Source organism: Pavona decussata, unplaced genomic scaffold (genome assembly GCF_977016875.1).
Source record: "Pavona decussata unplaced genomic scaffold, jaPavDecu1.1 SCAFFOLD_105, whole genome shotgun sequence".
Classification (NCBI taxonomy): Eukaryota; Metazoa; Cnidaria; class Anthozoa; order Scleractinia; family Agariciidae; genus Pavona; species Pavona decussata.
Genome location: NW_028145519.1, coordinates 759 through 72,494, shown reverse-complemented (window position 1 = coordinate 72,494; position 71,736 = coordinate 759). Strand labels below are relative to the sequence as shown.

The 71,736-nt window shown below is 38.3% G+C and overlaps 5 protein-coding genes across 6 annotated transcripts in view; 3 read left to right on the top strand and 2 right to left on the bottom strand.

The window, feature by feature from the left end:
* Positions 1-17,003, top strand: part of LOC146471215 (uncharacterized) — an 18,121-nt gene extending 1,118 nt beyond the window's left edge. Inside the window, exons 3-11 of the mRNA XM_085120919.1 lie at positions 2,968-3,022; positions 4,402-4,511; positions 6,025-6,128; positions 7,620-7,716; positions 10,107-11,191; positions 12,207-12,295; positions 13,870-14,274; positions 14,674-15,401; positions 16,802-17,003. Coding sequence (XP_084977045.1) covers positions 2,968-3,022; positions 4,402-4,511; positions 6,025-6,128; positions 7,620-7,716; positions 10,107-11,191; positions 12,207-12,295; positions 13,870-14,274; positions 14,674-15,401; positions 16,802-16,858 — 2,730 coding nt within the window. The 3' untranslated portion in view covers positions 16,859-17,003. The remainder of the gene's footprint in view (positions 1-2,967; positions 3,023-4,401; positions 4,512-6,024; positions 6,129-7,619; positions 7,717-10,106; positions 11,192-12,206; positions 12,296-13,869; positions 14,275-14,673; positions 15,402-16,801) is intronic.
* Positions 17,004-20,192: 3,189 nt separating this feature from the next.
* On the top strand, positions 20,193-28,841 carry LOC146471214 (calaxin-like). Its single transcript, XM_085120922.1, has 7 exons — positions 20,193-20,350; positions 22,205-22,339; positions 22,758-22,862; positions 26,128-26,213; positions 27,222-27,287; positions 27,685-27,789; positions 28,513-28,841. The coding sequence occupies exons 1-7, from the start codon at positions 20,284-20,286 to the stop codon at positions 28,585-28,587; spliced, it is 639 nt and encodes a 212-aa protein (XP_084977048.1). The 5' UTR covers positions 20,193-20,283; the 3' UTR covers positions 28,588-28,841.
* Positions 28,842-30,768: 1,927 nt separating this feature from the next.
* On the bottom strand, positions 30,769-37,034 carry LOC146471213 (uncharacterized). The gene is made up of 5 exons (XM_085120923.1): positions 36,876-37,034; positions 35,169-35,277; positions 33,922-34,038; positions 32,828-32,906; positions 30,769-32,052 (listed from the first exon to the last, which is right to left on the bottom strand). Exons 1-5 carry the CDS (start codon positions 36,962-36,964, stop codon positions 31,961-31,963), a joined length of 486 nt encoding a protein of 161 aa, XP_084977049.1. The 5' UTR covers positions 36,965-37,034; the 3' UTR covers positions 30,769-31,960.
* LOC146471212 (glycylpeptide N-tetradecanoyltransferase 2-like) lies at positions 37,023-50,947 on the top strand. Its single transcript, XM_085120921.1, has 12 exons — positions 37,023-37,496; positions 38,542-38,666; positions 39,699-39,790; positions 40,369-40,485; positions 44,036-44,206; positions 44,838-44,946; positions 45,179-45,250; positions 45,660-45,698; positions 47,404-47,463; positions 48,064-48,231; positions 49,166-49,303; positions 50,402-50,947. The coding sequence occupies exons 1-12, from the start codon at positions 37,079-37,081 to the stop codon at positions 50,420-50,422; spliced, it is 1,530 nt and encodes a 509-aa protein (XP_084977047.1). The 5' UTR covers positions 37,023-37,078; the 3' UTR covers positions 50,423-50,947.
* A 3,253-nt stretch (positions 50,948-54,200) lies between these two features.
* Positions 54,201-61,365, bottom strand: LOC146471211 (uncharacterized). 2 transcript variants are annotated; one of them, XR_014866850.1, is made up of 3 exons: positions 59,842-61,365; positions 54,610-56,331; positions 54,201-54,575 (listed from the first exon to the last, which is right to left on the bottom strand). XR_014866850.1 is itself a non-coding variant. In XM_085121065.1 (3 exons), the coding sequence occupies exons 2-3, from the start codon at positions 60,365-60,367 to the stop codon at positions 55,517-55,519; spliced, it is 1,341 nt and encodes a 446-aa protein (XP_084977191.1). In that variant the 5' UTR covers positions 60,368-60,423; positions 60,854-61,365; the 3' UTR covers positions 54,201-55,516. The 2 variants fall into 2 exon arrangements, 1 of the variants encoding a protein (XP_084977191.1); XM_085121065.1 differs by having other exon boundaries at positions 54,201-56,331; positions 59,842-60,423; positions 60,854-61,365.
* Positions 61,366-71,736: the final 10,371 nt, after the last annotated feature.

The following is a 71,736-nucleotide window of genomic DNA, read 5'->3' as shown; positions in this document are numbered from 1 at the left end:
TTTAGTTGATGTGGTGAAAATGACCTTTGACCTTATGCCGAACTTGTTCATCGTATTGAAGTTTAAGCGATGTTTAATTGCTTGTTACTTTGACAACTGCTAATTATTCATTTGACAGTGAAATAAAGCTCTTGATAAGTTACTTGATTTTGAAGTTGTGAAAGTTGCACAATATAAAATTGAATACAAAAAAGAAAGCTAGTAATTTTGTGTAAATGATGGCAGTTTAAATCTAAAGGTATGTGATAAACATTAATGTTCAGTAATTAAACTCAATCACACACCAATGTCAATTTTGCTAACAAGTAAAAACATGTATTTATGTATTGTTTTATAAACTGAAGTCACATTTTGAAAGTACTAGTTGCCTTTGGAACAAGTCAGGACTGTGTTGCGGTCTCCATACAGAAACACACCATGTTTATAGTGACATTTTTAATTATATACACACATATTTTTATCATCATCATCTCAATTAGGTCAGTAAAAGCCGGTTAGGTAACACACCAACCACTTACAAAAATAATGTAAAAGTAAAAATTACATGCCACAGTTAAGTAGAATACAGAACAAAAAATTAACTATACAAATTGACACATTCTTATTAAGCTCATGAACTAAGGTATTTCTTAAATTGAACAAGAGACGTAATATCCGGCATATCAGAGAGGAGCTGATTCCAGTCTCTAGCAGTTCTTGGAAAAAAGAAAATTTGAAGACGTCTTTCTTATAGTGCAGTTCAAGAAGCTTAAGCCTATGGCTACTAGTATGGGTCTCATCACTAAAATTTATAAAATGTCCCAGGTCTCATTACTAGAATTTAAAATGCCCCTCTGTTTATTCCTGCTTGTTATAATAAGTGTAATGAGTACAATCTGAACAGAATCAATCTGAATTCAGTAAGGTGATGTTCAGAAACTGTTACGTGCTGTGTTGGTGGAGGAGTGGAAACAAATGTTTAGTTTGATCAACAGAGTCAATAGGGTAATTTAGCCACTGTAAAGAGATTCCAGTGCACTTGAATTTCTTTTGAATTACCTTATTCCTTATTGACTCTGTTGATAAAACTAAACATTTGTATTCAGTAAATTGATTGGTTTGAAAATTGAAATCACTCAAAGCCAGTGTTCTATTGTGTTCAATTATCAAAAATTCAACATACCTGATCTCCACATTGGGTCTGTTTATTTGATCTTACCAAGTTAGGTACATGTACCTCAGATCAAAGCCACATTATTTTTACATACGTTGAAACCCTGTGAAGTCTGTTAACCCTTCAAGTCTTTTTTTTTTTTAACTTTTTAAGTCTTAAAAGTGAGCAGTAACTATTTAAATGACAGCAGTTTAAAACCCAAGGCATGTGATTTAATGTTTAGTAATTGAACTCCATCAAACACTAATGTCAATTTTGCTAATAAAAAAAAAAAAGAAAAAAAGGCTCCCACAAGTCTCCTGTTTGGAGCATTCGGATTTCTTTTTTCCAAGTATGCCTGTGTCGCTCACTGAATAATACCTCACTCTCAGTGTTACTACTATCTGATCACATATACTTAACAATGAACAAATCCAATATATTTAATAATAACTTAGTTTTCATTAATAGTGAAGCTCTGCCGGTAACCAGACAATTAACAAGATCTACTAGATCATCGAGCAGCAATGCTATTACTTATATTCTTAAGCGAAGTAGAACTGTTACTTATCAACGCTCATTTTTCATATGCGCATGCTGCACATGGAATGTTCTGCCTGCTGAGCTTCGCACAAGCCACATCTCTCTAGCCTCATTTAAAAGTTTACTACTTCAATATTTACAATAAGGGTCTGAACCTGTACGACATTGATGACTTCAGAACCCTGAGAACAGTCTGTCCCAGGTGCAACATAGCAAGGACTCTACTGTGCCTGCCGACGTGCTGCTTCGAGCAATTTCAACTTCTGTTTTTTTTTTTCCTTGTTTATATATTAGTAGCTTTAGCTTTTAAGTTTTAAATAATTAACGTGGGATCCACTGCAATTGGCTAGGCTATAATGGTCTCCCTGTCTAATAATTTTTTTTTACGTATTCATGCATATATACTTTCTGTATCTGTATTTTAGTTAGGCAAAGCTAAATAAATAAATAAATAAATAGAAATAATCACCAAAGACAAAATGTCTTGATGTGCAAAAACAAATTCTCCCAACTAGTGCCATGAAAGATGTGCGGAGAACAGGGAGGAAAACATTGGTTGAATCAATGAGGGCATATTAACAAGAAAATGACAGCATAAATTTTAGTTTGAGCTGAAAAGAGATGGTCCTGTTATAATGGTTACCAATTACACGCGACCTATCACCTTTACAGTGTAAAAGAGTTGGATAAGTTATGTTTTGGTGGACATCAATCAAAGAAAAGCCATTTAAATTGTTTTGAATTCTGACTAGATTCCAAGGCAACCCGGCAAGAAAATGAGAATTTTACTTCGCTAAGAGAAGGTAAAACTTTATTTAAATTGATTCCTAAGCCACATCAAGCGAAAAAAAAAGGTATTTTTGAATTAAAATTTTTTAATTTCACTGCACAGGATAATTTGCTAGCTAGATCTCCTGCATCACTGATTTTACAAATTATCACATGCGGTGATTTAAAGTTTTTCATTCAAAAATGTGGTATCCTCTTAACAGTGCCCTTTATTTTACTAATAGTTAAACTGGCTTGGAAATCAACTTTGATAAAGTTTCCCATCTGTCAGTGGTTAAATCGTCAATTTCTTGGTTCTGTTGCCTTGAAATGTTAGAGTTCAAAATAATTTCAATTAGGTTATTAATAGCTTTTCTTTGATTGATGTTCACCAAAATGCAACCTTATTGAACTCTTTTGAACACATGTTATTGGTAACTGCTGTAATGGGGTACTCACAAGGCAAGGTTCCACTGTATAATCATTTGAAAATGACATTGTTGTTACTAATTTTTATCTCCTAGAAATGTGAACTTTGTCCATATAAAGAGGGAGCTCTTAAAAGAACTGATACTGGAGGTTAGCGGAGCCAAATATTTGCATTACCCTTGCACCAATTATAACTGGATGCTGATGTTACTAAAACATTCTTACAAAGTTTGTGTTCACAGGTTTACCATTCACAGTGACTTTTCTAAATTTGCACCAGTAGAAACCTATTTTTTTCAGCTAATGCTATGGTAATTAATTAAATTGGGGTTTAGGAGAACATCTTTGTGGCAGAGGTACACATACCAGTAACCAAGTTGGTCAGCAAAATGTGGGGAGGGCTGGAACACTTTTTACTCCCCCACCCATTCTCCCCAGCCCACTTCCCTTGCCAGCTCATTAATGGTGGTTCTTGCACCAGAAGACTCACAAAATCAAACCACTACAACTAACAACAAACCCAGCCTGTTTTTCATTAGTTTGTTGTCATGCCGTTAGTAATAGTCAGCTGATATTAATTTGTGCAACCATTTATCTAGAAGTGTCTGATTTGTTCTAAATGTGTTGGACAAAAATAGGGTATCCATGCAGAAAATTGACTCAGACTGTGTTTTCAAAATCCTGTTATTAAAGTGGTTGTGTTTGTTTTTTAACTGCCGACCGGTTAGCTCAGTTGGTAGAGAACCAGACTACCGTGCAAGAGGTCGTGGGTTCAAACCCTGGCTGGACCAACACTCAGGGTCTTTAAATAACTGAGGAGAAAGTGCTGCCTTTGCTCTGACATCTGCAAATGGTTAGACTTTCTAGTCTTCTCAGATAAGGCTTTCTAGTCTTCTCGGATAAGGACAATAAACCGTAGGCCCCGTCTCACAACCCTTGTTCGTAAATAACTCTGTGGGACATTAAAGAACCCACTCACTGTTCGCAAAGAGTAGGGGACGTAGTTCCCGGTGTTGTGGTCTGGTCTTTATGTGTATATTCTCATGGTTGGGTGGGTAAATGCTTAGAGACATAAGCTGAATAAGCTACTCTGAAATCCGAGGGTAAATAAAGATATGGTGATGATGATGTTCCTGAAAGCGATGAGAATCTCACTTCTCCATCTTTCGTTTTGCTGCTGAAAGCACTCTCAACTATCAGCTTGACTTACTTGAGCTAAAATTTTACAATGGCCATATGTTTTGAAATCATGCCATAATGCATAGCAAAACCCTTTATGCAGAAAGCGAGGCATGTCAATGTGTCTGTGTCTTCAAGTATAAAAAAATCCAAGGTTGCAATGATCCTAGTACTGTATGTCGGATCACAAAGGGTATACCCAGTGCTTTCCGCTTGTGGTGTCCATTTGAACAATCAAAGGGTTAAAGCAAAAGCAACCAGAGGTCCGCAATGATCAGTTCCAAATCCTAAATTACATTTAGCCACATTATGTTTCTAAAGTTATCATGTTTGCATGTTCCTGTTTGTAGGTTGGGCTCATGTTGTTTGTGCATTATACATTCCTGAAGTTCGATTTGGAAATGTCTCAACGATGGAGCCAATCATCTTGGCATCAGTGCCACATGACCGTTTCTGCAAGGTAAATGATGATAGTTTACAGCATGTTTTATGGTTCTGTTGATTTTCTGTAAGTGATGGCCAGAATTTCCCTGTTTCTTGGGGCAGCAGGGATGACTTCATACATCATACAGGTTGTGTATGTTACGAGATCTAATATTATTTTGTTACAGTGGTGTTTGCAGTAAAATGCAATTTGTCTTAACTAGCAGTTATGCATGTACTTTCTAGAGGTTTTCAAGAATTGAAATCAAGGTCCAGATTTCAATTTTTAATTTTCAAGTCACTCAGAGAACTTTTCAAGAATCTCAAGTTTTGGGATTTTGATAACATGATTGATTTCTTGACAATAAGAATGAAAAGTAATGATTTTCGTGTGGTTACTGCACGTCCTCACTTTTAAATTGCAAATCAGAAGTTAAACTGAAGTGACCAATCATGAATCATAATCAGATTACATGTACATTGACAGCAAAGAAAAAGAAGGCACTTGTGCCCTTTTTCTTTGTCAATGCCTTCATTTTCAAACCAATGTCACGTTATCAGCACCAAGCACAGGACATAAAATGTGTATGAGCAATGCACAATATTGGTTTTGGTTTTGCTTCTCACTGGTTCAAATAGTGTTCCAAGTTTTGTTAACTAATCACGGAATGTAGTGAACCAAAACCAAAGCAAAATGAAATTACTTTACACTCGATTAAAATCTACTCTACATATCTTCTTACTAAGATTTATTGCAGCCTCACTGTCATAAGTTATGAAAGATGTGCATCTAATGGGGCTTGCCAAGCGAGACACAAAGGAAAAGTCTGGGTCGCCAAGTGCAATCCAAAATTACACGCAACAGTCAGATCATTGCTCTAACTTCTGAACTGTAGGGAGAAGTGAGTGAGTTTTGTCATCCTTGCAATAAGCAAAGCTGCACTCCTCATGCTGTGTAAAGTATTAACATTGGCAAGTGTAAAATGTCCACAGTGTTTTGGCAATTTATCAAACAACAAGAATATTACAAACAAGCAATTTTCAAACCATCAATATTAACCCTTTAAGCCCTGACAGTGATCAGCATCAATTTTCTCCTTGTAATATCAATGCTTCTTCAACCCCTGAGTTCATGACAATTAAGGATATGATCACCCAAGGTGAATGGGCCATTTCCAAGTTGCTGTGAACCTCATTATGAAAGCAAGGCTAAGTGCAAAAGCTTTTCATATGCAAATTAGTTTTGTAAAAACTAATTTTCATAGTAAAAACTTTGCACTTAGCCTTGCTTTCATAATGAGGTTCACAGTAACTCTGAAATGGCCTATTTCTTGATATTTTAATATCTTCTCCCCAGTGATTTCATAAGAAAAGTATACAGACAAGATACATGTAGGAGAATTTGTTCTTTGATATAAGGGGTTAAAAGGTTAAAAAAAAGAAGGGCAAAAGATTCAGCAAGTTCTTCCTGTTTGCACACCAAACATGCATTGTCAGTGCTATGAGCAGATCTTAGTTTTGAGTACATTTTTGTGCATTTTTCTTTCAAGACATGCTATATATGTGAAGAGAGAGGAAGAGAGAGTAAGACAGCACACGGAGCATGCATGAACTGTAACAAGACAGGCTGTAGACACGCTTTCCATGTGACATGGTATGTAGTACTTTTCCTTGGTCTAGTGTTCTCTTTTGTTCTTTTGTTTTACCCTTCAGCGTCTGTGCCCGAAACGCAGTCAAAACCGAGGTCAATGCTGCATGGTCACAAACTAAATTTTGAAGCACTGTTAGTCACAGCTAATGACTTAATAATACAATAGACTTTATTTTAAGAGCGTAGCATATGACAGTGGTGAAACTGATGACACTGTGGCCCTCTATAAAATAAACAGAAGATATGAAAACCCTTTACGCCGTAACAGTGACCAGCATCAAATTTCTTCTTGTAATATCAATGCTTATTCAACCCCTGAAGTCATGAGAAGTATGTATATGATCACCCAAGGTGAATTTTCTTGATATTTTAACAACTTCTTCCTAGTACTTTTGTAAGAAAAGTATGGGAACAAGATAGGAGAATTTGTTCTTATATTAGGAGTAAAAAGGTTAAACTCATGCTCTCCCTTGTATATATTAGTTTTCATTCACCAAAGAGATAAAATCTCTATCCTACAATCATCAGTAGCATGACATGTGGCTAGGGCACCAGACTCGAAATCCTGACGTCCCAGGGTGAAAGTCAGCCCCTTAACTTGCTAATCACTAGCTAGAGTTACTTGCTTCTGTGGTTTAGTAGTTCGTACATTCCTGTTGGACTTTGATCTTGGAGGTCCTTGCAAGCATTTATTGGATTTAATAAACAAATGAACAAACAATCCAAACAATTTCCAGATGTTGTAGCACAATGCATCTGCCAAGTCTTCCAGTTGAGTATCTTGGTTAAAGAGTATATCGCAGAATTTTTTTTATTTTCTTGAACAATGCTGTTCTCATATAAAAATAAAAAAAATTCTTTATCAACTTTTTTTTCCCGTGTTTCAGGCATATACTGTAAAAAGCATCAAATTTAACTATTGGTTGGGTACAATACCGCACAAGACGGGAGACTGGGGATAGTAGGACTGTGCGGTCAATATAGGAATGCTAGTCTTCCGGTTTTTCCATTCCTCAGTTGTTTCATCCTGTGTATTTCCATCCACACAGTTTTCTTCCTCTGCACATGAAACACAACTGAGGAATAGAGAAATCAGGAGACTAGCAATCCTGACTGTTGACCTCACAGCCCTACTATCCCCAGTCTTCCATCTTGTGTAGTATTGTACCCAACCGGAAATGAAATTTGACGCTTTCATACCCCACAAACATGGGAAAGAAATGCTGATAAGTTGCTGTTGTTGTTTTTGTTTTTGTTTTTTTCTTCTAATTTTTTTTTTTTTTTTTTTTTTTTTGGGGGGGGGGGGGTGTCTCATTTTCATGCAAGAGCAACATGAAGATTTGATCAAGCAAATAAAAAAATTCTGTCATATACACTATGAGACTTTCACTTGGTAGGGGACTGAGAACCATATCAAAACATTCAAAAAGGATTTTAATTCACCTACATGATTAGTGTTGGAGTTTAATACCCTTCTATTATATGATGTTTTAGTGCCCAGAGCTCTGGCTTGCTGTGTGAAGAAAATGATGGTCAGTCTGGTCCCACAGTAAAGTATGTTGGTTACTGTCAGTTCCACTGGAATAAAAAGGTATTGGATTGGAATTTTGTTGTTGTCTCAAAACACTTTAGCCACTGGCTTAAGGCACTGTTTCACTAGGCAATTTTTCTGGCGACGTGTCTTGAGATTTTGTTCGCGACACAAGATGCAGGAATCCTTGCCTAACATGCCCTGAAATGAACATGTCTCGCAATGGTTCTGTTGCAGTTACCATCGCAAGAAGTAGAACCGACTTCTGCTTCTCGCAACGATTGTGGCAACAAAAAAAATTGCGAGACGTTCATTTCAGGGCATGTAACTTACACTGGGAAATGAGTTGTGCAACTTGTGTCAAAACAAAATTGCGAGACATTTTGCGAAACAAAATTACCCAGTGTAATGACGCCTTTACAATGTGAAGTAAATTGTTTTGAAACAAAGAGGTATCGGCTCATGCTAAGCCTTCTTGAAACAGTCTAGCCCCATTCACACCAAGGCTTAAACACGTTTAAAAGCTGTTTAGCTAAACACAGTTTAAAATTGTTTCCTTCATAAAAGCTGCTTTCGGATTTTAAGTCGACTACAGATTTAGCACAATTGAAAGCATAAGTTAGAGTTTACTTGATTCTTATGTCAAAGCCAATGGTTCAGCTTTCTGTTACCAATTTTCATTTTGTTAAACCTGGTTCAATTAAACACATTTTGTTGGTGTGAATGGGTTGTTAATACTATAACATGATTTGAACATGCACTTGCAAGAGACTTGTAATTATTTCCTAGTAAAGTGAGGGTTAGACAGAGGTTTCGTAAAAAGATTTTGTCCATTAAAGGAGCCAAGAGCCTTAGTATTTCAGCTCTCCAAGTGATGCAATTGTTTTGGCTTTCATGTTGAGTCAAAAAATTATCAATGGTGGATTAAATTGCTACGAAGGGCATCTTTTAAAATTAATGTTAGATCCAGGCAAAGATAAAAAGAATATTCCTGAGAATACGATCAATTTCCTTTGTGACTCTTGTAGTAACTCACGTCTTTCTCTAACAGTATAATGACTTGAAAAGCATGAATGTGTTCAAGACTATGATCATTGTAAAGTGGCTATGGAGCTCGGCCATGTTGATCTTGAAATTGAGGGGTTTTGCACCTTCGTGCAATGTTCATAATAGGTTGCTAACAATAAAAAAATCAATCTTGAAAATTGATCTTGGGACACTGTATCAGCTGGTAGGTATAAAGACGTTTTCAGTTGAGCGCCATAAAACAAAAACCAAAATAATAACTCTGACCAATCCCAACGAACATAAACAATTTATTGAACCAACCCTAACTCAAAGCAAATGCAAGTAAGTGGTACAATACACACCTACACATTCCTTTCTCCCTATTTCCTGTTCTTTGTGTTTAATTAATATGTGGAAATAAAGAAACTTGAAACTTGAAGCAATCCTCCGTATGGAAAAAGATGGCGGCTGTACATTTTACCACAATACCTTGCAAACCTAATACAGCCAATAGCCACATAGAAAGCCGTATTTCTTGCAAAATTCGTCTCTATACTAACAACACTGTGTATGCTAGGTTTGTTTGCTGTGCGTTTTTATGAGCGTTTTTTATAGGTTTTCTTAGGCTAAGAATTATGGGGAAATGTACTAGTCGCCATCTTTTTTGGAACGGTTGATTGGCTTTAGTTTTGTTCCCCATTGGTCGAGAAAGGGGTGCGAGAATTTTTGACCAATCACAGAGTGCAGTGAAGGAAACTTAGGGTGCGTTCGATTGACTCTATTCCGGAATAGGAATACATAGCATGATGACAAGAAATCCCTCATGAGAGGTTTTTGGAGTTACTGAAGTACAAAATCGTTCTTAAAGGGGAAGTCTCATGGGGGTTTTGACCTGTTTGGTTAAAAATGGTGAAATAAGGCCTTCACATAGCTGCAAAATAATTTTAGAACAACGAGAGGAAAGAGCTCAACTCAATTCTTGAAAAGGACCACTCGTGTTCTGTTCTAGCGCGTTTTGAAAACAAAAATGCGAGAACTTGAAAAACGTTAGCCTAACATTTTTCAAGTTTCAATCCATTCCGATCTACTCTGTCTCTAGCCAGAGGCACTTATCGACAGTTTTGTTGCACTTGGGTGATAATTTATAACAAAACTAGACAATTTTTTTATGTTTCTGTTGACAGACAAACATTTTGGGGTTTTGAAATGACAGCGAATTCTCATGATACTTCCCCTTTAAACTATCGTGTGTCAGCGAAATTTTGCAGAAACGCCTTCCCAAATTTACTTGAAAAGAGAAATCTAACAGCTATTCCGTTTATTCTTATTCCGGGATAGGGTCAATCAAACGCAACCTAAAGCAAATGCAAAATTACTTTTGGTGCAACAACCACTATATAGGTAAGAGTTGTGGTTAAAGTGGTACCATCTTTCCTTGGCAGGCCAAAGGTATTCTGTTCAACAGCAAACCATCAGAAAAAACGACCAAGGCATCAGATAAAGAAAAAGAAAGAGAAAAAGAGAAAGAGAAAGAGAAAGAGAAAGAGAAAGAGGGCAAGGAAAAGGAAAAAGAAAAAGAAAGGGAGAAAGACAAGGAAAAGGAAAAAACCAAAACCAAACCCGAGAAAGAAAAAGAGAAGAAAACTCCCAAACCAAGACTTTCTATAGGAGCTGCAGCAGTGTCTTCTGAACCTGCATCCAAATCTGACAACAATACTGCATCAAACTCGGCAAATCAGCCTTCTACCCCCAAACAGAGAGGTAGAAAGCCATCTACTGTGAAAACCACTACAGAGACATCGGACGCCAAGGCAACAACCCCCGAGACACAAAAAACAGGGAGTATCTCTAGTGGTAGTCCACGACAGTCTCCATTGCCTGGTTTAGTGCCATTACCAGCTGGACCGGTACAAACCAGTAGTTCAAGTTTATTGACATCCACTAAGGAGACCTCTCCAAAACCAGTGTCGTCCACTGTTCTTGGACCGGAAATGTTGCCCATTTCTGTTGCGAACCAGTTGCAGGAAATCCCACAGCCTTCTACTAGTACCCTTGTATCTGATATAGCAAAGAAAATGGAAGTTACAATACCACCTGTAATAAGCACGTTGAACGAAACATCAAAACAGCCCGAAAGTGGCGGTACTACTGCGAAGAAGCGAGCTGCCCCCAAAGGAAGCGATGAACCTAAGCGGAAAGTTGGCAGACCACCATTGAAGACAAAGGCAAGCCCCACACCAGGAAATCGTAAGAATAGCTCACAAGCTTCCGCGACTAACATGGTGACATCTCCATTAAATACTGCGTTTCCATCAACATTTCCCCAAGAAGGCCCAGCGACATGCTCTCCACCTACTTATTTCTCCAGCCCAAGCTTGTTTACTAGTGGCAACCAAGGAACAAGCGTCCCGCAGAATGGTCCCAGGACTCCAAGCCCCAATCCCTACAGGATTCCACAGCCACGGAATAGGGGACTGTTGGAGAATGGCCATGTCCAGCGGCCAAACAACGTCAGCCCGGGCCCTCTGTAAGTATTTCAAGGATGGTGCCTACTAATACAGAAGTATTTCTGCACGGTTTATGACTATGCGGGAAAAGCAGATTTTAGCAAGGGCTATTGGAATCCAAAAAGAAAATTGGTGGTAACCACGCATTTTTGAGAGAATCAAGCAACAATAATTAAAAAAAAACAGTGAAATTTTTGAGAGAATCAAGCAACAATAATTAAAAAAACAGTAAAATACAAAGCAATGTTTGGCGTTTTTTTTTTTTTTTTTTCCATATTGAAGCTTTATTATCTCTGAAAAATGCAAGGTTCCCCCCAATTTTCCTTTTGGATACCAAGAGCACTTGCTTAGTTCTACTTTCTCCGCATAGTTTTAAACCGCGCAAAAATGGCCCTGTATTAGTAGGCGTCACCCATAGGAGACCAGAGTATCTCAAGATGTGCAGAACGTATGCACAGTAACAAAAGTAGGCACCGTCCTTAATTAATCAATGTTTCAAATGGTTAAGGTGGCTTTTCAGTGAACCTTTCAAGCCTAAATAGTGGTCAATATCTAACTTCTCCTTGGAATGTCACTGCTCAATCAAACATACACGTTAGGAGAATACAGGAAGTGATCACCAAAGACAAAATGTCTTTATGTGCAAACAAATTCTCCAAGAAAGTGCCATAACAAATATATTGAGGCTTGTGAAGTGAAGATGCCTCACAAAATGTTGAGTGGGGACTGTTCAGTGAAGCCAGTCATAGGTTGTAGTGATGCTGGGCAGAAAAGATTCTTCCACTTGTTTTGATACAAATGACCACCGTGACAGGCTGTCGCCAAAATCTTTCATTGCATGACTTTATTGTGCTCGAAGTATTTCTTGAAAATCTCTTCAAATACTTAATTTTCAATGTTTTGAATGCGTTGAGCTTCGAAATTTTGCCAAGGCAACTGACTCAGTCGATTCTATGCTGACTATTGGCCACACATTACCATGTACCTGTAAGATGGATTCATAAATGAACCCTGAATAATTCTTTCTTTTTGTAGGCAATTGCCAACCAGCTTGGAAGAACTCCTGGAATACCAGTGGGAACAGGGAGCCCAGTTTCTGATGCAACAGGCATCACAGTATGATGGTACTGTATTGTTGCATTAGAGTCCTGTAGATTCTAGTTACAGCTGTTTCGACAAAGATTGTCCAAAAAAGCGTAAAAGCGTACGCGACAATGCCGGAAGGTAGTCTGGGAAATACCCAATACAGTAATATCATTAAAAGCTTAGAACCCATAATACCTCGACCGTACAGCGAAGACTTGAGATGGCGGGCAATACGGATTCTGAGCTTTTAGTGAAATTTATTGGGTATTTCCCAGATTGTACCTACGTACGGCTACGAATACGAGATTTGACTTAAGGTTTAAATGAAGTACTAAGGCGAAGTATATCCCAGGAAGCTTTATTTTACTCTTTGTGAGCGACGAACGTGATGCAGTTGTTTTGATTGATGATAGTTGAAGCTTTTTGTGATTCCAAAAAGACAAGGGGTGCTTACCATTTACATGGAAAACCGGACATTCTAGTTGGAAAGTCAAATGATACGCATCATTCCATTTGGAGTACTTGTAAAATGATGGACTTCTGGTCAAAGTGATGCATTTTTATTACTCCTTTTGGGATTTACAGCTGATGTTCATCCCTGACATTTTGCATGTTATCCATCTTCTGTTAAGACAAGCTAAATCATTTCGTATTTATGCCGAATTTTTCCATCCGGGTGGTTTGCGTAAATGGTAAGCACCCAAGATCCCCTACGTTTCGAGGACTTGTTTTCACCAGTATGCCGTTCTCACAAAAACTCGCAGTAAAATGACGACGGCTATCAATGGTTCACTCACGCGCGTTCTTTGTCTCCTGGAAAAAAACTGGCAGTCATACTCATAGTTAAATCTAAAGGTTTCCATTATAGGTTTCATTACTGTATGACTGTTTTTATTTGACTTTGTTAGAATACCATCATGAGAGTACTGGCCGTGGTTGCATAAAGCAGCTTAAAGGAGCAATGTTCACCTATTTTTAGTACCACTTTGATTAGCTGAAAAAATTATCGTCGGTTGCATCTAAGCGTGGACACGAGACAAAAAAAACTTGTTCTAATTGGTGCCAGACATGACGCGTTTTGCCGCCAAACATTTGAAGTTTGACAGTCATTAAGCAAACTCATTATGCTTATTTCATTTTTCTCAACTTGCAGGCATATTTCTCACTCAGAAACAGCACACTTGCCTCCAGAAAGTGTTCTTAACATCTAAAAATTCTTGCAAAGAATATTTGGTTGAGCGAAAACGAATCAAGTCGACCACAGCGGCCTACTTCAAACTTCGACTGTTTGGCGCCAAAACAGTCGTGTTTGCACCCAGTTAGAACATGTTTTTTCCTCCAGTGTACACGCTTAGATGCAACCGACGATATTTGTATCAATAGAAGTGACAAGATAATGGTGCATTGTTGTTTATGACTACGGTACTAATGCACCGAAGTTACAGTAGCATCAATCATGTGCTGGCAAAGTTCTCGATCTTTTCCCACAGCTTCATGTCCTGGAGCATTTTGTTTTTGATAAGCCCAACCTCTTGCTTACATTCAGTTTCCCTTTTCTCTTTTTTACTTAAATAAAGTCGTTTATTTTTTATTTATTTCTATCCTCTTGTAGTTGCTTCGCTGATGTCCAGTCTTCACCAGCTAAAAGCTGACAATGCTCGTCTCGAGGAACGTCTCGGCACCCTGACGAGCCGGAAAAACCAATTGTTACAGGTGAACGCCCGACTAGCCACCCCTATGTCCTGTACAAACACAAGCTCGACGGCCACGCCAAGTGTTACGAAGCAAACGACCCTAAGCGCCTCCAGCTCTACAGCAGTTGCGTCACAAGGGACCTTAACAACTGAGACCAAAACCACGCAAAGCAATGAAGGACCTCGGGGGTCCATTAGTGCCGGCGCAGATGGGGCCCCAAGAATGGATGTGTCCCAAACTGCTAGAGAGGGCAAGGTCTCTTTAGTTACGGACGGCAAAGTCCCTATGAGTGCCAATGCTAAACCCGCGAGTGCCCCTGGAGGTAATACAAACATTTGTCGTTATTACCTAGAGTTACTGGGTTCGAAGATGAAAAAAAAAAAAGATAAATTGGCCACCGTAAAGAGATTAGAGCATTTAATTGACGGTGGCCAATTTACCTATAGTTATCAACTCTGTTGATAAACCAAACATCTGTTTTAAAGTGTGTCTATTATTTACAAGGTGGCGCTTACTTTTGAGTCTCTGGATGAAATCATAAGTTGTGACCTTTCAGTCTGTGGATGAAATCCTTATATATTATGTGGCCATTCATATGAAAGCCACAAAACAAGAATTTCATGTGATTCTGTAATTCAGTCATGCCCAGTTATAGAAAAGGAGAGAAAGTCAAACTACATTGACTGTATCAGGATTTCATGTCGGGCTATTTCCTTTCCAGATGAGCGGAAAATAGCAAACGGTGCAGAAATTATTAAGGAAAGCAAGACAAAGGAGACGCAAGTCAAACGCCCAGAGATGAATCTATCCACCGTGCAGCAAGGAGTTTCATCATCTTCTGCTTCGTCTTCTGCTTTTCAGAAAAAGGTTAGTGGCTTGATTCTACAGCAGCAGGGGAAGACGCTCCTGCCGCAAGCAACGCTCGTCAGTCAACAGGAGAAAGAGAAACAACAGAAACCGACGCAAGTGAACACGCTGCAGCAGATCATAGTTCCAGCGTTACCCGTCTCAAAAGCAACCCAGCAACAGTTGCAACCCCGCTTTCAGCCGCAGCAAAAGATCATCCTGCCTCAACCGTCGCCTACAAGCCAGGCATTCTCAGCGCAGTCGTTCTCGCAGCCCCAACAAACAGCCAGTCAACAGCACGTCCTTCTACAACTAATAAAACAACAGGACGATCTTCATCGACAGAACTCGGCTTTCGCGCACGACAAGCAACAGCTGGGAACACAACAAGCGCAGGCCCCAAAGCTGCTACCCACCACAGTTCCTAGTCAGCAGTTCTCGGCGCACCCGCTGTCGCTTTCGTACCCTGGTTTTTTGACCTTCAGTGATCCAATGGGCGCTTTGAGTGGAGCCCGCGTGGACATGATGAAGACCACACATTTAGCGCCTCTTTCAATGGTCTCCTTAGACAGCAGTCAGACGGGACCTAAGGACCGTGCTCAAGTAAGTACCTTCCGTATTATTGGGAGCCTTTAAGGGTCTATGTCACCCCAGGCGCGTTGATGAGAAGCACTTTGAAATCGTTGGCCCAACTTTTTCAAATACCGTCGGAGAGTTCAGGAAGCTGTTTTATCTGTTTGAATCGCGTTCATCTTCGGAAAGTTAGCTGATTTTTTTATTTACAAACGTTCTTTAGTAATTACAGAAGCTGTTTGTTGCGATATTTTTGAAAGCTTTTGGAATGGTGGAAAAGCAAAGACCCCGCGAAAAGTTGTACGCAAATTAGTCTCAACCGGATTCTACTGCGCATGTGCCCTAGCTGACATAGTCCCTTTATTAACTGGAAGGTCCACGTCCCGAACGCTTCAGTGCATTTAGCCCCTCGTTACAGATAGGAAAACACTTACTTGAATGAAACACAGATCATCCGGTAGGCGCCCGTGACGTCTGGGAAGTCAACTTTCTCATTGGTTAAGGTCCCTATTAAGGAACTTTTCAGTATAACAACTTACGCTTATTAGCCAGAAGGCGACGTTCGAATATGCATTACTTGACCACAGCATAGAGCGGTTTCAAATTGAGTGTCGTAAAACCAAAACCAAAGTAATTACTCTGGCCAATCGCAACAGACGTAAACAACAACGAGCCAATCAGAATTCGAAGCAAATACATGTAACTGGCGCCAAGCGCGGGAAAGCGGGTGCGGCCAAAACACGATTGGTTTTGGTTTGGATTCCCATTGGTTGAGAAAGTGGCGAGAGTTTTTTTTAACCAATCACAGAGCGTAGTAATGCAAAACCAAACCAAACGCGAAAATTATTTTCGACATAATTGAAAACCGCTCTATCTACTAGGGAATTTACCAGACGGCGACGGCAACGACAACGCCACAAAACAATAGGTTTAATGAAGAAAACCAATCGCTCTACACCTGCGTTTTAAATTTTGGTACATTTCTCTGCCGTCCTCTGTAAATAACAACCTAAAATGACCAAATCCAAGATTTGTGGAGAACGCGAGCACACGACGGTAAATTTTTCATTCTCTTTCTTAACCCGAACGCCATGCCTAACAATTTGGTTCCTGGGTAGTTCGACGTTTCTGTACAAGTTGGATGACAAGAAAAAATCGAAAAGTAGCACAAATAAAATAAAGTTACTTTTTAAGTGAGGTTTTCGTTTCCGTCGTCGTTGTTGTTGCTTAAGTTCCCTGAGTGCATGCTTTGGCTCATTTCCCAGCCATTTAATCTTCGCGCTCCCACTCTACCCAGACATTTGAAAATTTTTGGCCGCGCTTTCCTCCAGTGCACATCTGAGCATTTTTTCACCAGAGCGTCACCTTCACTGCAGAGAACAACGAGATGACTTTCTCTCATCCTTGACCAATTGTTTCCTCTTTTGCAGTATTTCGACCTGGACAAAAGTTCAAATCCCGCGGACAAGACTTCGAGAAGCGGCTAATGATGTTCCAGTCATCGTTCCATTTCGACAGTCTCGTCCATCATAGCGCCTGTACAGTTCAAACAAGACACGAGAAGACAGCAGTCGTGATTTTTTCTCGACCAAGCCCTAGTTGTTCAAAGAGCGGATAACTTTATCCACTGGATAAGTCACTATCCAGCGGAGCAAATGTTCTCCAACCAATGCTTTTGGCAAGATTTCCACACAATTACATTCTTAAATTTAACATATGCTTCTACTCTATTGACAAATTATAGGACTATCGAGAAAATCTTGCATACATTTTATCTGCCGGATAGCGAATCCAGTGGATAAAATTATCCGCCCTTTGAACAACTGGGACCAAGACTAAAATGCAACAAGCCGTTATTTTGGCCAAAGGGAACAGTGTATAAAGAGGCAAAACGCTGTGTATTGAAAGAAAAACAAAAGCCCGACTTTGTTGGAAAATTGAACAGTCAATATTACATTGTAAATATATTGCCGTACGTGATCTGTAACAATATCAGACGAACTTAATACGCCGTTCACGTGATTTTGTCACATGAAAACTGCTGGAGCAAACGGAAGAAGATACGAGGAAGCTGAAAAGGAACGTGGGTTGTCAGCATGAAATGCACTTATCATAATTTGGTTCTCATGAGTCAGTGCAGATGAATCTCCTTAAAGGGTTCGCCCTCGTGGTCTGGCAGTGTGTTAGCTAAACGAGTGGCGATCGCTTGTGAGAGATACAATATCCCTGCATAGTTTCAACGACAAGAAGTCATAGATGGTCGTGTTAGAGAGAATATCTCTTAGAGCCGTGGCTGTTAAGGGACACAGGGTTAATGAATGCTCAGAAATCCTCGTTTCTCTCCAGCTGACGTTTCGTCACCGGGTAAATATTAGGCCGATATTTAAAAAATATTTTTAAGAGCTAGGAATTCAGCGATAGAGACAATAATAATCCCAACCTTCCTTTTCTTCGTAGTGTAACTTAGTCACCATAATGTGGGACTGGATTCATTTTAGGGAAGTCCTCCACACGTGATCGCTTGGATTGTAAAGGCTTGGACACACGGTGAAACATTTTGTAAGATTTCCAAAATTGCACTGTTTTCATCCTTGAAATTTTTGGCGGCGTGCCAAATAATGGATTATTTCAATACTGCTGTTTAGGGAAAAAAAGAAATGATGACCTTGTTTGAACAAATTCTCCAGACTAATATTATAAGAAATTTATGGACAACATTGAGGAGAATATGCTTGTTGATCAAGGGTTGTCTTTTATTAGAAAGTGTTTTATTTGATAACCTTATTCTGAATACTTACTCTGGTTCCAGCAAGTTTAAATTTCTTTCTTCGTTGTTCTAATGGGATCAAAGTTGAGAATGCAGTCCCCTTCATCGCTCAATGACACCTCTGTTGTTTCATTCAAAGAACATAGATTGGAAGTCTGTGTCAGCCGAACGGATCTTATGTACCGGAAGTCCCAGGCGTCTCTCTATTTACCCGTTTTGAAGTCATCAGATCAAATCAAGGACTGAAGTTGCACGGAAAGAGAAAAGACAAGACTTTAGTTGTTGAGCGACAAGGGGTAGCTTCATTCCGTTATAACTGATTCAAACTGACTCGGCTGTAGTGCTTTTAAGAATGTTAAGCTGTTATCGTCCATTTGTTACCCCGTTGTAGTACGTTTTAGCATTCCGCCAGTTCAACTCTTCATCATGTCATTCTCTTATAGTTAGGACTACCCCTATTGGTCTCCCTAATCCTGCACCCTCTCCCCCTCCCCCAATAAAAGAGACTTGATGCAGTTGGGGTTGGGGAGGGAGAGGGAGGGGGGAGGGTTTGAGCAAATAAAGAAAGGTGTAAATAAAGCTGCTCCACCCCCCCCCCCCCCCCATCCTTTTACACATGTTTCCTCTGCGTTATCCGCTTTTTCTTCTTCACCAATCCATAATGTTCCACGTAATCTTTTAAAGAAATTTTGATACGCAACTTACAGTAAATAAAGGAGAACAAATGTACTTGAGTTGCAAATATTTTCTTTGAGCTTGTTAGTTTAGTTAACGTAGCCCCGTCCACGTACACTAATCTGAACAAATTTGCCTTATTTTGTAAGGGAATGTGTTGGCCATTAACTAAGGGCACCTGAACTCCTAAAATGTACGAATTTGTTTTAGCCATATATGCGGTCTAGAAATTTTGTTGCTAAACTTTCCAAAAATGCCCTTTATTTTATTTGTTTTATTTTTTTATTTTTATTTTATTTTTTTTTTTTTTGCCCAAATCTTGAAATAAGAGGAAGCTAGCGATTTGTTCATGTTCTTGAACGCCTGCAATGCACACGGTAGTCTGACATGTCAGCGCTCTTTTCACCAAACTCCTCTGTTGCAACTGGCCCCTGCTGGGGTTTGGGGTGGAGACGCTTGCGCCCGATATTTGCGCACTGAATATATAGGGTGCGTAAGGGTTATAGGTTGGAGAGCACTTGCCTCGTTAGTTTACGACTTTCTCCCAGTCCCTCACGATCAATTCGTTCGGGTGACGTAACCGAAGCGTACGGTCGCTTTTCGCTTGGACCACGTGACCCGAAGCGAACTACAGAGAAAGCACTATAAATAGTAGTCTCCTATGTTTTTAGGCACGCAACGTAGCCTAAAAACGGCTGCGTACCTATGAGACTATATAAATAGCGGCCCAAGGAAAAAATGAAAAACTGCATTCAGGTTCTGTCACATTAACTTACGATTGTGGGTCTCAGCCGATCAGAGACAAGGCCTCCATTGAGTCGTTTTATTGATATGACCCCAGTTCATAACGATTGTAAAAAGATATAATCTCCCCTTTTTGCATACCCCTGGTTATTTAACAATTGTTTTTTTCATGTTTTCACAACGTTGAATCTAAACGTTGGTCCTTTAGAAGACTGTATTTATTTATTTATTTTTATTTTTTTTTTTAAGATATTGAAGTACGAATAGTCTCCTATGCAGCCTTTCTTAGTGTCGTCACGCAACGCTCCTCCTCAGACTAAAGTACAAGAGGCGTTTCATTCATTTGCACTGCGCAACCTTACTGCGCACAATTTCTTACTTCCGCGGACAAATTATTGATAACATGGAGGGGGTTAGATTTTAAAGAAACTCGAGTGCTGTATCAGCGGGGAAGTAAAAATGAATATATTTTTTTTTTTTTTATCAATTGAGTTGATAACGTTACTTTGGGTACTGTAAAAAGTGTTTAATTTGCCGTAGTCCATGGTGCGCTTTCAAAGGTTTGTGTGTTTTCGTGCCCAGTCCACTCGTAAACGCAACCGTGGTGTTTGATCACTGCGCCCGATCTGGGCTCTAAGGTTACGTCACAATCCATAGCAACCAAGCTGCTGTCGAGTAATGAAGTGTTTGGATGTTGTGTCGGAAATATCTCGCTAGAGAAACAATATGGCGAGTATTACAGCGAGAAGAAACCAGGACAAGATAGCTGAAAGTTTGTATAAAGAAACTCACTGTAAGTTTTGTAACCATTTTGTTATTTTTTAATGTTTTTGCTGGGAGTGTCTTGATTTTGTTTGCTCGCGCCATTTTTGAAACCCTGGCGACTTCGATCCGAGGCAGTTCGATTTGGAAAGATTGTTCCTTGCGTGGAATCCCTAGTTGTCATTTTTTGTCTCGTCTAACCGGAATTATTAGGATCATACACCCTAACAGTTTAGTTTAAGATAACGCAGTTGTAGAAGAGTGCTTTATAGCGTGTATCAACTCATGAATCGAGATGAAGTGTTCGGATGCAGCATTCGAGAACACGCCATCGTCGCTGATCAATTTGGAAGTAGCGGATGATGGAATAGCTTGTCACTCGATTTCTGATCGAATGCTGACGATTGCTTCTTAAAAGCCACCTCTTAAAATTCACAAAAAAGGAGAGGTTCCAAAAGGAACATATCGTCTCCAGTGAGGTTTATAGTGACTAAAGTCAGTTTGTTGAGCAGCGGACTGCGAGCGCGCGCGAGCGGGGAGCAGCGGGTTCGAATCCCGGCTGGACCAACACTCAGGATTATGTACCAGTCAAATCGAAGCTTCAACATCCCCCCCCCCCCCCACCCCCTGGGCATTTGAATTTTTGGAAAATTAGTGTTCAAATTCCTCCCTCCCCGGGCCAAATAACTGTTCAAATGCCCCCACCCCGTGGAAATAAACCATTCTATTTCATATAGTTTAAGCGATATACAATATGGAAGTTCTAGAGTAAAAACATAATCGAGGATGCTGCCAGTGTTTGCACATGGTATCTCAAGTTTCACACGCACATGGATGAATTTAGGATGCCAGAAACACCGTCAGTTCTCAAACCAAAGTTCAAATTAACGGCAAATGATTCACATCCCCCCAGGGGGGGGGGGGGATGTTGAAGCTTTGATTTGATCGGTACATTACACATTTACGTGGCTCAGATAATCATGTAGAAATGAAGTTCCCTTCTCCAATAGAGCCACTGAGGGCGGGTGTAGGAAATCTTGGCTGTGGGTATCCTCAATGCCAGTGCGTGGTTTACTTGGCGTGATTCTCTGATAAAAGGCTTCTGAGTGAATGATACCATTACTGTGCAGTGGAAAAGATTTTCCCACATACATTAGTTATACATGCACCAACCCTCTTCCAAAAACGGCAACTGTGAATAGTCATCATGGAGTTTGAGTCATAAAATGTATATTAATACATAATTAATGTGGAGGCCGTGCAGAAATCTTGCAGGCTGTGCCCCTGGGACCGTGCTGACATGAAAACTATACCGGACAGGCCTTTTCTTAAGACATGACACCCTGACTATGGAATGATTTTTGTGCCCAAGTACTTCTCAAAAGTTGTACATTTTGTACCAGGTTGTTTTTCATGCCACCTCCAGATTGGCTCATTAAATTCTCAGTGCACAAACCTTCTAAACTAATATGTGGTGTAAAACAAAAGGTATAGACTCTGCTAAAACAATAATCTGCAAGGTAGCAAAAGGTAGAAATAATGCCACAGGTTTTTTACACCAAGTATCATATCCAAGAGTAACGTGAATAGGTAGCAGATCAATGTGCGATACAAAGCCTTTTACGAGTCAGCTTCCACGATAAAATCTTATTTCAATTTCTAACAACTTTAAATAATTAAGCTAATTTTGAGGCTGGTTTTAAGAGTCATGCTTTGAACTGATTCTTACATGTAGATTCTTAGATTTTTTTATTTAAATTTATTTATATTGATGTATAATTATTGCTTAAATTTTACATCTATTACGTTGATTGTAATGGTTACTGAAAAACCATTTTTCAATGGGGTGACTAATAAAGTAATTGTCATTGTATTTCAATTTCAGTCAGCAAATGTGAGGTCGTCAGTTTGTTAGGGCTGTTTGAAGCAAACGCCAAGAATGAAAAGATGGACAGAACAAAGTTTAGAGACATACTGTATAAAAATTTTGAACTTACAGAAGATATCTTGATGGACAGAGGTGAGTAAGATTGTAATGGGATTGTGGTGGGAAGGGGGGTAGGAGAGGCTTATCAGAGTGGAACAAATGGCCGGTTTTGTCCATAAGACTTAAATTTACATTTGGAAAATATAAACTACAAACTACAACTTCGATACTCTGTACTTGTGGTACAACGCAAAACTGTCTGCCGAATTTCAAAATCTACATACACATGTATGTACATACTAAAATAATTATTTTACAATCAAAGTACTTATCTTTCGGCTCCCAGTCAAATTTCCATATCCGACTTAGCTTAAAGGCCAATCAGATATGGGAGCAAGTCACAAAAATATTTCTGAACATTTTTAACTTTTGTAGTTTTGATAATTAAAATAGTTATACATTGTAGATTTTGTTACCCTTTAAGCACTTATTACTTTATCCTTGTTTTTAGTATTCAAAGTCTTTGATGAAGACAACGACGGTAATCTAAATATGAAGGAGTGGGTATTTGGACTGTCAAAGTTTCTGAGGGGAACATTCAAGGAACAAACAGATTGTAAGTACTTAAAATGGGTATTGTTTAATTTGTACAATTAGGGCTGGAGGTCTAACTGCTTTGAAGTTACTAGTAAGGCCTGGAGAAACGTCTTCACAAGAAAGGTCACAAACAGGCCTAATAGCGAGTTTAACCTAGTTTCTGCAGCATGAAGCAACTAGGAGTACAGTATTGCTATTCCCCTGGGTGGGGTGTTAGTCCATTGCAGGGTTACCTCCAGTAGTAATGGGCAATTCCAGAAAATATCCATACCCAACAACGGACGGCTTCCATGTTTTAACCCCCACTTGCCTTCGGAAATTCCAAAATGCGTTACCCCACCATGCCCTCAGAATTCCATAATCGTGAACCCTCCCCCCCCTCCTCCCTCCCATTCAGAATTTCCGGTTTTTCTGGGAAGTACATTTTCGACTTAAGCAATGCCTATATGAACAAACGAACATGAATTTATGCCTATTCAGGGCTGTGATCTAGCAGCGCTAGGCGACAAGCTTTGCTTTTCAGTGACAAGAAAAACCTACCGCTAGTGGCCAGGCTGTGAAAACTTCTTTTATATTCCAAATTTGGCTACAGTAATAAACACCATTTAGGGCAGTTTTACTCCTCTTTGTTTTCTTGTGCTGTTTTGACGTTTACAAAGCAGAATAGCTCAAATTCAGACAGTTAAAATCTTTCAGCGGTCAAATATACCGTCGAGTCCCGTCGAGTCTTGTTGCGTCCTTTTATACATCATGTAGTGTGCACGAAAAGTGTTCTCAACCCATATGCCTCATGTAGTGTACATGAAATGTGTGGTTCCAGAAAATATCCATACCCCCACCACGGAGGGAATTGGAAATTCCAGAGGGGTGGGGGGGTCAATGGCCCAGGAAATTCCAGAGGGGTGGAGGGGTGAATGGTTGGATAAGTTTCCAGAGGGTCAACTTCACGTTCATGTCAGACATAGTTGTTCAAAATTGTAACTTACCAACTTAGCAACTTCGTAGATCTTTCTTGAAGACGTTACTTTGTTTAGCTGTTTTAAAGAGACCCTTGTTAGATTAAAAACATGTTTCCCTTCTCCGAAAAGCCTTTGTAAGCGAAGTAGTCCAAGTGAGACAATAAATCTATGTCTGCGTTGCGTGACTCAGTTATTTTAGAACTGTTGTTTGTGAAACTTTCTTGCGTAGAAAAATATTGTTCACTGGCAACGATTGAATTTGTATCAATGTTTAAAAGGGAAACTTTTGTATGGCTATAAAGTGAAAGCCCCAATTTTACATAAAACATTGAAATATTTGTTTGTTATTTTTGTATGCTGTGTAAAGTTACGGGCAAAGGTCAATTCCCAGGGTCAATTATAACTGGTTTGTCAAAACTGACCCGTGTTAAAACTTATTTTGTCCAAAGTATTTCATCTTAAAGTCCAAAACTATTAACTTAATTTCTATCCCAAAATTCAACAAAATAGAGCCAATTCGACATTCTTTTAATGTGTTATTGATCTCATTCAAAATTTGCATAAGAACGTGAACATGCTAATTTCGTTTTGCGGCTCCATTTCGTCTGCGGTTTCAAGGTACGATCTAAAAGGTCAATTTGTCTCCCTGCCCTGCTAATGCTTATTTTGTCCAAGCTATTCCGATTCAATACCAAAACTATTGACTAAAATAACTAGACTGAATGATTACCATGAGAAATATCGATTGAGTAGAACTAAAGCGATAATCCTTTTGATCTCTTACAAATTTGCATAGGAACGTTAACATGACATATGCAAATTAAATGAAAACACATTTTTGCTTTGCCGGACTTATTCCAACAATTTAGATTTAAAATCTTCAGCGAAGCTTAGGGTAAAGTTTGATGTCAATGACCACAGGTAAATATAAAACACAACAATTATTTCAGTATCAAGAGCTTTTTGGCAAACTCTACGGGTGAAATTGAACAGCGCGCGTGCTCTTTGATAACGCATATTTTCTTCTCGTGTAGGCAGTTCTTGATATTTCTGAAATGTTCACATCAAACTGATTTTGAGGCGTTCTTTTGAAATAAAACTTTTCCAGAGGGGGGTGGGGGTGTATTCTGTATTTGAGGAATTTCCGAAGGGGTGGGGGGGGTTAAAAAATACCTCGAAAATGGAAAATCCTGGGGGGTGGGGGGGTCCTATGTGAAATTCCCTCCGTGGTGGGGGTATGGATATTTTCTAGAACTACACAATGTATCATGATCTATAGATGCTTGTCTTCTGCTTCCGCGGTCATAAGTTCGTGGATAATTTTATTTACGAACTACAAAAGTCCACTACAATATCGTTTTCAAGGAACTCACTCTACACTTTCTACTCCAGAAATCCCACCTGTGGAATTCACCAGTGCCTTCGGATATCCAATCGTAAATACCCCCCATGCCCTCAGAATTCCATAATCGTAAACCCCCCTCCCCTTCGGAAATCCTAAAAGCCGTCCGTGGTATGGTATGGATATTTTCTGGAATCACCCAATTGTTGTTGACGGTACCCATTTATACACAAAATGGGTGAAGAAAGACAATGTGTAGCAAAGTTTCTTGCCTATGATGTTTCTCCATCAGAGTAATTCATGTATACTAAATACTTAACTTATACTAAAGACTAACTTGTACATCTTGTAACATATAAATACAGTAGTTGATTGTAATAAATTAGTAGTTTAAACTGTCTCTGCAAACAAGCTAATCCTGACCATGGTTTTACCATACATGGATTGGCCCTAATGCTACACCTGTAACCAGAGGCCCGTTTCTCGAAAGTCCCGGTAACTTACCGGGCTCAATAAGTATATTTTTAAATGTTTTTTCGCCAATTACACAGTGATTACAGACATTGTACTTGGCCAATGTTTTCACACAATTATAAGGTTTTAAAATTTAGTATTCAAAGCTAACAAAAATTGTCTTCTGCTAAGAAACATTTATCACCAAAATCACTTATCGGGCCCGGTGAGTTACCAGGTCTTTCCAGAGACGGGCCCCAGGGCTACTTTGTGTTCCCTTGATTGTTTTCTCCACCATTTCAACTTATCCTGAACCCAAACAATTTGTCCCTGGGTCTCCAATAATGTGGATCCGATCTTTGAGCATTAAAAACACGATGTGTTTTATTGAATAAAAATTATGTATTTATATATTATTACGGTACTTGTTTTAGTCTGAAACAGTATCAATGATAACAGTTAAAATGAACAATACCAAAATTGAATTTTTGTGTCAAAATGTAAACCCCTTGCTTTTTTTCTCCACTTAGTTTGTTTCAAAGTTTATGATCTTAATGGTAATGGATACATTTTAAGAGAGGAAATTCAACACATGTTAAAAGACTGTATGGTCAGGGTGAGTACTCCATCATATGCTTGTAACTAATGGGTGGGTACTTCTTGTATTTTAATGATGCTATGTGGTCCTGGTGCCAGAATTAATTCAACCTGTTTCAGAACAAAATTAATTTAAGGTTTATGCGTTAGCTAAATGAATCAAAATGTCTATCAAAAATCCCATACACAGAACACCAGAAGTGGAAATGCTGCTTAAAGTGCCCATAACCGCAAAATTTCTTTTTCGCTTAAATAAATCTTTGCACCTGTTCGAAACGCATTGCGCCTTTTTTCAACTAAATCTTGACTTTTTATAAGCTGTAAAAGTTACGAAATCTAGCCATCATCTGTCCCATGACCAAGCTGGTAAGGGGCATGGGTCTATTCCTTACGTGACATCACAAACTGCTTTGCATGTATTTTCACAAAGACTTAATACAATGCAAATCAGTTTGTGACGTCAAGTAAGGAATAGACCCATGCCCCTTTAATACTAGCTCGGTCATGGGACAGATGATGGCTAGATTTCGTAACTTTTACAGCCTATAAAAAATCAAGATTTGGTTGAAAAAAGGCGCAAAAAGGCTCGATGCGTTTCCAACAGGTGCGAAGATTTATTTAAGCAAAAAAAATATTTGGGGTTATGGGCACTTTAAGTTTGTATACAAACTGGAAATTAAAGCAGCTGCAGGAAACATTTTTTATCTCAAAATTTTGCATAGTGACTGATCTTGAATTTTTACATGTATGCAACATTCAATATGACACTTCAAAAAAAAAAGGTTTGGGAGGAAGTTATCCAGTAGAATGTTTTGTAGGAAATGGGGTGAAAAAAGCGTTTTTTTGAGGAGTTAAAAAATTTAGGGTGCTTTCCAACAAAGCAATAATACAACACTTTATAATATTTAAAAATTTTTTCCCAACCAGGAGTGATGCAAGGTGTGCTGTGCATTCACCCACTAGCAAAACATACCACATTAAATTTACCAATTTAATTATTAATAATGATTTTGCTTCTTTTCCTCAGTCACCCACAGAAGAAGACGCAGATGAAAACGTTAAAGAACTCGTTGATACAGTCATTAAGAAAATGGTAATTTCTGAGTAGAAGAAAGACCCTTGCAGTCATTTAATGGTACACAACTTAAGCAGTTGCGAAAAGAAAGCCTGAAAAAAGGTCAGAGGTCAATTTGGGTTTGAATTCCATTTAATTCAAACCTGAATTTTTTTCAGGCTTTCTTTTGCAACTGCTTACATGTTAGTGGCATAAATTACCGCAAGGGTCTTTCTTTTATTTAATCTTTCACCTGCAACAACAACAACAATCTTTATTCGTGCCCAGAAATTATACAGTGTTACATCAGTTCAAATAATTGTGTTTCATAGATTCATTTTCATTTTGAGTTTTCATTTACATGGTGTAAGGGTTGCTAACAAATTTGAAGTGCAAAAATGAATAAATTGTAATTAGATTTATCTTGTTTGTCTAGGATGCTGACCATGATGGAAAAATTTCACCTTTGGATTACAAAACAACAGTTGAAAACGAAAAACTCTTATTAGAAGCCTTTGGAAAATGTTTGCCTGGAGAAAAGGTAATTATCCTGACTAGTGAGTGGTAATTCCTAGTCCATTATCAACATCCCTATTCTCTGAACTGATCTTCTTTGTAATTATTTTATGTAACTTACCAGTTGGGAGAAGTTGTTGAACAAAGCATCAGGGCTTTGATGGACTGAACCAAACACTATGGTTGATTTTTGTAGTTGAGAGACAACTATGAGATAAAATAAGGAGGGATATATTGTTTAAATGTCGACGAGTGGCATATACACAATGGAATAAATGTGATGGTATATTGTTTGTTATTTATTCCATTTCGCTTATGCCACATGTCGCCATTGAAATCCCAGCAGCATACTGGATGTTTGTCACATGAACCTAAGTTAATCGCCTACAGTTACAATCAAATGTTGACATCCACAAGTCATTTTTATTACACAGGCTCAACATTGTAAGGGGGTGGGGGTCAGGGAACGGACACTTACAGTTGGCGCATACCATGTTTTTGTTGCATACATAGGGAAATATCGTAAATGCAAAATTTGTCTCAACCCTTGTCCTTGATTGTAGCTCCCACGAGTCTCCTGTAGCTCAGTGGTAGAGTATCCAAAGTATCAGAAGGTCTTAGGTTCAACTCCTGTTTGGAGAACTTGGGGTTCTTTTTTCTGAGTATGCCTGTGTAATACATCTTTTTACCGGGCTGAAAATATACCGTCACACTGACTTTGAAAAAAAATGTTTTCTCTTTGTAACAGGAAATGGCCAAGTTTGAACGTATGTTGCATGAATCTTCTGACAGAAGCAAAACAAAATCCATGGACTTATTTTGAGGACTACACAAATCTTCAATTACAGACCGGAGTTAGCCTTAATTTGTGAATCCAAACTGTCAATCAATATCGGCTCAAGTCATGATTCTTGCTGGCCATGAGAGAATGCAAGGCTGACATGTAAAAAAAATATTGAACATACTACATGTAAATAGGACCAAAAAAAATGCCAAACGTGTGTAATCTTTTGTTGTTGTACAGTCATGTAAGGTAATTGAGTACTACTGCAAATAAAATGAGCATTTTCTTTGTAATTTATGTGAAATGTGAGGAATTATCAACCTTGAAAGATAAATGACACACTCCAGCAGACTGTACATCTGGTATTCTCCAAGCTGTTGAAGTTCCCTCAAATTTACACACTTTGCTTGCCAATGTGTTAAGCTCAGAACATATCACCTGCCATATAGCAGGGACATGAAACAGAGACATGCCCCTTCGTGTGCACTGCATGGGAGGCACGTTGCAGGGAGAGACAAATAATGTGTTTTTATTGGTTTACTTCTATTTTGTAGCAGGAACAGTTTGACAGAGCAGCACAATTGATGTAACATTGAAAATGTGAGTCACTTATGACATACAAAGTCAAACCGGCTGAATCATGCAACATGAAGGGGGCACTTTACACATGGGAAACTTTCTCTGAGACATGTCCCCTAATGTCTCAACCTTCAGTTTTTCAGACTGCCCTTTAAATGTTTCAATTTATTTTTAATAACTAAAGATAATAATAAGTCTGCAGGTTGACAGCTCAATGTTTTCCCAAGAATGAAGGAAGACGGCACCAGAAGTGACAATATTTTATAAAGTATTCAATGCATCTTGGCACACTGACTCGTTTTCACATACTGTTCCTGGCATATTAGCCATAACAGTGATGTACAATTCCACTTGTTTTTCTTTTGATTGAAACCACAAGAGACCTACAGAACCTTGTTTGGTGATGTGAAAACCAAATTAGTATCACAAAATTGATGCAATACCAAAATAGCAAGAAAAATCAACTGATTTTCTCTAGTGTGTGTGGCCTCCATGGCAAGTGTTTCTGATCAGTAAGTTTTGCAGCAGGATGGTTTGAGGGGATCCCTCCCTCCATTTTTTACATTCACCTAAACCTTTGCGAGGTCGAAATGAAAAATGCAGAAAATCTTACAGAAACACTTGCTACAGTGTGCATTAAGATGCGCTATGGTCAAGCTCCTGGGCCCAGATTCACAAAGCTCTCCTGGGTTATTGTTTCTTAACAAAAGCCCATTGTTAGAACAACAATAGGCTATTGTTAGTCCAACAACAGACTATTGTTGGTACAACAATATCCTATTGTTAGTCCAACAATAGTCTATTGTTAGTCTAACAACAGACTATTGTTAGTCCAACAATACCCTAGTGTTAGTCCAACAATAGCCTATTGTTTGTCCAACAATAGTCTTGTTAGTCCAACAATAGTCTATTATTAGTCAAACAATAGCCTATTGTTAGTCCAACAAAAGACTATTGTTAGTCCAACAAAACAACAGACTATTGTTAGTCCAACAAAAGACTATTGTCAGTCCGACAAAAGACTATTGTTAGTCCAACAACAGACTATTGTCCAGAAACAATGTCTTGTTAGTCCAACAAAAGACTATTGTTAGTCCAACAGACCATTGTTAGTCCAACGACAGACTATTGTTAGTCCAACGACAGACTATTGTTAGTCCAACAAAAGACTATTGTTAGTCCAACAATAGACTATTGTTCAGAAACAATAATGTCTTATGATACGTCTTAACTTAGGAGGGCTTTGTGAATCTGGTCCTTGGATCATAGTCCGTGCTGGTTTTTGGACATAAAATTCAAGGAGTATTCAAGCACTAAAAACTAAATTTTCAAGGAGTACTCAGAGCAAGTTTTCTTTGCCTTGTCATTGGTCAAGAGCTACTTCAAAAAAGCTCCCCCGGATATAATCTGTCCCCGATTTTAAGATCTGCGCTCAATCCCTGAATTACTTTGATACAATCCTACATTATTTCCAATCTGGAACAAAAATTCAAGGAGTTTTCATTATTTTCAAGCACTTTCAGCAAAAACTCTTCTTTTGAAGCGCTGTTGAACTCTAAAATTAAATTCCAGGGCTTTTCAAGAACTTCAAGAAGTAGTACAAACCCTGTGGATATAAGATGTTTTTTTAACACCACGCAGTCAACACAAAGATGACAAGTTTAATAAGAGCACTGAGCAGTAAAAAACATTACACTAATAGTTTTTTTTTTAGTCAATAATTGTAATCAAATCAATGAACTCTTGGGTCAAAGATTACAATCAATGCAGATTTCTGTGAAAAATGCAGCTAATGCAGATTTCTATAAAAAAGAAACTAATCCCTTACTCTGCAACTGAAACTTTTACTCTGACTCATTTATCCAAATAAAAACTTTATAATTTAACCCTAAAAAAACTTACTTATATCTATACTTTAGAATATCTACTTACATTATAGTCATTTCTTCTACTTCTTCCAAAAATTGAGGGGGGAAAAACACCTGTGACATGAATCACTAGTTCTCAAATAACAGAATTCCCCAACCCCATGATTGCCCACCATTGGAAGAAACTTTCAAATGTTCCTGACCAATGCTCCCAAAACAGTTAGTAGAATGGCCAAAAATGCAGGCAGAAATCACTGTGCATGTTTCATCACCTATCAGGAGGATATGATTTTTGCACGCGCTTACATGTTTTACCCACTCTACTATCCCTGAGACAAAGCATACAAGAGACTTTTATTAGAAGCCAGGAACCAGGTTCTGGCACCCAAAGCTTCCCAAACACAAAAATTTATTGTCAGGATAATTACATGCATATTGTGCAGTTCCAGAAAAAAATCCATATCCACCCCAAGGAAGGTCATTGGAAATTCCTTGGGGGGAGGAGGGTCTTAAAAACCAAAATTTTAGAAGGGAAGTATGAAACTAAACTGGAATTTCCAGGGGGGGGGGGGGGATGGGGGAGTGTAAAACAAAAGAAATTTCCGCGGGAGGAGTATGGATATTTTCTGGAACTGCACATTTACAAAAATGTATAAAAGTTGTGCTAACACTGCATTATGTGAGAATATCTTCATATTTCAAAGTATGTGCTGGTTTTTTTTTTTTTTTTTCCATCCTCAGAGGCCCAAGGGTAGATGGTTGCGAGGGGAATAGTAAAAAAGGAAAGGAAAACATTCCCAAAGAAAAGTTGGGGGAAAACACATTTGCGTTGACCCCGACTATGTAACCTCTGGTTCTCTGAGGATGGGTTTCTTTCTTTCCAAGAAGGCTGAAAATGCATTTAGAGACTGAAGGAGATCATGTTACAAAAGCTCCATCTCAGTCACATCTTGAGCAGTTGATGTTTAGTACTTATCACAGTTATGTGAACTATACTGTGTGCATTTCTCATCATCTGTTGATTCTGAGTATTTTGGAAACTTGTCAAGACCAGCACCTGCAAAATGTAATTTAACAGATATTACATGTTGAAACTGGGAGCAGTCATGCACTACGAATTCCTAACTAAAAACCCTGACAGATCTCCCTTTAAACAATAGATTGCAAGAATTATTTTTTTAATGCTATACATGCCTATAGTTTGTGTCCCGCAAAAAAAATTCCGAGATGGTAGATGTCCGGACAAATCCCGCAGAATGTCAAATCAATTTAAAGATTTGAAACGACAGATGCTCTGATAAGTAAAATAAACTAATTAATTTGAGAACTGATATCATTAATACATGATTATATATGTCGTAGTTTAAACTTTCTTTTTTTTTGGGGGGGGGGGGGGGTAAAATTTTTCAAACCAGTTTAATTTTCAGATTTCTTTGTATGCCCAGTATTCATTACCATAATCAGAGACCTGAAAATTTCACTTAAAATCAGGGTTGCGACTTAAGCTCCATGAATTTCCATGGATCACTCCTGTTGAAACAAACTCAAAATCCATTTAAGCTAAATAGTAACAAATACCACATAACACTATAAGAGGCTAATGATTACATTAGTCATTGCTTTTATGGCCATTTTAGTGCGCTGTTATTTTTGTCTTTGTTAAAAGGTTTAAGCAATTTATAGTGCCTTCTGGAAGAGCTGAAGGTGTCCAATGACAAAAAAAGAAAACTGTTTTCCAAAATTTGAGCTTCTAAATGCAGGGTGTGGCTTATCTGCCGGTGTTTACATTTATCGTGTACCCTTCTGAGACTGAAGCATGCCTGCTGTCTGACCTGTAATTAAGTTGTGAAGGTTGCAGTAGTTTGTCCCATAGTCCAGAACAGCATACCACACTTCAGAGGTTGAATAGCCCTGTAAAGAAAGTAACATCAGTTATCATTCAAAAGCTCATTAATAATTCATAAGCCTGTTGACCTATCAAATGGTCAATAATACATCACGTGCAGTGACTTTACATCTATATCGATAAACCTCCTCCTTAATAGTGTGGTGTTTTATTCGTACACTAATTTCAAGGTTCACAAAAGCATAATTGTTGTGAATTCTATTGACACACAGTTTTTTCGTGTTTTATTCGTACGGTAATTTCAATGTTCACAAAAGCATAATTGTTGTGAATTCTATTGACACACAGTTTTTTCAGGAATGTTCTTGAAGTGGTTCAAAAAACTCGCAGCACGTTTTTACCCGATAAAACACTCCTGCTCGTTTTTAAACATTACATAATAGATTACTGGTTCCATGCAATGTACATGTTTCTTATACACAATGGTTCTTTCTAAATAAAAAATTATAAATATCCTAGAGAAGGGTTATTGTAAATGTATATGACAATAAATTAGAGAAAAGCATTTCTCCTAAGGTCATTCCACCAACAAATTTTAATCACATTCAATAATAAACTGATTGTAAAATTTATTTTATAAGTAGACTACAAGCAGTCTCTTTCTTCTCCTAATTTCTCTAGTGTTTGATGGATCCAGTGAGCGGCAAAGCCGTGGGTGGGTGGATGGATGGATGGATGGATGGGTGGGTGGGTGGATGGATGGATGGATGAATGCATGGATGGATGGGTGGGTGGGTGGATGGATGGATGGATGGATGGATGGATGGATGGATGGATGGATGGATGCATATCTGGACGGATGGATGGATGGATCTTGGAACGCATATCTGGAACCCTCCCCCCCCCCCCCCCCGCAGATTTTGCAGGGGCAGATGACATCATCACCAACTTGGCAAAGGAAAGAGAGCCTGGGATAGAGATCATCGAATGCACTCCTAACCTTTGATTATTGTTAGTTAAATAACCACTTTTAAAATGAAGAAAAACCACAAATAATTTCATTTTTCACATGTACTCTACCTCCACATCACAGAGTTCACTTCCATTCTTCTTGAATGTAAAGGTCAGGTCATCAATATAGTGTTTCTTTGGTGTGGTGTGAGTTGCAATGATCTTATCTTCAGTTACATCTTTCAGCTGCAAATCATAATTATGAAAAAAAGTAAGCTGCAATAATATTTCTGAACCTTTCACCTCTCATGACGTACACTTTTAAAAAATATTTGGCTTAAAAACAGGAATTTCTCAGTGAGGTTGAAATGTTTAAAATGAACAACAATTCACGTAGTTTAACATACTCTTCATCTGGCCCCAGTTGTTCAAAGAGCGAATAACTTTATCCACCGGATAGGTTGCTATCCGGCAGGTGAAATGTGTGCAAGATTTTCCAGATAGCCCTATAATTTGTGGATAGAGGAGAAGCATACAGTGTATGTCAAATTCAAGAATGGGGTTCTGTGGAAAACTTCCCAAAAGCATCGGTTGGAGTACGTCTGCTCCGCTGGATAGTGACTTATCCAGTGGATAAAGTTATCCGCTCTTTGAACAACTGGGGCCAGGTTCCATTGCCAGTGTGTAAATAAATAAATTAAATCAGACATAATTTGACAAATAATGTAACCTGATTACTTGAAAGGTTTAAAACCTTGAATCGGAAAATCCTGTTTTAATGCCAAACAATTTTTAAAAATTTTAATACCATGAATATTATTAACATAACATCTTTGTCATGGAATTTCAACAACTGTCTTATTAACTTTTTAAAGGAATAATACATAATATGTGAACCTCAACAAGCCTTCAATGCTCTATCATACAAAATAATTTTCCAGTTACATTTAGTATCAATAAGTATTTATTGTAAGTAACTTAATCATAGTATCATGGATTACATGGATTATTACATGGATTATTATGGATTGTACATGGATTATATTGTGTACAAATTTGTTCTAAACCTCCCCGCCATAAAAGAAGCTGGATCCTTCCAAGAAAGAGGGGAATCTAAAAACCCAATATGTTATAAAGGAAAGTATGAAAATATATTGGAATTTTCATAGCGGGGGCAAGAGGTAGTTGACACAAAGGAAAAACTGACATGGGAGGAATTAATGGATATTTTCCGGAACAGCAAAGTGCACTTGAAGTGCCAACACTGCAATGAGCTGCCTCCACTGAGATAATATAATTTATTTAATTTCCAAAACAAATATTAAAATGTTACTGGTAGATTATTAGTTTGTTCACACTGTTGTTTATTGACATACCGTGTACAAACACTTTTCACCACCATCTTTGCAGTTATCAGCTGTGGTCCATTTGTTAATTTGCTTCACAATAGCAGTTTTGACCACACTGCAGTTGACTGCCCATGTCCTGAAATAAATTGACAAGAGTTTTTTAATCAGTCCAATAAGTTACAATGGCCCAATCATGTAAGCGTGGAGACAAATCAAATTCCCCACCTGGAGAAACAAATAAAAAAGACAACACTTCCACTTGTGGGAAAAAGAAACTTCATCAAATGCATAATCACCAACCCTGCTATTAAAAATCAGACAGGGGACATCCACTGTGGACATGTTACAGATGATCCCTCTCTCATTTTTGTCTTCCTCTCTCTTTTTTTTTTTCTGATGAAGGCAGGCAGCTGTCCAAGAAAATATTGTGCAGTTCCAGCAAACATCCATTCTTCCCCCATGGAAGGTTTTTTTGTTAAAATTGCACCCCCTCCCCTCCCCCTTCCCCCTCTAAAATTTTGGCTTTAAAGACCCCCCTCCCACTAGGAATTTCTGATGTCCCTCGATGGAGTAGGTATGGATAATTTTTGGAACTATACAATCTCCCCATCATAATAGGACCAAGCATGGAAATATAAACAATAGGGGGAAATTTGAACTCATGATGACAGAATCTTATCAGAAGCAGAATATGTGATCGCCTCCTTAAGTTGTCTTGTAATAACCCATTGTTAATTTGCATTCTTATTTGTTGAACCAAAATAAGCCACCTTGAAGTGCTCAGAAAAAAAATTATTGGACATCTGGAGCTTATTGACATAGTGAACTACACTGTAGATCATCTTTGTCCCAGAAGTACATTATGGGCCTTGAAAATCATTTCAGCAATGCCAACAAAAAACGTTACTTGAAAATGCAAGTTTATGATATTTCTATTGTTTTGTGATGCTCTCACTGACATTGCTGTCATAGATCTTAGGGTCTCTAAATCTGAGCAAACTAAAACTAAAAAGCAGCACAAAATTACATAAATTTTTAAACAGTTGTGCTTCAAGTTGAACTTTCATCATCACAATTGCAACTTATCTTATGTGCAGTTCTAGAGAATATCTATAGTCCCCCACTGAAGGTTTTTGTTTTGCACCCCCCTCCCCCAAGGAAATTTCAGTTTACCTTCATACTTTGCTTCTAAAATTGTGGCTTTTAAGACCCCCCCCCCCCCCCACCCTCTCCCTAGGAATGTCTGATGACCTTCCATGGGGTGGATAAGAATTTTTTCTGGAACTGCATGGTAATCACATCGACAGTCAGTGAAATGGGTACTGTACTGAGAGATCTAGGAAAGGGGACCAAGACCCTGGCTTATTTTTTGGAACAAACCAAAGGCTGTACTGCTGGAGCACCCCTCCCCCCCCCCCCCCCCCCACTTACCTGTAGGTTTTGGATGTGCCACTGATGGGTTATGTAATAGGAATGCAATGGCCTCAAGTTCAATATTTTTAACAGCCATAACAGCCCACCACCTCCTCCTACCACAAATATGTTTAATTTGGGGGATGGTTTATAGTCTCAAGCTGGATTTTGCACCTTTGTACTTGCTACTTGTACCTTGTACTTTGGAAACCATATAAAGTTTACACTGATACAAGGCTTTTGTACAATGTTCGCGTGAGTTACTTAATATTCATGACTCGTGAAGACATGCAACGCAATGCTCTTCGGTGCTTTCCTTACCAGTCTATTCTGCAAGACGCATGAAGGCTCCCTTGAGTGTATATCGTAAAGTAGCAGATCACAGCCAGGAAACCGAAAAATCCTTTCATCTTGGGTAAAAGCTGGCGAAATTGCACAATCAACAACTTGTGGGGTTCATGTGACTTCCAGCTAGAATTGAGCATGATGGGAAGGAGCGCCCGAGAGAAGACTGGGTCCGCCACATGTGTCATGCATTCTTCCGTTTCAATATGGCGGACGGCGTCAGTCCGAGTGAATCACCAGAACAAATCGAGCCTTTACAAGACGAAACTGAGGAGAAAGAACTTGCAGATTGCGAGATAAATGGCGATATTGAAGGGGAAATTGCGAAGGGAGGGCAAGTTCCTGCATCGGGAGGTTCTAAGAAGAAGAAAAAGAAGAAAAAGGGGAAGGGCGATGGAGGCACAGGAGGGAGTGAAATGTCGCCGGAATCGTCACCCAATTCGACAGCAATGAACTTGCAGAATTTGCGACAGCTCCAGCATTTACAGAAAAGTTTTGAACTTTTGCGAGCGGGTGAACCGAAAGCCCCCAAGACGAAAGAGGAAGCGCTGAAGAAGAAATATCAGTTCTGGGACACACAACCTGTTCCTAAACTAGGTGGGTTTGGTTTCAACTTGCTCGCAGCTGGATTTGGAATAATTTGATTTGTTGTTATCAATTTAACCAAGAAAAAGACAGAAAAATTAAATCTCTGATTTGTTTTGAGAGATTGGGGATTTTTTCACTCACTGATCTGTTTGTTACTTTAAATGTTAGTTCAATCTAAATTGCATTCGTACGTTTTATAGTTCCTGTTTTGACAGAGCATGCTTTTTGTTGTTGTTCTGTTGTATTTTTTTTTTTTTTAGAAAAAAACTTTGTCTGTAATAAGTGACGAAATTGTTTTGTTTATCAACTTCAACGTGCACGTTTTCCTTATTTTAATATAAAATTCACGATGTACCCACATTTTTATTTCCTGCCTGCTGGCTCTACGGAAATTTAATTAAAAGAAAATTGAAGTTTGCATAACTTTCCTCAGGGAACAGTAGTAGTTCTTATTCTCAACATCCAAAGTCACAGTTGTTAGGATTCTTGTGATTACTTCCACTTCATCTGCATTAAGGGTGGTTTAGACACTACAGTTTGTTGGCCTTAAGAACTGTATTAGAGCACAAATCATACGTGTAGGTATATTTTGACACCCGATTTAAGACCAAGAAATGAAAATCAGCCTTATGCTTTTGGAAAATCTGTTGCAGTGTGACAAATGTTTTTCAAGTCGGGTTGACACTCTTTGATTGACACATGTCAATCAAAATACAATATCAAAATTGAGTATCTAAAATTTTTGCTCCAATACTGTCAGGCCAACTAAATTAAATTCCCGCTATTATGGACTCTCGCTATTAAGGACACTAACTCGCGGTCCCGAGGTTGTCCTCAACATGTGTTTTGTACATGATAACTGGTGTCTGTGCCAAACTAGAGCCTAAATGGAATGATTTTGATTTTAAGGCAAAAAGTCACTAACAACAGTCTTGTGTGAAACCCTTCAAATTTATTTCTCTCAACATGAACTAGTGCTAAAATAAGCTGTGTGGAGAGAAATGAAAATAATTTGGGCAAGCACTATTCAAGCTTGTGGTTGTTTTGTTACTAGATGAAGAGGTGAGTGAATGTGGATGCATTGAAGAAGACAAACCACTTGAAGAACTGAGAAGTGAACCTTACACCCTCCCCCAAGGGTTTGTTTGGGATACCTTGGATATCAGTAATGAAAAAGTGGTACGTGTGAATTACTTGATACTATTGTATTAATCTGAAATAGGTTAAGTGAAACTTTGAGGTTAAAGGGGAAGTATCATGGGGTTTTTGATATCTTTTGTTAAAAATGATGAAATAAGACCTTCAATCAGCTGCCAAATAATTCAAGTATGACAAGAGAAAAGAAGTCAACTCAATTCTTGAAAGGAACAACTTGTGATCTGTTCTAGCGCATTTCAGAAACAAAAATGCGAGAACTTTAAAAACATTAGCCTAACATTTTTCAAGTTCAATCCATACTGGCCTACTCTGTCTCTGACCAGAGGCACTAATCGACAGTTTTATTGCACTGGGATGATAAATTATAACAAATTTGACAATTATGCCGTTGTTTCTGCTGACAGACAAACATTTTTGGGTTTTCAAATGACAGCAAATTTGCATGATACTTCCCCTTTAAGTGACCCACGCAACTGGAGCTTGAACTGGGTTTTTGTAGCATAAAGCAACGAGGAGTATTGCTACTCCCCCATGGATGGGATGCTAGTCCATCCCAGGGTTACCCCCAGCAGTATGTTGCTGGTACCCAATGATTTATGATTTTGATTTAATTCCGATTGAATTAATAGTGCAACAAGCAACCAATTGACAGAGCAAGTGAATTTTTTTCCCTTAAATACTTTGACTCGTTCTTTCACATGCGCAATTTACAAGTTAAAAATCTGGTGAACCTTAAGGAGCTAAATAACTAAAAGCAATCTAAAATACTCAGTTATGGACTAAGCCCTTCAAACACAAAGTAAGCTCCCAACCCCTCAAATCTCACATACTAATATCCTTCTAATAATAAATAAACCTCCACTCCCAAATATAACCCTGCACTGTTAGGGGGATGTTCTAAAATATTCATGAAGTATTTCAAGCTGTTGTTATTGTCAAACCCAACCAATGTTTTGAAACACAAAATTCTCTTTAACAATAAGCCCAGCACTCTCTCTTTCCTGAAAGCAAACCCTCCCATCATTTACAGACTCTTTTTTATCTTTGTTGTAGCTAAAGGAGCTCTATACATTGCTAAATGAAAACTATGTAGAAGATGATGACAACATGTTTAGATTTGACTATTCTTCTGAATTTCTCTTGTGGTGAGTTAAATGTCTCTTTTCTGCTCAAAATGTACTGATTATAAACTTTTCACCCTTAAACCGCTAATATCAAAGAACAAATTCTCCTATCTTGTCCATATACTTTTCTTATAAATTAAAGTACTGGGGAGAAGTTATTAAAATTTCAAGAAAATTCACCTTGGCTGATCATATCCTTAATTCTCATACCTTAGCGGTGGAATAAGCATTGATATTACAGGAGAAATGTGATGCCGATTACTGTTAGAGCTTAGAGGGTTAAGGACCTTTGTTTTCAAAATTCTAGTGGGAGGTCCATAGACCCCCAATGGAAGGGGGTAACACTCCTACCACACCTCCCCCACATGTTGTGGTCCTGAATATAACGTAGGCATTGTAACCTCATTATTAAGTCTGCCACCTACTTGAAATTTTTCTGTTTCTACTTTGAAACTTTCAAAGAACCCTGAAAGTAGTACTGCAATGGCAAAAACAAATTTCTTTGAAACATCAAAAGCATTTTTAAAAAAAATTAATTCAAGAGTGTCCAATTTTGAATTTCTATTAAAAACCTGTTGCAAACTTCATTTTAAATTCAGGGCTCTTAAACCCCCCGGATGGAAAATGGAATGGCACTGTGGTGTCCGTGTGGCAAGTAACAAGAAGCTAGTTGGTTTCATCAGTGCTATACCTGCACACATTAAAGTTTATGATCGGTAAGTTGGTAGATTTATGTGGAGAAGTTAATGACTTTTGTTGAACAAAATTGAATTTCATGGTTTTCAGTTCAGGATAATAAGAAGATCAAGATTTAAGCAAGTAATCGGAGTCAAGTGAATGGTAAAATTTATTATCCTCATTACATGTTTCTTGTCGTTGATCTAATTGGCCAATTAAGTCACATTGTTTTTGGTCATCTGCCAGTTAAGCCATGATTTTATTGACCTTGTGAAAACAGTAAAAAGTGATTGGTGCATTTCTATACCATCTATTACAGTACCGCCTGGAACTATTGACCCATCGGGACTAGGGCATACCTCGTCTTTACCGCGGGTAGTGGCCGCGCGTCCACCTAGGTGAAAACACGGTCGTTCCGCGGTGAAGACGAGGTGCAGTGTGCCGCGGTAAATTTGCCGCGGGAGAAAAGACAAGGCGTGCCGCGGGAAAGAACAATGAGGACTGGTTGCATTTCTAAAATAAGCGTTAGTGTGAGTGAAGACATTTATACTGCAAGTGTTCGAGGTGCGAAGAATCGGTGCTTAACCGAAGGAGTAATTTGAAGTCAAAATGGCGTTGGGTAGTTCGCGTAATAATTCAAATATTGAAATCCTAAATCTTTGCCTCGGCAAATGTTTGTATTCCGTCTTTTCAGAGATAATAAAAGTAACTAACAATCCAACACTTGAAAGAAGCTTGTTACATGTATCTCCGAGGGTATGTTAAATACGCAGCGAAATACGTGTACGTTGATTTACTTACTTTTCAAAACACTCAGTGTAAGTTTACGAGAGTTCGCTGAATTGTCATAAAAAAATCCCTTTTGTAAAATTTAGTTTTCTTAATTTGTTCATTTCGATACAAGCGACGGGGCAAACGTCTTGTAAATTAACCGTGATTTGCATAGGAGCAAGTTTGACGTTTGTTTTGCACTCGTGGGAACCGCTGCTTCTGATTCGTCTGCTTTTTTTGTACGTGTCCGACCAAACAGCTGCTAAAAATTTCTCCCGAATTGTAGGGCAAGCTTGTGTTCTAAAAAATCGGATATTGAGAGGGAATATTATCTTGTTGCAGTGCCAAGTTCATTTTAAAAGAAAGAGGTTTTAAATAGACTGTAGACACAAGCGATAAAATTTGCGAAGTCAACACAAGGGTTTCAAGTTACAATAACATCGTCACGCGCGAACATATGTTTTATAATCCGTAAATTTCGTGGGTCAGTTTTTTTTCTTTTGCTTCTCCTAACTTAAAATTGAAATAACTTGGCAAAAAATACAAAGTAAACAGCGGACTAACATTCTGGAACACTGCCGTGTTTCATCAAACAGCTTGTCACGTCAGGAGTCCGATTGACAATGACCGACAATGTGTTGGAATTGCAATTATTATTCGGGCGCTGAGCGGCACAAAACATGCCGAAATATTATTTGTTTTCTATTTATAAATGATTTTAAAAGGTCCGGCAAACGGAACTCCACAGACTGTGTCAGAAATTCAAGTTCGCTTGTTTTTTCTTGAGCAAATCTGCACGCTTCGAAGCTTCGATAGTGAATATTGCGCATTGTCCACAAGAAGTCTCCAAATATTTTGGGTATACCGAGTTTTGAGATATTAAATCAGAATCTTCCTCAAAGGATTTTTCAAATGTGGTCGGATACTCGAAAACGGATTCTCATTATCTTCAAATGGTTCAAGCCTTCAAGGGCCGAGAATCGTATGTGTATCGCACATGATCGTCATCCCTAGTTAACGTTCTTCGGTGCGATTTTGCCATTAGAAGCTGACGAACCAAAACACAAAGCAAAGGAGACAAAAGCGTATTCAAACTCTACCGCGTCTTTTCTTTACCGAGGTTTTACCTAGGTGAACTCTCCCGCGGCAACTTTGGAGCCAAAGCGCAACCGAACCGAGGAAAAAAAACGTCCTACGGCGGGAATACCGAGGGAAACCCACGAGTAGGTCCCGCGGCAACGACGCGGCAAATGGGTCTATAGTTCTAGGCGGTACTGTAACTGTACACAATATTTACTTGACTCTGATCATGACTTCTGCCCAGATTGTCACAAATTATGACAGCCAACGTCACCAGTGACATTATTTCTCACGGCTGGCTCTTATAAAGTAAAAGAACGGCCAACTATGTAGGTTGGTAGATAGGTAAAGTTAGATTGACAAGCAGACAAGATGACAAGCCAAAGTCTGAACCATGTACATGTATGTTACAGTAAAGTACCAAGAAGTCCCGATATAGGTGTAAATAGAGACTTAAAGTGATGATGTCACAAAAACTAAATGTATGAAATTATGGGATTTGTTTGTATATTCAGAAAGAGCATGATGAAAAATGCCTACTTGCCAAGAATCAGGCAATTTGGGGGCGAGATATTAGCTCTGTTGTGCCCCAATGACTCCATACAAATCCTTCAAATTCTGTCTCAGTTCCAAACATTAAGAACTGAGACAAAATTAGAAGGATTTGTATGGAGTCATCACGGCATAACAGAGCTAATATCTCGCCCCCAAATTGCCTGATTTTTGGCAAGTAGGCATTTTTCATCATGCTCTTTCTGAATATACTAACAAATCCCATAATTTCAAAAATTCAAATATTTGTGATGTTACACTTTAGGACTCTATGGGCCACATGTTAACCAGTGGTTAACCCAGTTTCTGTAACATTAAACAAGAACAAGTTGTTCTTTATGACTACTGTCTTCTGGATCATTGGGGTGTTAGCTCATTACAGGTCTACCCTGCCAATACGTGTTTGTCATCCTTGAAGACCCAGAGGCAGATAGTGGGGGGTGAGAAAAGAGTCAAAACAGGCGAATAAAATTGGACTTAAAAAGTAAGATGGAAAATAATATCAGTTGCATCTAACCGTGTTCACGGGAGGGAAAAACATGTTATAGTTAGGTGCAAACATGACATGTTTTGGCACCAAACGTTTGAAGTTTGGAGTAGGTGTCTGTTGTTGACTTGATTTGTTTTTGCTCAACAAAATATTCTTTGCAAGCATTTTTAGATAAAACGCACTGGTGGAATGCACTGATCTGGCATGACAGTTTGCTTAATGGCTGTCAAACTTCAAATGTTTGGCAACAAAACACGTCATGTCTGGCACTCTATTAGAACATGTTTTTTCTCTCGTGTCCACGCTTAGATGCAACTGATGGTATTTTTCTGCCCCATCAGAAACCAGTGTTAACTCTGCCATTTGGAACTGGTCTGTAACAAGTCTGTCTCTCCAAGGGCTCTTACTTTTCTTCCCCTTTTCTTACCTTTCTTCCCACCCATTTTGACTTTTTCCTCAGCCCCACTACATGTTTACAACGAATTTATCCTCTGGGGCTCTTACTCTTCATCCCTACTTTTCGTTGTCAAATTTTGTCCCACCCATTTCGATTTTTTTCCTTGTTCCCACTGTCTGTGCCTTGGGTCTCTGAGGACGTCTGTTCATATACATACCTGCGTAGAAAGAAAGAAAATGGAGTAAAGTCTCTGGAGAAAGGTCATTGACAAGCAATTTGTTTTCGTTTTTCCCTCAAGGACTGTCTTGATGGTTGAAATTAACTTCCTCTGTGTTCACAAGAAGCTTCGATCAAAGAGAGTAGCTCCAGTGTTGATTAGAGAGATCACCAGGAGAGTGAATCTACAGGGCATCTTCCAGGCTGTGTACACTGCTGGGGTGGTGCTACCAAAGCCAGTTGCTTGTTGTCGGTAAGAGCAGACCAGTATATAGTAACTGGTAGGATTGATATTGTAATTCATTTCAAGAAGTGTCAGAAGCATCTGTTTTTGTTTTCGTTTTTTTTTTTGTTGTTGTTGTTTTGTTTTTTGTTGTTGTTGTTGTTCTTTTTTTTTTTTTTACATTTCTGACACTTCATGATATTAATTTTATTACATTATTAATCCTACCACTTATACATTACTGCAAGTGTCATGTATCACTTATGAATTTTCCATTTACCTCATTCTTTTACCTGTTGTAATAATTTAATAATAATAATAATAATAATAATAATAATAATTTATTAATCTATATTGCGCATTTTAGCATGCAAGCTAGAGTTTTTTGTTTTTTGTTTTTTGTTTTTTTTTTTTTGTCAAATCATGTCATCTGTACATGCAAAAAGTTGCTCATTTCTACAGCCACAGATTGACTACTTGGTGGAGTTTAACATCCCCCATCTTTCTGTTGATCGAGCCTGCTCATTTTTCACTTGAACCCTAAGGATAAAATATACCCTATAACACAGAAATTAACTGCCCAAAGACCTGTAGCAGGTATCCTGTTCACCGTGGCATGTATGTGCCTTGACAGCATTTGCTTTCATTTTTTCGTTCCTAGTTATTGGCACAGGTCTCTTAATCCCAAGAAGCTTGTAGAGGTCAAGTTTTCTCATCTTAGCCGTAACATGACCATGCAAAGGACTGTCAAACTTTACAGATTACCTGAGGTGAGAATTCCAAACATTGCTCAACACCTTTGAAACTCTTTTGCTTTAAGACTCTAACCTCATTTTTGTTGTTGTTGTTGTTGTTGTTGTTGTTTTTTGAAAAATATAAGTATAAAACTTAAAATGTTCATTCAAATGTAGAAACTTCAACTTTTTGTGGCTAAAAGTATCTTTTAACTTAATGATTTACCAGTAACTGATTCAAACATGACTTGTGTCTATTGTTTGGCAGACAACAAAGACTCCTGGCATTGTACCTCTCACAGATGAGGATATGACCGCTGCATTCGAAAAAATGGCTGAGGTCAGTGTAACATCAACCAAAGAGATTGTGTTATCATTGGTTGGCCGAAGTCTAAGGTTGCGTTCGATTGACTGTATTCCGGAATAAGAATAAGCGGAATAGCTCTTTTTTAAGTAATTTAGGAAGTCATTTCTGCAAACTTTCACTGACACATGATAATTTAAGAGCCATTTCATACTCCAGTAATTCCTAAAACCTCTTATGAGGGGTTTCTTGTCATCATTGTATGTACAGTCTGGAAAAGGGTCAATCGAACGCACCCAAAAACTTTTATCCTCTTTTTTCTTTCTGTTTAAACAGTATTTTCGATAATAAAGCTTAGATTGGTTGGTCTGTCTGTTAGTCAGGCGGTCGATTAATTGATTTTAATTTCATTTTTTCCTTTTTTTTTTTCTCTTTGTTCAAACAGTATTTAAAGAAATTTAAATTAGCACCTGAGTTTTCTGAGGTAAGATTTTATCCTTAACTCTTACACCCTTACACCAACACGGATAATTAAATTCTAATTTTCCTGCCTCGCTACATTATTTTCTTATTAGTAACATTATTTGCATATGGAACATTGTGGGGGAAAATGAATGCAGGCTTGTTCAATGGCTTTTTCAATTATTCCAGTTATTATTTCATTGATCAGAGCTTTTATGTTAGCTGGAGTTTTTTAGCATAGACCAATTTTCAATAATGAGAGTTGAAGCTAATTTGCATTTGCTGTTGTTAAACTCATCAACAATTGATGGGCTTGGGAACTGGTGCTAAGAAGGGAGGTTGGACCTAAAGTGTAACCATGACAACCCTGTGAGTGCCAATCACCCAGCACCATCACACTGAATCAGTGTTAGTGGAATGCCTCATTGGGAGTCAACCACTGACCAGCGCTACATTGTCTCAAAGTCAGTTTTACCTAAATTACATTCAGCCACATTTTTACTTCACTGTGCTCCATGGCTGGTTAGCAAAATTTTCTTCACGTTCTCGACCGATAAAAATCAAAACTATTTGTGACTCGCTCATACATTTTCCCAATCTTGGTGCTGGTCACATGTGTTTGCTTCAAATTCCGATTGGTTCATTGTGTTGTTTACAGTTGTTGGGATTGGCCAGAATAATTACTTTGGGGTTGAAAACCACTCCAATTTACCAGCGATCTGAACCTTTAGAAACTAGACTCTCAATAGTAGGTAAAACAATCCACATGTTGTGAACAAAAATTAATGTGTTACTTTTTGTAAAAAAGTAAGACAGGCTCAGGTGTCAGTGTTGAATGGAATAAAATGATTAAAGTAGTATATTTAAGGACATTGAAAAAAAAGCAGTATATAATTTGCATAGAAGAAGGTGTCACCTTCCTAAGATAAAAACGGAGAGATTTAAGAAAACTTTTGTTAATGGACTTATTTTTAAATAAAATTTAGTGTAGTATTTTCTATTTTACACTGTATCGTGTAGTTTTACTTTTTCACTGTAACTTAAGATATGTATTTTAATCCTTTAATTGAATAGACTATTATTATTATTATTGTTATTGTTATTGTTATTGTTATTGTTATTGTTATTGTTATTGTTATTAGAGCCTCCTAATAAAGAAGTATTTTTGTGTGCTTTATAACTATGCGGGAAAAGCAGATCTTAACAAGGGCTACTTGAATCCAAAACAAAAATTGTGGGTAACAATAATATTCATATTTCAGAGATAATTTAAGCAACGATATTATTCTACAAAGCTCTGAAATACTTATCTCAACGTGTGGCATTTTTTACCCAACTCCATAGTTTCAACCACTGAAGCTTAATTATCTTTGAAAAACGTATGGTTACCCCCACTTTTGGTTTTGGATTCCAGTAGCCATTGTAAAGATCTGTTTTTCCCTCATGGTTATAAACCACGCGAAAATACCTTTGTATTATAAGACACCATCCTTAAGAAACCCTAGCTTCTCAAACCATCTTGGGATGTGCAGAACATATGCACAGTAGCAAAACAAGGCACTGTCTTTAATTAGTATTAATAGTTAATAATACTAATTATTTTAGTGTTAATACAAAAGCAAACATTGCCCTGACTGAATAGGGCTTTAATGACAAAAAATAATTTCATAAAGAAGATTCACAACTTTATTGCATCTTTAGCAAAAGGTGTTTGCTTGTCTTTACAGGAGGATTTCAAACACTGGTTTTCACCACGTGAAGGCATAGTGGACTCTTTTGTTGTGAAGGTATGTTTCAGTTGTTTTAAATAAAAACTTTAGCACGGAGTGCTAATTGGGGACACATTCTGGAAATGTTGGTTTTTGAGGAGAGGGCATAATCAGAGTCCGCAGAAAAACCTTTCTGAGCAAGTTCGAGAACCAACAAAAAACTCAACACATGTATAGGAATTGAACCCGGGCCACATTCGTGGGAGGCAAGTGCTCTCACCTCTGCACCATCCCTCTCGCCTCCCACCAATGTGGCCTAGGTTAAATTCCCGGTATCAGCATCACATGTGGGTTCAGTTTGTTGTTGGTTCTCGTCTTTGCTCCGAGAGGTTTTCCTCTGGGTTCTCAAGTTTTCCCCTCTCCTCAAAAACCAACACTTCCAAATTCCAATTTGATCTGGATCATTGTCAAGCACTTTATCATGAGCATTTGGTTCAGGAGATTGCACAAGCACTTTCCGTGTTATTGAAATTAAATTTGTCACCTTACCTTACCTCTCCGTTTTGTTAAATCATGGATCCACCCTGATATCCCCCACAAAACCTTACAGTGCGCTAAGGCTCAGAATTCTGTCAATACAGACCTCAGGCTTATTTGATGGCATCTCTACTTCAACAGGACGAAGATGGCAAAGTGACAGACATTATCAGTTTTTACACGTTGCCCTCGACAGTGATGCATCACCCCGTTCATAAGCAGCTCAAAGCAGCTTACTCTTTCTACAATGTTAGTCACAAGACGCCGCTTATAGACCTCATGCAGGACGCACTGATCCTCGCAAAACAGGTGAACAGCTTTGTAAAATTTGGATTAACAAAACTATAGACGTTTGTCACTCGGCAGCCATGTTGAGTCTCAGGGGAATAAAAAGCTTTGTTTTTGCACGGCATGTAGCCTCGCACTGAATTCGCGTCTGGGAGAGGCTTGCCGTGCAAAAACAAAGCTCTTTATTCCTCTGAGACTCAACATCGCCTCATGTAACAGAGTGTCTCTTTCTAGTAAACTTAAAAACTTTCACTGTAAAAGTTTATATTCCGCAATGGGAAAAAATGAGGCCACATTAAGCATCCCGCGAAAATGCAATTAGGGGTAGCTTGTTCCCACGTAAAAACAATATTTTACTCGCTGCGCTCATTCGTAAAATATTGTTTTTACTCCTCGAAAATAAGATTCATATCTTCGCGCCGCCTTGCAATATCCTCTATATACCAGGAGCCATATGACTCCTGCTATATGCGCAATGTAGATGCAAAAAAGGGTTAAAAACCATTCTGGCGTCAGTACTGCTCTTTATAATTTGAAGTCGAGACATTTCTCCTTCTTTTCTCAGGCGAATTTTCTGCCTAATTTTCCCTTCATTTGTCATGGAAAACGGATGAATTTGAAACGCAAAATCGTCCATCACCAGATCCCCATCTAAGTTGATTTTCCATCTTTTCCAATTGTTCTCGAATAAACGGCTGCAATGTCATGAAATGCTTTCTAGTTTGTTCTGCTACACTTTCTGTGCGAGTCTAATTGTGGGCGACATGATTGTTGGAAATGGTGTTGAGAGACTGAACACTACAAAATTTTAATTCAAACGGGATTTCACCAAAACTGGTGCTTCCGAGAATGGCGGCCCACAGCTGGACGGCGGCTTTAATTTACATGATTCTTCGCCTTGTAACAGTCATAACATACAAGCCTCTTTCCTCTGTTATGCGTCTTAAATTTGCAGCGTGGTTTTGATGTGTTCAATGCATTGGATCTCATGGAGAACAAAGAATTTTTGGACAAGCTGAAGTTCGGTATTGGTGATGGAAACCTGCAGTATTACTTGTACAACTGGAAATGTCCTTTCATGGAACCTGAAAATGTGAGTTTCTTACCTTTCGTACCTTTTCCAAATTATCAAAATTCAGATACTCCCCACTGTACTACTTATTTTTTTCATGGTAGTTAGTAGTCGGGAGAATTTGAATAAGTGTCAGAGTAATTTGATGTTGATCATTATTTTGACTTACAGCGGTTTTCAAATGAGTCTTGTAAAACCAAAAACCAAAGTAATTATTGGCCAATCACAACAGACGCAAACAGCGCAATGAACCAATCAGAATTTGACGCAAATACATTTAGCCGGTGCCAAGCGCGGGAAAAGGCGTGCGAACAAGGCACGATTGGTTTTGGTTTTGCTTCTCATTGGTTGAGAAATTGGCGCGAGTTTTGCCAACCAATCACAGAGCGAAGTGAACTAAAACCAAAGCAAACGCAAACTCAATTTGAAAACCCATCTAAAGAGTAGGGTTGACAATAGTCAGTAGCAAAACAATACGGGTTTTCTCCAATTTCAGTAGCTTTCACTGGAATTGTTAGAATTAGGTTGAACTCATTGCAGTGTAGTAAACAGCACCACAGCAAAGTTCTGCTTGAGAAGCAGTTGTCGTTTTGAATGGTCGAGCTTTACGATGTCGTACATTCAGATACGGTAAACACCCGCATAAAAGAACAGGTCGATTAAGAACCTCCAGGCTGAAATTCGTCATTTTAGACACCTGTTATATAAGGACCTTACAATAAATATATGAAGACTCATTCAGGCTGACCTTGAAAAAAGTAGGTTCTTAAATGTGTTTACTGTACTCGAATGTTGGGAACACCTTACACAGCGCAACGGGAGAGCTGTTGTTTCAAATAGTCACACCTGAGGATTCGAAACCACTTTCATTTGAGTAATCACACTTTGAGGTATTATCAATGCACTCAAACATTCAGAACAACCTTGTACAGCAAAGGAAATTACTACTCAGTAGCTTTTATTTGAATGGCCACAATTTAGGATTTTATCAACAGACTTGGCAGGTGAAAGAAAAGAGCTTGTCGTTCATACGTCTTAGCTTGCTGCTTTTGTTTACAAGAGAATATATGGATACTGCTAGCCGGGCTAGTCGTGAAATTATTATTTTTCCATTTCTAGGTTGGACTTGTTCTGCAGTGAGTGTAGCGTACTACAAAGCATAAACTACAAGACACAAGAAAAGTTTTAAAAAGTGGAGTGATAACGAATCGTCCAAGTTATGACGATTAAGGGCGACATTCCAAGAAGCAGTTATGGAGTAGGAGCCTGCTCAAAGCTGGCCGTGAGGTGTAATTGTATGTTGGCCCTTGCGCTATCGTGGAAGTTGATTTGAAGTGGATTGAAGAAAACTGTGTCCGATAATGAGCCGTATCTCGGTGTATTACACTAAAGCGCAAAGGGAAAGCGATTTCTATCCATTTCCCCCTAAATTAAGATCGCTCAATATTTTAAATAATTTAACAAATATTGCTTACTAACGAGACAACGGCTAAGAAAACTCAAAGTGCCGTCAGCAATTTGAGTTGCAGATGAACTGTAAATTTCCATATTAGAAATCAGGTATTTTATCTCCAGGCTGTTTGTTTTGTTTTCCTTAGTAGAATATATTTTTTTGTTAATCCAATGCATTGTACATTTGGCAAAACAACATGGAAATTTGTCACTTTTGTGGCTCTGGGGGTGAAATGGGGGTGGGTACTGTAGTAATTTGTTTGTTTGTTTGTTTGTTATTGTTGCTATTGTTGTTTTTGTTGTTGTTTTGTGTGGGTGCGTGCGTGCGTGTGTGTGTTTGTTTGTTGATTTTTTGTTAGTATCTGTACATCTAATCATTAGAGAGGTTAAGAATGACGTTTACGGCAAACGTGAGATATGACCATGTGACCATGTTTACCCTATATTTGCCGCTCGCTGTTTTCAGTTTCTCTGTCAAATCGAGTAGTTTTGCTTTAGCATCAAAGGCAAGAATCATTTTGCACTATTCTCATTTTTGTACTCATAATTTCAAGAAAACATAAACGCGAATCTCACGTTTGCCGTTTGCCGTAAACGCGATTCTTAATCTCTCTATTTAACAATTATTCCGCGAGCGCGCGTTGGATATGAGATGATAGATAGCCAACGAGGCGCGTAGCGCCGAGTTGGCTATAATCATCTCATATCCAACAAGCGCAAGTGGAATAATTGTTTTATTAAAAACAACCGAGAAATATTGCTAGATCTTACTGATTTCGCTGTGCAAGAACGACCAGAAGGCAATTTAATGGTCGCCATTTCTCGGCCATGGTATAATTGCTCATATACCATGGCCGCTAAGGCAATCAAATCCCTCGAATTGCATTATACAATGATGCAGTTTTTAATAATTAACAATTATTCCGCCAGCACAGATTGGATATGAGACGATAGGTAGCCAAGGAAGATGGCTATAATCATACCATATCTAACAAGCGCGAGTGGAATTTTTTTTTATTACGAACAACCAAAAAATATTGCTAGATCTTGCTCATTTTGTTTTGCAAGAACCACGAGGGCATGGTATAATAGCCGAATTGCATTATTCAATGATCGCGTTTTTAACAATTTGAAATGTATCAGGGTTTCTTTTGGTAATTGCAAAGACTTCAAAGAATCGAAAAGACGTAGAATTTACGTTAAAGGACCTAAGTTAGTGCTTTAGTCGATTCTGTTAGTTAGAAACTAGCTTGCCGTTTAGAGCGGTTTCCAATTGAGTGTCGTAACACCAAAATCAAAGTAATTACTCTGGCCAATCACAACACGAGCAAATCAGAATTCGAAGCAAATACATGTAACTGGCGTCAAGCGCGGGAAAACGCGTGTGGCCCGGCAAAACACAATTGGTTTTGGTTTGGATTCTCATTGGTTGATAAAGTGGCGCGAGTTTTGTTAACCAATCACAGCTTAGTAATGCAAAACCAAAACAAACGCGAAATTACTTTCGACACTCAACTGAAAACTGCTCTACCACCTTCGGGATAAATGGTAAAAAAAGTCTGTAGAATTGCAATTAACTGAAGAAAGTATAAGCCATGAACGGTAAGATACTGTGGACTTTTGGGAGGAGGACACAAAAATGCGGCAAAAAATATGCCGAGGGGCGACCTGCACCGTTTGCATCATCTTACATGGCTGGTCGAGAGAACAAAAGAACGAACAACAGAACAATGCTCCCAACCCTAAAAAAACAATGCAACTGCAGGTTATCAGGGTCCAGTGAAAAAAGAGCTTTTGAAATGTGCAGGTCTACCGTCCCCCAACTAATGCCTTCCCCCCCCCCCCCCCCCCACGAGGGAAGGGGAACTGACTTTCTTATACCCTTTACTTCCAGAAGTCTTCGGACAAAACAATAAACCACACGTGTGCGAAGAATGAAATCAGGTTTTCCTGCATAACATTAGCCATTGGGTCGCATCGGTCATAGGTTTAACGCTTTGCCCAACATGTTTCTGTCGTTTGATTTTACTTCTTTTGGCTTTGAGCTGATTCAACCAGTGTTTCATTCCCTCAGAACTCGTCAACTGCAATCTCGTTCCCAGGCTTTACGTACTTAACGAGTGAGAAGAGCTCATACGGGCAAATCTTCCTATGGCGTCACATTCCCTGACGTCAGTGTGGCTGGGAGCGTTGGAGTCTGTACCACGTATACAATTCCTCTTCTTTAATAACCACGAGTGAAATGCTTTTATACACAGGGGTTTTCAAAGCAACCCCGAGGCTTTGCTACGGCCATTTGGGACGCACTGTTAATGTCATCACATTTCCGCGGGTATTCGTGTGTTTTCGTTGATCTTCGACATTCCCAAGGGAGAAAGTTGGTGTAATTTTCGGATTAACTTGGATATGTTAACTTGTCGGGGGGGCCTCAAAAGAAGATTTCAAGTAGTACCTATGTTCGTAGATTGCAACCAGATAGCGACTTCTGTTGTTGTAAGCCTTCGAGGGGGAAGGGGGATAGTGGGAGTAGGGTGGGTACTTCTTAAAAATTCTTCGTTGACGGGCTAATGGCTACAACCACCGCCTTTCCTCGCTGGGACTGTCTTCGCAGGCTAACAATTTCAGTAGCGATTTTGGCCAATGTCGTTCGGAGTCAGGAATTGTTTCGTTTGTCTACGACTTAGGTGCTTTCCCATCGCTCCCCTCACGCCTCACACTGTGAAATTCGATCTGCACTGATGCTCTATTCGAACCATTCTTACTCGCTAAAAAGAAATAAAGAGGACGAGGGGTGGGGGGGGGGGGGGGGGCAGGAATCGAGAGGTGAACAACATTAGACAGAAGAAGGGAAAGAAAAAAAAAGAATGTAGCGGGGACTACCCAGGAAGTGGAAGGAACCTTTCCTTCCATGATCCAAGCACTACTGTTACCTCTTTTAGCCTGCCAAGCAAGCGTTTCCTTGGAGTTTTCTGCACTGAAAAGCTGATTTCCGTATTTTGGATGCGCGCGAAATGGGGCGAGAAAAAAAAAGGAGAGCGAGGAGATATGGAGGAAACTTCCTCTCCTCTCTCCTCCCCCCTTTTCGTTTTTTTCGCTCTCGTCCCAATTTCCGCGCGGTCAAACAGCGAAAACGCGCAAACGGAAGCGCTCGCTACACAGGCTATACCTCTTTCCGCTCTTCGAGTCTAATATGGAAGACGAATTTTTCTCTCACAAAAGACGTTTACAAGTTTCAAAAAAGACACTAAGATTTCCCCCGGCTTTTTTTACTTCTTCCTATCAAAAGAGTGAATTGATTACATTGTAATGTTAACTTTACGTTCAGGAACTCGCTATAAAAATTGTTATAAAATAGTAAAATACCCCCTCCCCAATCCCTCCTCGTTAACTTTATTATGTTGCATAATTTTACCGTTACTTTGCGCACGTGAACTAAGGTAAAAGGTACGACTGTTCTCAGTCCGGCCCCAAAGACATGAAAATTACAGTTATGTTTTACAACGATAGCGTGTGCGTTTTCCAGATACAAATGTAGTCCGTCATTTAATAATGATGGCACTGGTGGTGGTGATGGTGATGCTGTTGATGATGATGATGATGATGATGATGATGATGATGATGATGATGATGATGATGATGATGATGATGATGATGGCAATGATGATGATGATGATGATGATGATGATGATGATGATCGTAATGGTGATGGTGAGTAGTTTTTGGATGAAAACGTAAATTGGAAGTCGGAAATATCTCACGTCGCAAATAAAATTGCGAAATCAATTGGCATAATAAATTCTAGCTTCTACCTTCCTAAAACTTCTCTACTTATATTTTACTACTCCTTAATTTATCGTTATTTTTATTATTGCAACATAGTTTGGGCTTCGACGTACGAAACTAATCCCCGCCGTCTCGTTATTCTGCAAAAGCACATTATCAGGTTTATAAATAAATCACATTTCTATGCTTATACAGTTCCCATTTTTAAGGAACTTGGTATACTAAAATTTAATGATATTCATTTGCTTCAACTGGGCCAATTCATGTATTCTTACAAAAATTCATTCTTGCCGCCAAGCTTTTATAATAACTTCTCCCAAAACAATGAGTTCCAGTACTAAAAATTCCCATGCCTACTGCCTACCCTATTGTCGAACAAACATTAAAAAAGTTTTCAGTTTTTTCCAAGGACCCAAGTTTTCTGACTCTCCTGACAACGAAGTCATTACCTCTACATCCATTTCTTCTTTAAAGAAAATACTTAAAAGTAAACTAATGAGTAGTTATGAATAATGAACTGCCTCTTCACCATCTTTTGTTTCATTTGTTGTAATCAACTCTTAGTTCGTAGTTTGAGGGGGCCTAATCTCTTATAAGCTCTCTATAGTTTTTTTAGGTCCCCTTGACACTTAACTTTTCTTGTCATTTTATATTGCATATTTATTTCATTTGTGTGGCAAAATAAAGCATGTTTTTTTTATGTATGTATGATGATGATGATGATGTTGATGATGATGATGATGATGATGATGATGATGATAATGATGATGATGATGATGATGATGATGATGATGATGATGATGATGATGATGATGATGATGATGATGATTTATAGAGCGCCTAATCGACTTACAGGTGGCGCTTTACAATGAAAATGAATTCAAAAGATGAAACACAAAGCTGACGCCTCGGCCCACAAAATATCAAATCCTCCCTTGCGCGAAAATTGTACGGCACCATATGTTCAAGGTCAGCTCGTAAAAACAAATGGTAAACGCCCTACCGCAAACACGACGTTGACTCATTCCATCCACTCATGGACCTTGTGAAACAGTACTCATTGAAATGCGCTGAATCGAGGCAGTGTTTCCTTAGAGCGGGCTCTAGTAACAGTCCCACTGCACCAGCCAATAAAACGCCAGCACTGGGTCCTGCAGAGAGAAAAGCGCGCGAAAATGCTTTGCCATTGGCATCGTCGCTACCACTCGCTGCTGCCACCAGAAACGTGTTCAGGTATAGACTTCCCGCCAAAAGTCCAACTAAGAAACAAAAATATAGTACAATCCAAACACTTTGAAGAAAACGATACCACGAAGAAAGAGTTAAGAAAATAAATGAACAAAACAGTATCGACGATAAGATCCAAGTTCTCGAGATAATTCGCCTGTATTCGCAGTTAAAGAAGGCTAGAAAAGTTATATAAGATCTCCCGATGCATTCGCCAATCATAAACACGCATGCGTAGTACACGTAGTGGTCCCTGGGGTCGAAAGGCGAGTTGGGAAACGCGAGAGTTGTGACAACTCCGTTAAGAGTTAAAAATTCAGCGAAATAACCAACGACCAATGCCAGAAAAAGGTGAAGATTTTGCGTGATTAACGCTCGTTTGTCGTTCCACGATGATGGATTTCCTTCCCCGGGATCAGTTTCGGGAAGAAGGAAAGAGTAGACCATGTTTTTGTGCGTCGTCACTTCTTGTTCTGGTTGATAATCTCTCTTTTCCATGATGGCGTAACAAGCTATCATGACAAGAGGCACCCAGGAGATGATGAGAATGGTTGTTTGTGGAGGCACACAAATCATGGTCGTCATTGCTGAAAATAAATAAGTGAAATTTAGTTTCATATCGAGAGACCAGGGACTTGTTAACTTGATTTTTTTCTCCTGGACTACCCCTTAACATCTCTTTGTCATGGACAGTGTAATCGGGTCCCGACGATAGAAGAAGTCATACAAGACCATATAGCCTATAGTCCATAGCCTGTGAACACGTGTAACGCGAGTTAAAGAGGAAGTATCACGCGAATTTAATGTCATTTCAAAACTCCAAAATGTTTGCCTGTCAGCAAAAAGAATGTCTAGTTTCACGATTTTGAATTGTCGCCCCAGTGCATTTAAACTGTTGATTAGTGCCTCTGGCCAGGGACAGAGTAGGTTGGAATGGATTGAAACTTGAAAAATGTTAAGTTAATGTTTTTCAAGTTCTCGCATTCCTGTTTCCAAAATGCGCTAGAACAGGTCACGCGAATTGACAAGAATTGAGTTGATTTCTTTCTTCTCGTTGTTCTAGAATTATTTTGTAGGTAAGCGAAGGTCTTATTTCACCATTTTTAACAAAAGAGGTAAAAATCCCATGACACTTCCCCATTCAGGACTGCGCCTCCTAATATAAAGGTACTTTGCGAGGTTCATGACTATGTGGGAAGAGCAGATCTTAGTATGAGCTTTTGGAATCCAAAAAGAAAATTGGGAGCACCAGCACATTTTCAGAGATAATTTTAATTTTAACTTTAATTTTAAAAGTAACAATAATTCTAAAAAGAAACAATAAATGATTATCCTCTAGTCGCGGATACTTCCAGTTTCAGTGACCTGTCGACGTCTTTGGGTCCGTAGGTTGAAGGACAATGTCACCCCAGGCGCATGCGCGCGTGAGGTGACATGACGTACCGGTAAGATACGTCATGTTATGTGACATTTAGCCACCTGTGCGAGGTCACTGAGGCGAGCATTATGCACCTGCCAAACTCAGTATGTTTGGTTCTTAAATATTTACTCAATTCAATTCAATTTTATTCACACTTATTCGAAATACAAGATATTTTTATGGTAAGAAAATAAAACTGCAAAGCATTATATTTAAGTGGTTTTACCTTCTAGGGAAGAAGTGCGTAGTGGCCAAAGAAGAAAGGCTTTCGTGTTGGCCACTACCTCTGTACAGTTACAAAAATGGGGGAAGTAGAATTTATGCAAATACTATAGCGAGAAGTTATATCATTACGTGTTTTATCACACGGAAAGACGCTTTGTTCAATAGGATACAGCGTTCAAACGCAAATGGACGTTCTCCGTACGTAGACTCAACAGTTTGAAGTTAAAGCACAATCTCGTCGATCGGCGATGTTACTTGAATAGCTCGCGAACCGTGATACTTTAGCCAATATCAACTTAAGTATTAAATAAACAATTCCGCGATTTTCAAAAGCATTTTCTTTTCTTTGTGGTTTCCTACCTCACGGCAGATTTCAGTGAAAGCAGTTAAGGTGCAGGCGCCGCGAGGTTTTCAAACAGGATCGGTCGTCGGCCATGATTCGCCTATCGTTCGTAGGCAGTGGTATAGGAAACTCGATAGAAAATGAGATCACAAAATAACTAATATCTACCCGAAATATTGACATTCACGAAGATAAATGAGATCTGTGAATTTCCTCGGATCATGGGTGAATTATGGCCGGCGTATCTCACTGTATATTCGAAATCTGCTGTAACGATTACTATAATTATTTCAGTCCGCCATTGTCTTGAATAATTCCAAAACTATAAATTTTTTTTATTTATGCGAAACCTATCTCACTCAATTCGCCGAATTGGGCTTATTTTCGATAATAATCCAGCATTTTCTTTTTACATGATCGATCCAGAAACAACAAGGGAGTGCTATTATTAAAATGATAGTAAAATCTTGACGTTTTTCGAATGAGATTAGATTTGGACAAACATTTAAGAATAAAAATTAGCGTTGAGAATTTTGCACAACGTTTCGATGTCGCCATGACATTAATTTCAAGTGTCATTTCTATTTTCTAATTGTAAACACCACATTTGTAATATCTTAACTTAAATTACAAAGCACATTTGCATTTAAACGAGCTCTTTGCTCATAAGTGATATGTGGATAAATAAAGCTACTTACTTACTTACTTACTTACTTAATGTATGCGGTGAGAGTTGTGAGGTGATTGGCATCTACATTTGTCTAAACAAATAGTTTTGCGCGGATGGAATCCGATTGCGTTCTTAAGAAATGCAACGGAAAACTGGATTGTTTGATTTATGAAATGTTTTTCATAAGGAAGAAGAAACCTAACCTGAACACACAATCGGATTCCATCCCCGCACCACACACCTCTCACCACATACATTATTAGGCTGGTGAACTTTATTTTTGTCGCTTGAAAATGGTGTCATGGCGACATCGAAACGTTGTGAAAAATTCTTATCGCTAAGTTTTGATAACGTTTTTGCAGTGAAAACTGAACCACAAACGAAAATGTGCAAACGGACCTATTGATAAATCACTGAATTGTATTTTTAAGCTGCGTGTTAGTCCATGTTCTTAATACCTCCAACTTTTGTATTTTGCGCTTATCCAATGTAACAGTAAGAGTAGAAATTTTGTATAAATGAAATATTGTCCACAAAAAATGTCAAAAAATGTCATTGATTATAAATAAATAAAGATTAAGTTTTGCTACATGTAGGCCTGAAAAAGTGCTCGATGCTTTAAAGCAGAGCTTAATATTGTATCCGGAGAAATCTAAGAGGATACACAAATTCGCTGTAACTCTGAGTTTCATGCCCTAAGGCGATCATCAGACAGCCTTTATTGCGATGAAAATCTACGTTCAGTGATTATACATAGAGAATTAAAGGAAGCGCTCCAATGCAACATGGCCTGAATTTAAATCAAAATAGCCGTAGACCCCTAAAATTACAAGGTAACTATTAGCATCTCAGTACCGTCGTCTCCAAGATTTCCGATTTTTTGATGATGTTTGTGTCGTGGTAAATTTAAATTTACGCAAATTTATTTACAAATTTCCAAAACGCAGTTCACCCCTTGTTTTTGTCAATGCCAATTTTTGTCCAAATGCTGAGTCTGTGGGTGACTAGTCCTGAGGGATTACTCCATTCAAATGAACCCCAGTGGGTAGAACTTCACTGGTGTACATATCATCTTGTTACATTAGCAAGATGGATCGGTAACTTTTGAATCGATGGATTATTTAAATAGGAGTTGAACCTTTTAGATAAAACTGAGCTATTCGGCAGCACTTTCCTCTGTATTACACTGATCATTTGATTATCATGTCTTTTGCGCAAGGTGGTACCAATGCCAAATTATTTGGTTGAAATCTTGAAGTGTGACAATCCAAGTACAGGTTATGCAACAGTAGTTAGCTATGGTACTGTTCATTTGTCGACATTATGCGAAATGAAATTAGGATTTTTCTCGAGCGTTTCGACATAACTGTCACTAATTGAAGAGCCCATTCTGTTATATGAACCTATCCTTGAATTCTCAATTTCCCTTTTCATCTTACCTGTGTAGTACAGCGGTCCCACAATGAACCCAATTCCAGTCCCAGCGGCGTAAGAGCTCATGGCAGAATCCGTGTAAAGTGCCGACAGCGAGACGAAGGTCACTTCACCGATTGCAACACCGGTCGACACGACCACAACCCCGATGATGCGAGCGAGGACATGCTCAACCAAAGCGTACATCAACACGCCGACGATGTTCAACAAAACAGCAGGGGTCAAGAGAATATACGGCGGTAGCTTGAGAACACAGTATGGCAAGATGGATGTGGTTAGAAAGAAAGGAAGCGAGGCGGCAATCAAAAGCACCGGTGTGGGGACTAAGGTTTCTTCCAAGATGTCCTGACAGGCGGAAATTCCTATGGAAAAGAAGACCTGAAGAATGAAGCCAAACGCACCAAAGACAAATATATCAACAGATCTTTCGACTTCTGGCGAAGGCAATGTTTGGTTGTTCTCGCCTTCGTGACCAATCTCGTCCAATGGCGAATTCGGCAAGGTTGTTCCGTTATCATGAAGTTCATCCATGTTCGAAACGAATTCTTGTTAAAGGTTCATTGACGTAACCGGCAACTTTTGGTTATCTGTTGGATCAAAAGAACGCGATAATTTTCACCATGTTCGTAACAGCTGTCCAGTACGACGACCTGAAATGTTTTTCCTGTTTAGCGAATATCAGTCCAACCGGAATATTTATGTTGTCCTTATTTTCGCAACAATGCTGTTGTTGACTTAATAAGTGCTCACTCAAAACGTTGAACCCGCCAATTTTCAACAATCAAATTATTTCGTAATGCTTGAGTTGGCAATCCTCTCTTGCGTGTTAAAATCACTAGTTGGCCCTGACTGTTTGGCGTTGTTTGGTTATTTGTTTAAGTGGACACGCTGTAACAAACCTGAATTTCACTCGGATGAATAAATGAAAGTTAATGAATGAACTACGTAAAATCTCCATCCAACAGTTGCGATCAATCTTTTCCTAGTTAAGAAGGCCTTTTACTGAAGTTTTATTACCTTTTCTACAAACTCCGTCTTTAAACTTTCATCAACACAGTTGGCAACATGGCAGAGGTACTGTAGGCCTTTTTGGTCTTGAGCTAGCAACGACGGCGAGCGAGAATTGTTTAAAATTCTTGGCGGAAACAGATGTTTGTGAGAAGATGAAATTATGGCCATTTGCGAGATGGTGTAAGCCTCATATATGAAAGCGAGGCCAAGTACAAAGCTCTTTATATGAAAATTAGTTTTGTTTGCTTATGAATGAAAACTAATTTTCATAATAAAAACTATGCACTTGGCCTCGCTTTCATAATGAGGTTCAACTGAAGCCACTCGGAAATGGCCTATTGCTATCGATAAAAAAGTCTTCACCTATATTGTTTTAGAATCTTGAAAGATTATAACTTACTTGTTTTGGTGTTGGGAATTAAAGAGTATACGACAATTTTATTATTGGTATTCGGGATATAGAAAAATACTTTGACCTTTTGTTTTCTGTTAAGATCTCCTCTAACAATATAGATCAATCAGTTCCCTGCTAGGAGAAAACAGTTTTATTTAAGTTCGTAGTTTACTTACTGTTAGTTGTGCTTTGGCTGTTTATAGGTATGATCTACGTGTACTTTCTCTTATCATGAATTCGGTGTGAACACTTGAACAGACGCTTTACATTACCGCGGCAACTCGCCTTTTTGAAAAAATATGTTTAAATTGGCTTCCGTTTATAAACATTTAGTTTATGCAATATTTGCCTTAAGGTTCATTCTTGTAGAAAAATGGTCAAAAGGTCAAAGTATTTTTCAATGTTTTCCGAATACCAATAATAAAATTGTGGTATACTCTTTAATTTACTGGAAAAAAAACCTAAGTGTTTGTATTTTCAAATAACTGCAAGGCTGATTTGACTGCGCTTTGACTGTTTATAGCTATGATCTACGTGTACTTTCTCTTAACATGAATTCGGTGTGAACACTTGAACGGGTGCTTAATATATTACCGCGGCAACTCGCCTTTTTCAAAAAGTATGTTTAAATTGACTTCCGTTTATAAACATTTAGTTTATGATCTACTTGTACTTTCTCTAATCATGAATTCGGTGTGAACATTTGAACAGTTGCTTTTTATTACCACGGCAACTCGCCTTTTTCAATTAAATTGGCTTCCGTTTATAAACATTTTGTTTATGCAATATTTCCCTTAAAGTTCATTCTTCTACAAGAATTTCCTGGAAATAACCAAAGTCTTCGTATTTTCAAATAACTGCGAGGCTCATCTGACTGTGCAGAAACTTAACACGACACAGTTTTCTACGCAGTCGGATCAGCCTTGCAGTTGTTTGAGGTACTTCAGTATATTTTTGGCTGATTGGATTTTTCACAGACCCTGCGTATACCTGCAGCATTTTTGTTTGCGGTTCCTTGCATTTTATTCTTCGTATTTTAGATCATTTTTTGTTTATTTCCAAAAGTTTTAAAACGAGCTTCTGATAGATGGACGTTTGTTTTAAAAGTGCTACTGCGACGAAAATCTAACTTTTTTTAACGAAGTTTTTGGGCTTCAAGGTAATATTCAGACCCTAATTTGCAAGAAAAAAAATATAACTCAGACCAACATGACAAAAGAATACCCTTAAAAGGTTACCCGAAAGTACGTCTGAATGCGTCCGCCATTACTCAAACAGCAACTACTTGAGCCGAGAAATTTTGAACAGCAGCTTCCCTCTCGTGACATCATCTTATCATCTTGGCGGCAACGAAAAGCGAGATAAAGCAGTCGAAATGCTCAAGTTCTTACCCTACTTCTACCAAATATGGGTCTGATTTCATTTCTAACGCGAGTGGTAGTTTTGAAGACAATGGGGATGATTCTCAGTCAGGTGATGGGATAAGATGACGTCACATTCTGCTCGACCCAACTCTCCGTGTGGTTCGCGGACATTTTTGAATTGAGTAATGGTGGTAAACCAAATGCGGCAATAACGCTCAAAATAATCGCACTTCCCTTTGGATAACAAGTTAAAATTTGGCATGGGTAGTACTTTCCTAATACTTTCGAATGCTGAAGACAAAGGGAAAGGAAAAGTTTCGATCGCAGTAACACTTTAAACTGAATATGAAATGAAAAATAATTTACGCCTATTAATAGGCCTTTCAAAGAGAAGAAGAATAGTGCTTTTTTTTTTTTTAATCTTCTCTCGTTCCCAACGTATTCAGGTTAGTTTTTGTTCAAAATCTGATGATGTCACAAATCGTCTAAGTACAAAGACAAATCACAAAATCAAGAATGTCTCGGGAAATATCGGACTGATGCTGCAATGGGTAAGAAACAAAATGACACTAATTTTGACGTTGCCATGGCATTATTCTTTGCCCCAGTCCCTTTCTGCTATGACAGCAACTATCTCCAGTCCATTTTCGACCTGAGGTACATTTCTGGAATATAGAGAATAGAGAATTTAACAGTTTTGTTAGGATCGCTATAACCATCAATTGATTTTCCAGTTAATCCTGGTTTTTACTAGCGACGCAAGCACTAGCACAAGCAAAAGAATGCTTATTTCACCGTGAAAACGGCCTCGACGAAAGCATAAGCACAAGCGCAAGCACAAGCACAAAGATCAAAATTTTTCCTTTTCTTGTGCTTGTACTTGCGTCGCGTTCGTTTTCACTTGTCATAAAGCTCTTATGCTTGTTCTTGTGTTAACTGAGAAATCCACATTCTAACACTTTTCTCGTTAGATCAGCACAATCCTCTATAAGACACTCCTAATGTTAGCCTTTATTCTAATATGTAAAAGAAATGTGATGTTATGTTTTAAATATTCTCCCACAGTCAACAGGGTTAAAATTGGAGAATAGTTTTTCTCATTATAGTTTGGATTCTTCTAGAATTAAAATTGTCTCCCTATGATAAATTTGCCTTTGAGAAATAATGTGACCTGTTCACCTTCGCCGAAACGGTTATCTGCTGTAGGGAAAAAAACCCAATGTTTAGATGGTGTAAATTCTTTTACAACTCCTTTTTAATTTTAAGCTCAAGCTGGATATTCGCTCTTTCATCTTTCATAAAACTTACTATCGAAATTATGGGTTAAAAATGAATTAAGACGCTACTTCGAGCTCTAAAAAATGATTATTTTTACCTCAAACTTACCTTTAGCATTTTGTTTATTTGGGAAACATTAAACCGTAAAGAATCGTTCGGCAAGCGGGTTTTTTTTTTTTTTTTTTTTTTTTTTTTTTTTTTTGTCATCTCTTCAACATATAGTCTCCGGGGTGTACTCCTCGGAATTTAGGTCAGGGTGTGCGCGGCCTGGTCCTGCAAACCCTCACACAAATTTCAAAATCACAATTGAAATCCGATCTGGAATATTGTCAACACCTTACTATGAGCCTCTGGCTCGGGAGATTGCACAAGCATTCGCCGTGTTATCGACATTAAATAGGTTACTTTACCTTACCTTACTTTACCTTACCTTACCTTACCTTACCTTACCTTACCTTACCTTACCTTACCTTACCTTACCTTACCTTACCTTACCTTACTTTACCTTACCTTACCTTACCTTACCTTACCTTACCTTACCTTACCTTACCTTACCTTACCTTACCTTACCTTACCTTCCCTTACCTTACCTTACCTTACCTTACCTTACCTTAGCTTACCTTAGCTTACCTTACCTTACCTTACCTTACTTTACCTTACCTTACCTTACCTTACCTTACCTTACCTTACCTTACCTTACCTTACCTTACCTTACCTTACCTTACTTTACCTTACCTTACCTTACTTTACCTTACCTTACCTTAGCTTACGCTACCTTACCTTACCTTACTTTAACTTACCTTACCTTACCTTACTTTACCTTACTTTACCTTACTTTACCTTACCTTACCTTACCTTACCTTACCTTACCTTACTTTACCTTACCTTACCTTACCTTACCTTACTTTACCTTACCTTACCTTACCTTACCTTACTTTACCTTACTTTACCTTACCTTACCTTACTTTACCTTACCTTACCTTACCTTACCTTACCTTACTTTACCTTACCTTACCTTACCTTACCTTACCTTACCTTACCTTACCTTACCTTACCTTACCTTACCTTACCTTACTTTACCTCACCTTACCTTACCTTACTTTACCTTACCTTACCTTCCCTTACCTTACCTTACCTTACTTTACCTTACCTTACTTTACCTTACCTTACCTTAACTTACCTTACCTTACCTTACTTTACCTTACCTTACCTTACCTTACCTTACCTTACCTTACCTTACTTTACCTTACCTTACCTTACCTTACCTTACCTTACCTTACCTTACCTTACCTTACCTTACCTTACCTTACTTTACCTTACCTTACCTTACCTTACCTTACCTTACCTTACCTTACTTTACCTTACTTTACCTTACCTTACCTTACTTTACCTTACTTTACCTTACCTTACCTTACCTTACCTTACTTTACCTTACCTTACCTTACCTTACCTTACTTTACCTTACTTTACCTTACCTTACCTTACTTTACCTTACCTTACCTTACCTTACCTTACCTTACCTTACTTTACCTTACTTTACCTTACCTTACCTTACCTTACCTTACCTTACCTTACCTTACCTTACTTTACCTTACCTTACTTTACCTTACCTTACCTTAGCTTACGCTACCTTACCTTACCTTACTTTAACTTACCTTACCTTACCTTACCTTACCTTACCTTACCTTACCTTACCTTACTTTACCTTACTTTACCTTACCTTACCTTACCTTACCTTACCTTACCTTACCTTACCTTACTTTACCTTACTTTACCTTACTTTACCTTACCTTACCTTACCTTACCTTACCTTACCTTACCTTACCTTACCTTACCTTACTTTACCTTACCTTACCTTACCTTACTTTACCTTACCTTACCTTACCTTACCTTACCTTACCTTACTTTACCTTACCTTACCTTACCTTACCTTACCTTACCTTACCTTACCTTACCTTACCTTACTTTACCTTACCTTACCTTACCTTACCTTACCTTACTTTACCTTACCTTACCTTACTTTACCTTACCTTACCTTAGCTTACGCTACCTTACCTTACCTTACTTTAACTTACCTTACCTTACCTTACTTTACCTTACTTTACCTTACTTTACCTTACCTTACCTTACCTTACCTTACCTTACTTTACCTTACCTTACCTTACCTTACTTTACCTTACCTTACCTTACCTTACCTTACCTTACTTTACCTTACTTTACCTTACCTTACCTTACTTTACCTTACCTTACCTTACCTTACCTTACCTTACCTTACTTTACCTTACCTTACCTTACCTTACCTTACCTTACCTTACCTTACTTTACCTTACCTTACCTTACTTTACCTTACCTTACCTTAGCTTACGCTACCTTACCTTACCTTACTTTAACTTACCTTACCTTACCTTACTTTACCTTACTTTACCTTACTTTACCTTACCTTACCTTACCTTACCTTACTTTACCTTACCTTACCTTACCTTACTTTACCTTACCTTACCTTACCTTACCTTACCTTACTTTACCTTACTTTACCTTACCTTACCTTACTTTACCTTACCTTACCTTACCTTACCTTACCTTACCTTACTTTACCTTACCTTACCTTACCTTACCTTACCTTACCTTACCTTACCTTACCTTACCTTACCTTACCTTACCTTACTTTACCTTACCTTACCTTACCTTACCTTACCTTACCTTACCTTACCTTACCTTACCTTACTTTACCTTACCTTACCTTACCTTACCTTACCTTACCTTACCTTACCTTACCTTACCTTACCTTACTTTACCTTACCTTACTTTACCTTACCTTACCTTACCTTACCTTACCTTACCTTACTTTACCTTACCTTACCTTACCTTACCTTACCTTACCTTACTTTACCTTACCTTACCTTACCTTACCTTACCTTACCTTACCTTACTTTACCTTACCTTACCTTACCTTACCTTACCTTACCTTACTTTACCTTACTTTACCTTACCTTACCTTACTTTACCTTACTTTACCTTACCTTACCTTACCTTACTTTACCTTACCTTACCTTACCTTACCTTACCTTACTTTACCTTACTTTACCTTACCTTACCTTACTTTACCTTACCTTACCTTACCTTACCTTACCTTACCTTACCTTACCTTACCTTACTTTACCTTACTTTACCTTACCTTACCTTACTTTACCTTACCTTACCTTACCTTACCTTACTTTACCTTACTTTACCTTACCTTACCTTACCTTACCTTACTTTACCTTACCTTACCTTAGCTTACGCTACCTTACCTTACCTTACTTTAACTTACCTTACCTTACCTTACCTTACCTTACCTTACCTTACCTTACCTTACCTTACCTTACCTTACCTTACTTTACCTTACTTTACCTTACCTTACCTTACGTTACCTTACCTTACCTTACCTTACCTTACCTTACTTTACCTTACTTTACCTTACTTTACCTTACCTTACCTTACCTTACCTTACCTTACCTTACCTTACCTTACCTTACCTTACCTTACCTTACTTTACCTTACCTTACCTTACCTTACTTTACCTTACCTTACCTTACCTTACCTTACCTTACTTTACCTTACCTTACTTTACCTTACCTTACCTTACCTTACCTTACCTTACTTTACCTTACCTTACCTTACCTTACCTTACCTTACTTTACCTTACCTTACCTTACCTTATCTTACCTTACCTTACCTTACCTTACCTTACCTTACCTTACCTTACCTTACCTTACCTTACCTTACCTTACCTTACTTTACCTTACCTTACCTTACCTTACCATACTTTACCTTACCTTACCTTACCTTACCTTACCTTACCTTACTTTACCTTACTTTACCTTACCTTACCTTACTTTACCTTACCTTACCTTACCTTACCTTACCTTACCTTACCTTCCCTTACCTTACTTTACCTTACTTTACCTTACCTTACCTTACTTTACCTTACCTTACCTTACCTTACCTTACCTTACCTTACCTTACCTTACTTTACCTTACTTTACCTTACCTTACCTTACCTTACCTTACCTTACCTTACCTTACTTTACCTTACCTTACTTTAGCTTACCTTACCTTAGCTTACGCTACCTTACCTTACCTTACTTTAACTTACCTTACCTTACCTTACCTTACCTTACCTTACCTTACTTTACCTTACTTTACCTTACCTTACCTTACCTTACCTTACCTTACTTTACCTTACTTTACCTTACTTTACCTTACCTTACCTTACCTTACCTTACCTTACCTTACCTTACCTTACCTTACTTTACCTTACCTTACCTTACTTTACCTTACCTTACCTTACCTTACCTTACTTTACCTTACCTTACCTTACCTTACCTTACCTTACCTTACCTTACCTTACCTTACTTTACCTTACCTTACCTTACCTTACTTTACCTTACCTTACCTTACCTTACCTTACCTTACCTTACTTTACCTTACCTTACCTTACCTTACCTTACCTTACCTTACCTTACCTTACTTTACCTTACCTTACCTTACCTTACCTTATCTTACTTTACCTTACCTTACTTTACTTTACCTTACCTTACCTTAGCTTACGCTACCTTACCTTACCTTACTTTAACTTACCTTACCTTACCTTACTTTACCTTACTTTACCTTACTTTACCTTACCTTACCTTACCTTACCTTACCTTACTTTACCTTACCTTACCTTACCTTACTTTACCTTACCTTACCTTACCTTACCTTACCTTACTTTACCTTACTTTACCTTACCTTACCTTACTTTACCTTACCTTACCTTACCTTACCTTACCTTACCTTACTTTACCTTACCTTACCTTACCTTACCTTACCTTACCTTACCTTACCTTACCTTACCTTACCTTACCTTACTTTACCTTACCTTACCTTACCTTACTTTACCTTACCTTACCTTACCTTACCTTACCTTACCTTACTTTACCTTACCTTACTTTACCTTACCTTACCTTACCTTACCTTACCTTACCTTACTTTACCTTACCTTACCTTACCTTACCTTACCTTACCTTACTTTACCTTACCTTACCTTACCTTACCTTACCTTACCTTACCTTACCTTACCTTACCTTACTTTACCTTACCTTACCTTACCTTACCTTACCTTACCTTACTTTACCTTACTTTACCTTACCTTACCTTACTTTACCTTACTTTACCTTACCTTACCTTACCTTACTTTACCTTACCTTACCTTACCTTACCTTACCTTACTTTACCTTACTTTACCTTACCTTACCTTACTTTACCTTACCTTACCTTACCTTACCTTACCTTACCTTACCTTACCTTACCTTACCTTACTTTACCTTACTTTACCTTACCTTACCTTACCTTACCTTACCTTACCTTACCTTACCTTACCTTACTTTACCTTACCTTACTTTACCTTACCTTACCTTAGCTTACGCTACCTTACCTTACCTTACTTTAACTTACCTTACCTTACCTTACCTTACCTTACCTTACCTTACCTTACCTTACCTACCTTACCTTACCTTACTTTACCTTACTTTACCTTACCTTACCTTACGTTACCTTCCATTACCTTACCTTACCTTACCTTACTTTACCTTACTTTTCCTTACTTTACCTTACCTTACCTTACCTTACCTTACCTTACCTTACCTTACCTTACCTTACCTTACTTTACCTTACCTTACCTTACCTTACTTTACCTTACCTTACCTTACCTTACCTTACCTTACTTTACCTTACCTTACTTTACCTTACCTTACCTTACCTTACCTTACCTTACCTTACTTTACCTTACCTTACCTTACCTTACCTTACCTTACTTTACCTTACCTTACCTTACCTTATCTTACCTTACCTTACCTTACCTTACCTTACCTTACCTTACCTTACCTTACCTTACCTTACCTTACCTTACCTTACTTTACCTTACCTTACCTTACCTTACCATACTTTACCTTACCTTACCTTACCTTACCTTACCTTACCTTACCTTACCTTACCTTACTTTACCTTACTTTACCTTACCTTACCTTACTTTACCTTACCTTACCTTACCTTACCTTACCTTACCTTACCTTCCCTTACCTTACTTTACCTTACTTTACCTTACCTTACCTTACTTTACCTTACCTTACCTTACCTTACCTTACCTTACCTTACCTTACCTTACTTTACCTTACTTTACCTTACCTTACCTTACCTTCCCTTACCTTACCTTACCTTACCTTACTTTACCTTACCTTACTTTAGCTTACCTTACCTTAGCTTACGCTACCTTACCTTACCTTACTTTAACTTACCTTACCTTACCTTACTATACCTTACTTTACCTTACCTTACCTTACCTTACCTTACCTTACCTTACTTTACCTTACTTTACCTTACTTTACCTTACCTTACCTTACCTTACCTTACCTTACCTTACCTTACTTTACCTTACCTTACCTTACTTTACCTTACCTTACCTTACCTTACCTTACTTTACCTTACCTTACCTTACCTTACCTTACTTTACCTTACTTTACCTTACCTTACCTTACCTTACCTTACCTTACCTTACTTTACCTTACTTTACCTTACCTTACCTTACCTTACCTTACCTTACTTTACCTTACTTTACCTTACCTTACCTTACCTTACCTTACTTTACCTTACTTTACCTTACCTTACCTTACCTTACCTTACCTTACCTTACCTTACCTTACTTTACCTTACCTTACCTTACCTTACCTTACCTTACCTTACTTTACCTTACTTTACCTTACTTTACCTTACCTTACCTTACCTTACCTTACCTTACCTTACCTTACCTTACTTTACCTTACCTTACCTTACTTTACCTTACCTTACCTTACCTTACCTTACTTTACCTTACCTTACCTTACCTTACTTTACCTTACCTTACCTTACCTTACCTTACCTTACCTTACCTTACCTTACTTTACCTTACCTTACCTTACCTTACCTTATCTTACTTTACCTTACCTTACTTTACTTTACCTTACCTTACCTTAGCTTACGCTACCTTACCTTACCTTACTTTAACTTACCTTACCTTACCTTACTTTACCTTACTTTACCTTACTTTACCTTACCTTACCTTACCTTACCTTACCTTACTTTACCTTACCTTACCTTACCTTACTTTACCTTACCTTACCTTACTTACCTTACCTTACTTTACCTTACTTTACCTTACCTTACCTTACTTTACCTTACCTTACCTTACCTTACCTTACCTTACCTTACTTTACCTTACCTTACCTTACCTTACCTTACCTTACCTTACCTTACCTTACCTTACCTTACCTTACTTTACCTTACCTTACCTTACCTTACTTTACCTTACCTTACCTTACCTTACCTTACCTTACCTTACTTTACCTTACTTTACCTTACCTTACCTTACCTTACCTTACTTTACCTTACCTTACCTTACCTTACCTTACTTTACCTTACTTTACCTTACCTTACCTTACTTTACCTTACCTTACCTTACCTTACCTTACCTTACCTTACTTTACCTTACTTTACCTTACCTTACCTTACCTTACCTTACCTTACCTTACCTTACCTTACTTTACCTTACCTTACTTTACCTTACCTTACCTTAGCTTACGCTACCTTACCTTACCTTACTTTAACTTACCTTACCTTACCTTACCTTACCTTACCTTACCTTACCTTACCTTACTTTACCTTACTTTACCTTACCTTACCTTACCTTACCTTACCTTACCTTACCTTACCTTACTTTACCTTACTTTACCTTACTTTACCTTACCTTACCTTACCTTACCTTACCTTACCTTACCTTACCTTACCTTACCTTACTTTAC

Bases quoted from the DNA above. Each gene is read 5' to 3' on its own strand.
- LOC146471212 (XM_085120921.1), top strand. From the start codon at position 37,079: ATGTGTCATGCATTCTTCCGTTTCAATATGGCGGACGGCGTCAGTCCG. The intron at 37,497-38,541 runs GTGGGTTTGGTT...TTTTGTTACTAG, and splicing joins ACAACCTGTTCCTAAACTAG to ATGAAGAGGTGAGTGAATGT. The intron at 48,232-49,165 runs GTGAACAGCTTT...TTAAATTTGCAG, and splicing joins CACTGATCCTCGCAAAACAG to CGTGGTTTTGATGTGTTCAA.
- LOC146471213 (XM_085120923.1), bottom strand. From the start codon at position 36,964: ATGAAAGGATTTTTCGGTTTCCTGGCTGTGATCTGCTACTTTACGATA. The intron at 35,278-36,875 runs GTAAGGAAAGCA...AATTTATTTCAG, and splicing joins GCGTCTTGCAGAATAGACTG to GACATGGGCAGTCAACTGCA. The intron at 34,039-35,168 runs GTATGTCAATAA...TATGATTTGCAG, and splicing joins GTGAAAAGTGTTTGTACACG to CTGAAAGATGTAACTGAAGA.
- LOC146471211 (XM_085121065.1), bottom strand. From the start codon at position 60,367: ATGGATGAACTTCATGATAACGGAACAACCTTGCCGAATTCGCCATTG. The intron at 56,332-59,841 runs GTAAGATGAAAA...ATTTATTTTCAG, and splicing joins GGGACCGCTGTACTACACAG to CAATGACGACCATGATTTGT.
- LOC146471214 (XM_085120922.1), top strand. From the start codon at position 20,284: ATGGCGAGTATTACAGCGAGAAGAAACCAGGACAAGATAGCTGAAAGT. The intron at 26,214-27,221 runs GTGAGTACTCCA...TCTTTTCCTCAG, and splicing joins TAAAAGACTGTATGGTCAGG to TCACCCACAGAAGAAGACGC. The intron at 27,288-27,684 runs GTAATTTCTGAG...TTGTTTGTCTAG, and splicing joins ATACAGTCATTAAGAAAATG to GATGCTGACCATGATGGAAA.